The sequence below is a fragment of the Haliotis rubra genome, unplaced genomic scaffold (genome assembly GCF_003918875.1).
Source record: "Haliotis rubra isolate DU_JTF1 unplaced genomic scaffold, ASM391887v1 Scf10, whole genome shotgun sequence".
NCBI lineage: Eukaryota > Metazoa > Mollusca > Gastropoda > Lepetellida > Haliotidae > Haliotis > Haliotis rubra.
This window is the reverse complement of record NW_025764892.1, coordinates 4076325-4148413: the sequence shown is the minus strand read 5'-3', so window position 1 is coordinate 4148413 and position 72089 is coordinate 4076325. Positions and strand designations below refer to the sequence as shown.

Below are 72089 nucleotides of genomic sequence, written 5' to 3'. Positions count from 1 at the left end.
TGTACCTTACTGAGAAAGGATAATCCCAAATAAAACATTTGTTACATATGACAACTTTCAGAAAGGCAGTGTGTATAGATAATCAAAGATTTAAACTCATCCGATTCTTTCATATTGTTATAATTATAAGTATGAGATTAACAATAGTAGCAAGAAAGAAGGGTGGCCCTGAATCTATTTTCAGTGGAACTGATGACGTAGCCAAAACCATCCACGAAACCATGACAACAAATCTGAGACATTAGTAAGTAATAATTGGGTGGCCCTGAATCCCTTTTCAGTGGTACTGATGACATAACCAAACCCATCACGAAACGATGACTACAAATTTGGAACATCGATAATAATCGATGGAAACTTAGTGTGTTCCAGGGTCATTTCTAACTGGCGTAAAACCACTGTGTATATCTGTCCCGCATCGTGTCCCCAAACCCAGGTGAGAACTATATCATGTGTAACTGCGCTAGTTTCTTACCCATTTGGCATTTACACAGCCAAAGGCGCCATCCAAACGGAACATTTGTCTACAGGCTGCGGTAAGGATGAAAGTGAGGCATTTCCAAATATGTATTCCTTCCTCCACGAGAACACGCTGTCCGGCATTGGCCTGATTAGCGAAGCTCCTCTAGCTATATGTACCAGCAGGGTGGCTATACAAAGACTATATAGACTCCCTGGTGCCAGTAATGATGTTCCCCCTACGTCAGGGGGTGTAATTATAATAGGTCGGGGGTAAACACTCGTGGAGGTATTAATATAATAATAGGAATATATATGTAGCACCATATATGTTAATACAAGTCGTGTTAATTAACGGGGTTTTGTTTGTCCAAGCAATACCATATCACATGTTAGTGTTACATTTGTAAATATTTGAACAGTAAAAAGAAAACTATTTCAGATCGCATATATGGACTTCTCCATATGGAAAGGGCGATAGTTCGTCAAGTAGAAGTGAGTGAGTGAGTATGGTTTTACGCCGATTTTAGCAATATTCCTGCAATTTCCAGCGGGGGACACCAGAAATGGGCTTTCACACATTGTACCCTTGTGGGGAATCGAACCTGGGTCTTCGGCGTGACGAGCAAACGCTTACCCAACAAGCTACCCAAGCGCCCCGTCAAGTCGAAGACTCGGACCCGTTGCCGTAGATGGGTACAACATGGGAAGACCATTCCCATACGTAACTTGAATATTGCTAATTGCTAAAGGCGGCGTAACATTATAATCACACATACGGGGTATCCTCGACCACCTATTAATGCAGTTTTATATATTGTTTATATTAGTTTCGAAAAGATGAAAGCATGCATGTGTAGTTGGTTGTACACTTTTGTAATCAGCTTGATGGAAAGGTCCATCTCTCGATCCATCCATATTAAGACATATGTGATGGCCACATTTACCTTGTAGATAAATAACGAGTAATATTGGTGATGGTTGGCATATTATGTATTCAAGTTTGGAGATACACAAGACCATGTGTGTCCATGTGTGATCAAAGCATTCCTTTCTGAGTAGACCTCGCTAAACAGGGTTCCTGTTTCACGCTATGGATATTTTTTTTAATTAATTTCCCCGCTCCAGGGTCGAACATCATTCTGGCAGGCTGACTAAAGGGAGATAATAAACCGACTCAACGCGTTGGAATTGAGAAACGTAAAATATGTGATGGCATAAATACTTACCTGCGACAATGAACTCGCACATCGGCAACTCCGAAAACTGTTAAACAAGAAAACAATATTGAAGCCTACGACTCGCTATCATCTTCTTGTTTATAGCATAGAGCGACGTTTTGCGGTTTCGGTGAAGATTCTTACACCTGCATCAAGAGAAGTGTAAGAATCTACACTTAACTGACACGTCGCTCTATGCAATAAACAAGAAGTTGTTATCCATACAGTCGTATGCTTCATTATTGATTCACCAACTTCTAGAATCAAACAATGAAGAAAAACAATATGCGCCAAGACTGAAATATTGCTCTCAAATGAGACAACAATGAGAAAATAATAGCCATGACTCTACCTAGAATATACTGAGATTATGTAGATGGCGTTGGTGATTGTATGTTCCGAAAGAATTTATTCAAAGACAAGCAAGTAAGTTATTTTATGAAAATGTAGAACAAAATGTGGGTGTTCTGATAATAAGTGAAGACAACTCAGTCAAACTGTAGTTGGCAGAATGTCGTCACATAAACTCGTCTGTGATGTCATCAACAATGAATGAAGTAATCTTGCGATTTGGCATGTGACGTAATGTCACTTCCTGTGGACGGTTTCACTGAATACAGTGGAACAACAGGGGGTGGGGGGACTAGCACCTCAGCATGACTTAAAGCTACAATGATGAGCGGGAATTTCTATAGCGACCCCCACCGGCATTGTCCAGTATTCATCACCATTAGCGAAGTGCAGTTCCCCAAATCACCTGTCCCCATGTTTCCTATTTCTCCTTTTGTGTGAAAACCATTTTGTCTCCTTTCCCATTTTGGTGTTGTAGAAATCGACCATGCGATATCGGGCTCATTCTAGTTCATTCATTGTATTAACATCCATTGTATTGATTGTATGACCTTGACCTATTCACATCTATAGATTCGTTTGGGAAATGACGTAACAATCAGTAACTTAGCACTGATTGTATTTCGCACATGAACAGAATTTGATTGGACAGCTATTTTTAGGGTCTTACATTTCAATTTTGGCATCTCACTCATATTGGTGTTTATATGTTGCTTTCAATCAGAAATCATATAATAGATCTATTATATGGTCTCTGTTTCGATCACCAATTATTATATGGTATTTTGTTAAACATAATGGCTTCCGTCATTCAGAGCCTGATCGCTCCGACAACGTAATGATAAACATGCTGTATACTGGTTCAACAAATTCCTCGTCCTTGACAACCTTGCCGACACGTGAGTCTCGTAAACACGTGCGCTGTTCAAAATGTCTTCAATCTTATTTCAACAGAGTGTGGGGGCAGTGGGGTAGCCTAATGGTTAAAGCGTTGGCTCGTCACGCCGAAGACCCGGGTTCGAATCGCCACATGGGCACAATGTGTGAAGCCCATTTCTGGTGTCCCCCCGCCGTGATGTTTCTGGAATAATGCTAAAAGCGGCGTAAAACCAAACTCAGTCAGTCAGTCAACAAAGTGTGGATATTTAACGACCGCATCTTTCACTTCACGTCACAACGGTATTCAGTGATGCGGCCATTAAATCAACCAACATAATACGATCGCGCAAATATTCAATAGTATACTGGTATGTCGACGTCGTCTCAGAAATATATAGTTATCAACAAAACAGAAGATATTTCAAATGGAGAAATGCAGAAAAGAGCTGAGGCAGTCTAGGCAATTCAGCAATAGAATTGGACTCCTATTTAATTTATTTTCTAGGCTCTGAGGGACAAACTAATTAAAAGCTTCTTATCTCCGAGAGACAGAGATGATAGTAACATACAATTTGGATTAATACCGAAGACACGGCTCATATATGTACGCCAGGTAGAGAGATATTTTATAAAATAAAAACATCAATTAAAAAATCAAATGAATGAAGCCATTGTCAGATGAATAGCTTTTTACAATAATTATTATTGTTGAGAGAAACTTTTTTAATTGTTTTCAAAGTCAGGATCGTGACCGCCCGCTTAGAATGATGCATTGACACGCCCCTGTGGCAACATATACAGATGGATTGTGTCAAACCAAAATTGTTTCACACATTCATTAAACGGTTCAAATATAATATCTATTTACTGTTGCCAAGTAAAACCATGGGCTTGAAGTTTATCTTTAAATCGTGTCTTTCATATTTAGAATTTTTCAATATGATTGTATATTCGTTCACATGCCTACAATATCTGATGGGTGATATTGGGATTTAAAGCATGACGTATGATAAACGCATATCGTCATCAAGGATTCAAAATAATTACTGTCCCAAGGAAAACATGCATTCATGACGTTTCGATGCTGTAACTGGGAGATATATATATGTATACGATAACTAAATGTATACGGTAAATATTTTTATAAACCATCCATGCATTAATATTTTTCGATAATCGACCACACGTCACTTCAACCGTAACAATGTACTAAACCGTGCATTTCTCGCCCGGTCCTTCAGCGGAATGTAAACCGTGCATTTCTCGCCCGGTCCTTCAGCGGACATTCACCGCTGACCGACGCTGTCGTGGGTCATTACCGTTGTTAGTGGTACTGCATACAAAACAAACATTAACCCATTGGGGGGCGGTCAATCAGACCATTCAACAAGGTCCACCGTGAGCCAGTAACGATAGTCAAGTCTAATCTGCACGCGCATGCGCAGTATCAAGCCGGTCGTGAGGGGGAGAATATCTGCCCAGCCCATTGAGATAACCTGAGGTGCAAATTCCTGTCGCTGAGACTTTTTGTAAATTTTGATCAGGATTTGGTAAGTGTTCCAACCCTAGTATTATTTCCCTACATGCTGGAGTTGTCACCATGATAAATGAACAGTAAACAATAATGAATTTTCGTTGAAGGCTTCCCCACGAAGAAGCACGTTGACTTGAATGCCATGACGATAGCCCCGTCTCCCGGTGTATATATTGCCTGAGCAGTGATAGTTCAGACACCGTGCACAGCAAAGGTCGATTTCCTGATTAAGACATGTTCTGACGCATCTTGGTATTGAAGGTCGAACACAAAATTCCATTTTCTTGTAACCCAAGAGATCTCCAAAATATACAAACACACCGTCTACTCGTACAGACATTGGCCTACATCGAAAGGCCAAAGCGGGAAGATCAATTTTTCAATATCAGTTACTTTCTATAATAACGACAGTTTAGAAGATATATAATTTAACCTATTTGTCGTTGACATGGTAACCAGATATGTGATAACTGCTTTGTGTTCCAACATCAGTGCTATGCACATACCCATGTGGACCGTTCATAATTTATGGCTAGGGGTGATGATGATTTTAAGGGGGGTCACCCATCATGTTCTGGGGAGCTAGGGGGGGTCAGCAATTTTGTACACACGTACTGGGTGGGTGGGGTGTTCAGCAATTTTGTACATAAAATTATGCTTTAAATTATACTTAGAAATTATGGGAAGGGAGGGATTGGGGGTCACTGATTTTGTACATGACATGCAGGGGGGTCACTTATTTTGTACATAAATATTAGGGGGGGTCATTCACATTGTACATGCTTCTCCAAAAAAATCATCAACCCCCCTAGCCATAAATTATGAATGGTCCCTTACTAAACTATAAAAAAAGACAGTAAAGATTTCGGCCCGTAATCTCCCAATTTTTTTGTAATCATTTTATGCCTAAGACCTAATCCTAAACCTAAACCCTCGAAGCAATCCTAATAAATAGAATACATTTCAAGTAGGGGTTAGGGGCGGAACTCTTACCAAAAGACATTCATCCTTCGTCTCTGGAATCATAAGTGTTAAAAACAGTATGTGATTTCATGTGAAATACCCCACCTCTCTTGACTGTCAGATATTATCCAATGGATAACTCAAGTATGCAGGAGTGTCCTTTAACAGCATCCAAAGTCATTAACATCTTCGTGTAAACAATGCATTAAATAGTGCTAAGAAATGGCATTTGTCCATATGCTCTACTTTCGTTACTAAATATTGAAGTATGCAAGTTAGGGACCAGTTATTTCTTTTTCTGATGTTTTGATTTATGAGTTTACTTGATGCACCAAATGTAATGAATATGATGACGGTAAGAAAGATTGGAAGTTGCAAAGTTTAAGTGCGGAAATAGAACCTCTCAATATACCTCAGTTATTTTATCTAACCTCAGTCACCTCTGTAGCACATGGGTCTGCTTGCTCAAAAACTGAAGAAGGTTTGGTGACAAACTAATTCACCAGTACACAAGATAAGATTTGACATTTTTGTACGCATACATGTAAGATCAAATTTATTGAGCATTTACAAAAATATAAGTGTACTGGTACGCAGTAGACTTAATAGAAATTGAGTTTTCACATAAATATTGGTGTAATTTACGCAGATGCGCAGTTTATCTGTACCTTGGTGTGAAATGCTTCTTCAGTTAACTTGAACAGTTTATCATGACTTGGTGCCCCCATTTGTTCAAAACAAATGCATGGGATATGAGAAATGGAATCTGAATATAAGACTAAGAGGGAGGACATGAAAGGAAAATATATTGTTACAGCCACTGATGGCGTTATGATTGAGCCGAGAAATTACAGCCTAAGTCAGCAAGACGGCAAACTCACCTGCAGATTGTGTAAAACAACAAACCGAAACAGATAATAATAATAATAATAAATAAATGCATATTTATAATGCTCCCCTTCCACACTCTAAGGCATGCTCAAAGCGCTACAAAATATTTACACTGGAGTATTTACAGATGAAGTTATACATAATATACTGAGAAAAGGTGGGTTTTAAGTCTGGACTTGAAAATGTCAATTGTGTCAGAGATAGTATGAATTACAAATATTTCTAATGTTTTACTTTATCGTTTATAACATGTATATAATGAGTCATTCTCAAAATTTGTGCATATTTATGTTATATGTTTGTACCCGACAAACTTAAGTCAAAATCAGTAATATTTTTAAGGTAACCAATTTATCTCAGTTTATTCTACACTTTAGAGTAACAAACTTGGGGAAAAAATACTTTTATATTTATTTTAAAACCCCAAAACCATCCAATTTTACTCAATTTTCATGTGTCACAACTCCAGTGGCCGATGTGTAATTTGATTTTTTTTTGGTCTTTTTCGTGTTTTCAAAAGAAATTATTTAACATATCATAATTAATGATGTTACAGCAACATGCTTGGCATGGTTTGGCTTTTTTTGTATAGAAAATTATTTTATTAAAAAAATGTCAAACTTTGTCACAAGGTTTGATGTCACTTCCGTAACATCATCCCAAAAATTGCAATAATGATTACTCCCTGTACTGTCTTCTGATTCTACTTCAAATTTGCAAGCAGTGGCAGTGAGGAAACATGGCTGTCAAACACTGACACAAACAATTCATTTTTTAAAATTTTATCGCCAAAAATGTGTGTACAAAATGATATCTGAGATTTTTGCATGTCCTAACCGTTACGGTGGTTACCGCTGAAACAAGTTAATTTTGTGAAGCCAAACAAATTTTCAATTCAAAGATATCAAATGTTTTGGAATCTTATTTAACATGGAACTTTTGCATCAAATGAATAAAATCAATAAGCTTATAAGTATAAATTTGTTGTTACGGTAAGGACAGGGTAGTGTAACGGCTGTGATAAAGAAGAAAACGGCTGTGATAGGGCCGTTACGGTAGTGACATTATATACCGTCACAATGTCACTGCCGTAACATGCAGTCTGTACCTGTTTTTCACATGACAGGGACGTCTAAGTAAATCTTTTGCCTATGACATATTCTTCAAACATTCTGAAATATCTGACTGACAAATTTATTCAAATGATCTTTTAAAGTAAACATACAAAACTGGCTATTAATAAAAATGTCACTACCGTTATTGTGTCACTACCGTAACAATTAATGCCAATGTCCATGCCATAACATTATCATTTTCCTTATTTAATTAAAATTGATTTATCTGTTTATGTCTGGAATTTGTAGTGCAAGTATGTTTGATAGTAGAGCTTCAAGTAAGCATAATATAATTCATATTATCATTTTGAATTTTTTGCTACATATTACTTTATATTTGCAAATCAGAAAAGAAAGGAATTGTTTGGCTTGTTGACCCTTGTTTAAGCAATGTTTTGTATATTCAGAACACTATGAATGTAATGAACAACATTTCAAGTTAAAACAGGGAAACAAAATTTACAATTTTTGCCTACATGAAATATGCACGAATTTTTAGAATGACTTGTATACATATTGTGACTAGTGACAAAAATGAGATCCTATCCTCAGATTGATAGTCAGAATACTTCCGTAGTAGCTCGTGCTTGTCATGAGAGACAGCTGTGTTGCAACAGTGTGTGCCCTTGCTGATTGTGTTTAGCCCAAAGAGGGGATCTGGTGGGCACACCTTGTGGCTGGGCTCATTGTGTTTCATCACGCCCTCATCGCGTTGAGAAAGTGAATGAGATTTTACGCTGCTTTTAGCAATATGCCAACAATATCACAGCAGGGGACACTTGAAATGGGCTTTACACATTGTATGGGTGTGTTGAATCGAACCTGTGTCTTCAGCATGACGAGCGAAGGCTTTTACCACAAGGCTAAACTGTTGATATCTGATGTGTCTGAAATAGATTCAAATATGATAAATCTAAGATATTTGGTGCATCTAAGATAAATATAATATCTGATGCATCTAAGGGAATCGATGATATCTGATGCATCTAAGGGAATCGATGATATCTGATGCATCTAAGGTGAATTGATGATATCTCATGCATCTAAGGTGAATCGCTGATATCTCATGCATCTAAGGGGAATCGCTGATATTTGATGCATCTGAGGTGAATCGCTGATATCTGATACGTCTAAGACCCGTGAAGATCCGGGGTAGAATAGGTCTTCAGCAACTGTGCTTGTCGTAAGAGGCGACTAACGGGATCGGGTGGTCAGGCTCGCTGACTTGGTTGACAAATGTCTTCGGTTTCGAAATGCGCAGATCGATGATCACTGGATTGTCAGGTCCAGACTCAATTATTTACAGACTGCCACCATATAGCTGGAATATTGCTGAGTGCGGCGTAAAACTAAACTCACTCACTTGCTGATACGTCTAAGGTGAAACACTAATATCTGATGCATTTGAGGTGAATCGCTGATATCTGATGCATCTGATATAAACTGTTCATATATAAATTATAATAAAATTCCTGATCATCCCATGTGTCAAAGAAGTATCCTGACAGATGATGCATGTGAAATTTCTTCATATATTTGTATAAATACCTCGTAATAATGATGTAGTATTACATGGATATCTAGTTTATTACCAAAATCTGTAAGGTTAGTAGTAAAGTAATTGATGTAATGTCAGGACTCTAGATACTGATAAGGGCCGTATCAGCGTATGTACGGATAAAAAATATGCACAATACAGTAGGAAATAATTTAGAAAACGTAGCAGATACACACCACATCAATGGTGTACGGTCTTAGAATCATTTACAGTCATATTTATCTGAAAAAGTATTGGTTTTTTACCTGTTTACACGAGTAGCAATGTTGTGGTGCATATATGAAACGAAACACAAGATCACTGATACTCCATTAAATTCCTTCGGTACTCTAAATGTACTCTTAAGTTTTTCCAGTACTCCTATATTTAAAAATAAGGAGTACATACTCCTGATGTTGAAAAATTATCTGGAGCCCTGTAATGTAATATGTTTAGAGTGCCAAACATAGATGCGTATGTCTGTAAAGTATACAGCAGTAAACCCTTTAACCCAATCAATTTGTAGCTAGTGGCATACAAATTACAAATGCAAGTGAGTTTTCTTTTTTAATATTCAATATATAACCGCTTAAATACTAGGGCTATTAGGATTTCAGATAGCATTCAGACGCTGTACCCAACGTCCGAATGCTATCTGGGTAGGGCTGTTAGGATTCACTCACAAACTGTGGTGCATGAAACTGTATCACTTCATGAATTCAATTTGTTATTCAGGATCTCTAGAATCAAATATTCATGAATAATTTTAAAAGGAGTGTTTTTACTGTATTTGCGTGGTCTTCATCAACACAGTAAGTACAAAATACAATATGTCCCAGCCAGGCAGTATAAATGCCTACACTCTGGTATATGCAGTTTGACTGTACTGTGCTCATTGTTGTGATCAATTACCACTGTCAACATGGTCAAAACATTTCAAATAATATATTTTGTTATTATTTCACGGAATATAATGAATGAGGCAGCAATTGCTGACATGTTATTGTTTTTGTTATACAGTACTGCCATATAGCTGGAATATTGCTGAGTGTGGCGTTGAACAACAACCCAACTGAAACAGTCCATATCGTATATTCACCTCATAGTGCAGCCTTCGAAATACCTGGCTGCCCGACCGCCTGGACGGGTTATTTTCAACACGGACTGCCAGATTCTCAAATTCACTTGTCCGATGGTCGGGTTAACGTTTAGACATGTATATGAAGATATTTTGTGGGGAGGAAAGTTTTGGTCAGGGCTGGCAAGTTTTACATCTAATCAGCACTGTGGTCTGGCTGAAATGTTTGGGAGTTTCATACCCTGTCATAGTGTATTTGTTTCTAGCTGTAATAATTACTCCAAATATCATTGAGTACCCAGTATCTTTTCACATCAGTTTTTGCTATTGATGGCAGGTATTTCCTGTTTGTGAACTCCACTGCAGTGAATTATGCACAAAAGGCCTTCTTTCCTATTTAACTGAGACCTGTGTCAGTGTTGTGAGCCTATGCAACAGGTGCTTTGAGCAGCATATGATCAGAAGCAAATTAGCAGTTACATGAAACATCATTGTAAGCAGACTTATTTCTAAAATGGCTTCACATTGGTTTCGTAATACCCAATAGACCACAACCAAATATGTATAACTATACTGAATACCCAAAGGAAATGATAACATACAAACTAAAACACAATGGCTTAAAACAATATCTGGGCCTGTTTCGCAAAGCTCTCGTAAGCCTAAGAACTCGTAACTTTTCTTGTAACATTCGTGTCCCCCGCCGTGATGTTGCTGGAATATTGCTAAAAGTGGCGTAAACCCCTACTCAGTCAGTCAGTGGTAACATTCGTACCTCCTATACTGTGACATAGGGAGTATGAATGCTACTGAAAAAGTTGGGAGATATTAGGCTTATGAGAGCTTTGTGAAACAGGCCATGTAGCCAAGGTATTTTTATCCCTAATGTTTTGTTTTACTCACAACAAAATCACTTAAAAGTCACTAAAACACTCTCGTTGTAAGGTCCTGGGAAACCCCTATATTGTATTCTGATAAGACAATGTAAAGGTGTGCTGTGACTTAAGCAGTCAATATTGATCGAGTAGCCTTTGATCGTTGATAGGGTATGTTGACGAGGACGTGCAGGAGAGTTGACTTAACCATAGGTTATACCTAGACACAAGTATGTTACATAACTGTCTCTCATTCTAGGGCATAAGGTGTGCTGTGACTTAAGCAGTCAATATTGATCGGTAGCCTTTGATGCGTTGTTGATAGGGTATGTTGGCCGAGGGCGTGGGAGGGCAGCTTAACCATAGGTTATACCCTAGACACAGGTATGTTACATAACTGTGGCATATTCTAGTACAACAGGGGCAGAGGTTCTGATTTCCCACATGGGTACAATGTGTGAAGACCTTTCTTAGTGTCCCCACGCCCGTGATATTGCTGGAATATTGCTATAAAAGCGGCGTAAACCCCTACTCAGTCAGTCAGTGACATTAGGTACCTCCTATGCCACTGTGACATAGGGAGTATGAATGCTACTGAAAAAGTTGAGATATTAGGCTTATGAGAGCTTTGTGAAACAGGCCATGTAGCCAAAGATATTTTTATCCCTAATGTTTTGTTTTACTCACTGTAAAATCGCAAAAGTCACTAAAACACTCTGCGTTGTAAGGTCCTGGAAACCTTCCCCTATGTTGTATTCTGATAAGACAATGTAGCGGGTGTGCTGTGACTTGGCAGTCAATTTGACTTAACCATAGGTTATACCTAGACACAGGTATGTTACATAACTGTCTCAGCATATTCTAGTACAACAGGGGCAGAGGTTCGATTTCCCACATGGGTACAATGTGTGAAGGCCATTTCTAGTGTCCCCCCAACGTGATATTGCTGGAATATTGCTAAAAGCGGCGTAAAACCATACTCAGTCAGTCGTAACATTCGTACCTCCTATACTGTGACATAGGGAGTATGAATGCTACTGGAAAAGTTGCGAGATATTAGGTTTATGAGAGCTTTGTGAAACGGGCCCTTTAGCCCAGGTATTTTTATCCCTAATAATTTGTTTTACTCACAACAAAATCACTTAAAAGTCACTAAAACACTCTCATTGTAAGGTCCTGGGAAACCCCTATGTTGTATTCTGATAAGACAATGTAAAGGTGTGCTGTGACTTAAGCAGTCAATATTGATCGAGTAGCCTTTGATCGTTGATAGGGTATGTTGACGAGGACGTGCAGGAGAGTTGACTTAACCATAGGTTATACCTAGACACAGGTATGTTACATAACTGTCTCAGCATATTCTAGTACAACAGGGGCAGAGGTTCGATTTCCCACATGGGTACAATGTGTGAAGGCCATTTCTAGTGTCCCCCCAACGTGATATTGCTGGAATATTGCTAAAAGTGACGTAAAGCCATACTTACTCATCCACTCTATCACAACATATTAGCATTGTCCATGTTTTGTGACACGTAAGCCTTGAAGCTGAAAACATTATACAGTCTGACAGTGAAATATTCAACATGCCAGACATCTCTTATGTGCAGGCCTATTCATACTTAATTGGGTTTAATGGCAACATCTGAAATACCAGCAGCTGGTATAGTCATGCCCTAGCAATGGCATGAACTGAAGCGAAACATACAATCAATAACTGTGGGGATAGAAATGTTTCACTTAATTTGTTACTGAAATGCCAGACTCCTTACCTAGGTGAATGCATGATATGATTCTGACAGTGAGATAACTTCAATGTCCACCAGTCTGTCTGAATGTGTGGTTGAAGTACTGGTACGAGTTTGTTTGGCTCCGGGGGTATATAGACTTGTACACATGGTATTGTATCTCATTCTCACGTTCATTGTACAGTTAGTGAGTTAGTTGAGTTTAACGCCACACTCAGCAATATTCCAGCTGTATGGCGGCGGTCTGTAAATAATCGAGTCTGTCTGAGTATCACCCCCTCTTCACATCTATATTTTAGTTGAAAATATGTATTATATGTATCTATGACTGCATATTTGATGTTGAATAATAGAGAACCAGTTTATATAACAACTGCAGGTTTTTTCTGATTTTGACAAAAGTCTTCTGTCAATAAGTTACAGAGACTTACTGTTAACAGCTGATAAAGCACAGTGATGCTTGATAATGCTGATAGTTTCAGTGTGAAATGATGTACTGGTATAGGTGACTCGGTCAACATGACACTGACAGTGAGTGTAGTACTATGCCAGTCAGCAGGAGTATCTACAGGTCATATGATGCTCTCATGTGTTGTCTGTACCCATCATGATGTCCATGTGTTCTTGTAGGCTTGACCATTGCTGAGGGTTGCTGGTGCCAATTTCAACATGGCCAGTTTGATAGCTGAAGCTGTCAAGTCCTATGACAACATGATGTTGAAAGCAGGTGAGTCTAATTTTGAACTTCAAATTTTGCTGCAGTCAACAACTTCAGACACTTTGTCTGATGAGAAGGGATGAAGACATTATTGTCTAGTGATTAGTGTTGGGAATTGGTTGAAATCTCACAATTGATGATTTCTTCATTACCAATCATCGAAAAAAATTGGTTAGCGTCATTTTTTCAGATTTTCCTATCCAGGTTGTTATTGCAGATATTTATAACATGATGCAACTTGCTACTTTAAGGTGATGACAAATATATCATGAAAATAAACTTCCTTGAGTCTTAGAGAAACATTCAGTCATGGCTTTTCAGTTAGTGAAGTGAGTTTTCTAAGAATTAAACACGTTTTCAGGCCCTGACAACTTCTAAGATATGTTCCATTGTCAAGTTTTTCAAAGACTAAAACAGTAGTTCCAAAACCGTTTATGTTCGATTATGAGAAATCGTGATCACATTACATACATGTAGTTTGATTGCTCTGGTGCAATATACTTCATGATTTGATTATGTAACTATGGTAACATGACCTTTTCATGTGGAGACCTTCCTCCAGGTAAAACTAATTAATTAATTAAAATGTCACAGGATACCTAGGAAAACTAGTAGTTTAAAATGAATTTTTATATGATTGCATTTGTCACCCTACATATACCTATAGCATGTTTTATTAACCAACTGAATATATTCTAAAATTGTCCTGCTTCATATAGAAGCACCAGAGAACCAATGCATGTTTTGCTGGCTAATGCCAGATTTGTCCGGGTCCGTGAGACTGTAGCAGCTATTACAACTTTTCCAATATTGTTCGTCAGATTACAGTCACAAGTGACACACTACCTTCATCAGGTGTTAGGAAAAGGTCCTTGGAAAAAAGTACCGGTAAAAAGTACTAACTTTGCCTAGGAAAATAAGTCCTCCAGAAGAAAAAGTCCTACTTTTAATTTTTTTATAACAAATGTTCTAATAGATCTGCGGGTTTTAATACTTTATTCACATACAACAATGCCTTCATCACACTTTGTTAGAGATTAGATCCTGTTTTGCATACTTTCACTGAGGCGGTCGGGTAGCCTAGTGGTTAAAAGCGTTGGCTCGTCCGCGCGAAGACCGAGGTTTGAATCCCCACATGGGTACAATGTGTGAAGCCCATTCTGGTGTCCCCGCATGTGATGTTGCTGGAATATTGCTAAAAGCGGGCGTAAAACCAAACTCAGTCGATTCGGTCGGTCAGTCAGTACTTTCACTGATCTCTTGATGCGACTTGGAATCAATGTGAGTTAAGGTTGTGATAAATATGTCATTAAATCATTAAATGGGTCCTTTTTGTTACACAAGTCCTCACTCAGTCATATTGCCCTCGACACATGCTGTGTTGACTCTTAGAATTGATTCGGTCAAATACAACCTGTCTGGTGTCGATATGATAGACACCTATATGTAAGCCCAGTATGAAAACATCCATGTGATGACATAATAATGATAAATATTGTGGATATACAAGAACATAATGCCATATTCTTATTTGATAGTTGCACAACTGCTATACTGCAGTACCAATTTTGTGATGAGTTGTTTCTGGCATTAATTGCCAGTGTTGATGTTTTCTCTTTTGAAGACCCATGAAGGTCGGGTTAGAATATTGATCTTCAGTAAGCCATGCTTGTTGTAAGAGGCGACTAACGGGATTGGGTGGTCAGGCTCGCTGTCTTGGTTGCCACATGTCATCGGTTCCCAAATGCTTGGATCGATGCTCATGCTGTTTAATCACTGGGTTGTCTGGTCGAGGATTATTTACAGACCGCGCGCCATAGAGCTGGAATATTGCTGAGTGTGGCGTGAAACCTCAAAACTCACTCCTCCTCACTCACTCACTCACTCACTCACCACTCACTCACTCTCCTCACTTTTGAAGGCAAATGTAGAAAGTCACTGTCTGAGTATCACCCCTCTGCACATCTATATTTTAGTTGAAAAGGGCTTGGGCTGTGGGGCAGTGCTCTTTATACACAAGAAACTATGGTTCTTGTGTTCTTTATATGTATCTATGACTGCATATTTGATGTTGAATAATAGAGAACCAGTTTATATAACAACTGCAGGGTTTTTCTGATTTTGACAAAAGTCTTCTGTCAATAACTTACAGAGACTTACTGTTAACAGCTGATAAAGCACAGTGATGTTTGATAATGCTGATAGTTTCAGTGTGAAATGATGTACTGGTATGGGTGACTCGGTCAACATGACACTGCCAGTGAGTGTGGTACTATGCCGGTCATCAGGATTATCTACAGGTCATATGATGCTCTCATGTGTTGTCTGTACCCATCATGATGTCCATGTGTTCTTGTAGGCTTGACCATTGCTGAGGGTTGCGGTGCCAATTTCAACATGGCCAGTTTGATAGCTGAAGCTGTCAAGTCCTTATGACAACATGATGTTGAAAGCAGGTGAGTCTAATTTTGAACTTCAAATTTTGCTGCAGGTTGTCAACCATTCAGCCACTTTGTCTGATGAGAAGGAATAAACATCGTTTTCAGACAACTTCTAAGAAATTATTGTCTAGTGATAGTATGTATATGAGAAAAATTATGATTGGGACGATTATATATGAACACCACTACGTTTGATAGTATTATTTGTTATAACGACATTATTTGTTTTAGTACACGCTGATTGTAGATAGATTTCAGCTTTTATTCATTTACTTGTCATTGAACCATTGAATATACCGTTGGTTAGGCATATATCTGGGCCTGAGAAGTGTGTTCCTCTGGTCCCTGCTAGTAAAAATTCATGAGCACCAGTAAATGATAAGTCTGCATTGGTCCTGGTGGCCAGTGAATTTTGCATTGACAGTTAAGTAAATCTACAAATGTTGTTTTTGACCACTAAGTACAGACAGGACTACTAATTATTGTCCACTCACTGGTCCTGTTGCAAAGTGGGAAGTGTTGAAAGGTTTCTTTCCCTGCTGGGACAAATCAATCTGCTGTGAAGAGTTATGTGCCTTTGACATGCCAGAAATGGGCTTGAATGCCAGTTTGCCTCAGATTATGTAAATGTTTGAGACATTCATGGCTGTATAATGAGACCCTCCCACATGGGGCTGATATGCTGTAATACAAACCCTATTCACTCTCACTCCTGAAACTCAAATTCATACGACTACATGCTGTGACAGTGCCCACAACATAGACATGTCATCCATACTGAATACGTTTGCTTTCCAGATCCGCGTGTTGCAGACTGGTTCATGATGTCCACTCCATGGCCCAGTTTCTTCATCTGCATCATGTATTTCGTCGTCATCAAGATGGGGCCAAACCTGATGGGCGACAGGAAACCATTTGAGTTGAAGAGAGTCATGCTGGTCTACAACTTCTGCATGATAATTCTCTCAGCATATTGTTTCATCGAGGTTAGTTTATAACAGAAAATTATCTTACCCTGTTACCATGACATACAGACATGTCTCTGTATTTCGCCAAAAGGTTAGATTTATTCGTTGCGCTGATAAGGCTCCTGTTGAGTTAGAAACTAGATCTGTGGCATGATACAACTGAAGACCGATGAGATTTTGAGAAAAGAAGATTTTGAAAGTGACAACTTCCTTTAAACTCCAAAGGAGCCCCAGTGAGAAGGAAGATTCAGATGTGAAACATATAGACATGCGTCACTAGAGCTGCAGCACTATTATAAAGGCTGAACTCAACCTTTGACTCTGGACTGAGTACACGCTACTGGTACAGCCTGTGCATAGGTGACAAGGAGAATGTTTGATCATTCTCAACAGTATGCTGGTGTCCACCTCCAATATTGCTGGTATATTGCTAAAAGCTGTGTAAAACTGAACTCACTCACTCACTGAACAGTATGATCAGATGCTCATGTTATCAACCACTGTCTCGTATTTGATTATTTACATGCCGCTATGAATAAGTTAAAATATACTGTGTGCAGTGTAAAACCACAAACAGTATTGCACCCATTCCCCCTCTAATTTATGATGTCCGTTTGTTCCAGTTTGCGGCATCAGGTTGGCTGGCGGGCTACAGCCTAGGTTGTCAGCCTGTCGACTACTCTAACTCCCCTCAAGCCGTCAGGGTAAGTTGTTGTCATGGTTACATCATGTAGGATAGGATGATGTATTAGGGGTGATGGGGTAGCCTAGTGGTTAAAGCATCCGCTAGTCACGCTGAAGACCCGGTTTTGATTCCCTACATGGGTACGAAGTGTGAAGCCCATTTCTTGTGTCCGCCGATGTGATATTGCTGGAATATTGGTAAAAGCGGTGTAAAACCTTACTCCCTCACTCACTCACTTTCACGAATTGACCAACATCCTTTATGCATCATTTCATCACACAGATGTTTATAGATGGTATGGCTGGCTAAAATGATCGATAATCGGAAATATCTTTGAAAAGTTATTAGTGATTATATCAATATGAAAATTGTGTTAACATTTACATGTATATCGTTCTTAAACTATTGTCATGAAATAAAGTTTCAATTTACTCAGACAATATGCAAAGATAGGTCTTTATTCAGGGTCTGCTTCAAAATTATGTTCAGGATGGTGTTATGTTAATAATACAAACCTAAATATGTCCCCTCTCACCAGTGAGGTGAAAAATGTTGATTTCTTTCAGATTTTGAGGAATTTTTGCTCATAGTTACTTTTCAGATATTTATCTATAATAAATCAATATTCAGACATCCTCTGACAGTTGCATTTGTTTCAGATGGCAAAAGTATGCTGGATGTTTTACATCTCCAAGTTTATTGAACTTCTTGACACTGTAAGTACACTTCTAGATATCAGCTGTTGTTGTCCACAGAGTAAGTACAGTGGGACCCTGGTATTCTGACCCCTCTGTAACTGTGATGTAACCTAGAGGTATCTGGGCACTTGAGATTGCTGGGCATGGACAGCCGAACACATCAAGCAAGGACGGAATGTAACCTCCCCATCCGCTCCAAATGTTATAAACTCCACAACCCCTTGGGATATCTTTAATGTTAACAAAACTGGTCCGGGCTAGCATGCTGGTGCAAATTTCATCCCAGTCAAGTTACAGAATTACAGATTCATGGCGTATGATTGTACAGATGTGAAACCTTACAAACACAACATGTACAGTCAAATCCTGATGAGTCGAATGCCGGTGTCTCGAATATTAGGCATAACTCGAAGTACCTGTCAGTCCCGACCATTCCCTGTTATAGTTGTCATCTTTTGATTTCCGGTTACACGAATTCGTCTCATAAATACACACGATGACTCGAGAAGGAAATTTGGTCCCATGAGATTCAAACAACAGCAATCTTGTATACATAAGCCGAAGTCAGTCAATGAGAAGTTGATTGGTGTAGCAAACTGATCCAATTAACAAACCAGCGCAGCTCACACCTTTCCGCAATTGACAGGTGAGTTCAAAAGGCAGATGTGTGATTTTACGGAAATCACTGTCTGTGCTAATCAGAATGGAACTGATAAGGTGCCCCTATTGGTGATATGGAAATCATTAGATAAACAAATGCTTAGGCGGAGGAATTAGAACTGGATCATCTTTTTTCTACCCTCATAGACATACCTTTGTCTCGAATACATCGATAAGTCGAATTTATTATTTGGTCCCCAGCGATTCGACTTATCGGGATTTGACTGTATATGCAAAGTCAGATTCAAGCCTATATCTGAGTTGTACAGCCACCAAGAAGAGCTTCGTCAATATGAAACTTTAGGTTGTTTGGTATTTCCGATAGGGAAACAAGTCCGGTACAGGAGCTCTGCAATTCTTGCACAATCAATGCCAATAGATAATGGTGTTTCCTTTTAAATAATAAAACCACCTGTGATATAAAAACACATCATAAACTCCTAATTGTATTTTCTGTATTCAAAATAGTGTGTCTTAAGATTTCCTGGTGTCATATTTTATGTAGGCACGATCTATCTTCAGGGTTATCAGAAAGTTTCCTTGATAATATGAGGATGTATTATTCTGTAGCTCCATGGCTAAGATAATATTTTTTCAAGTTATTTCTGTATTTCCTAGATATTCTTCATCCTGAGGAAGAAGTACAAGCAGGCATCCTTCCTCCATGTGTTCCATCATGGCATCATGCCAATCTCGTGGTGGTTCGGGAGTCAAGTTTGTACCAGGTCAGTGTCACTTTGTATAAAAGCCATCATTGTCCTTTTGTAGCAGTGTTCTTGGGTATTTCTAAATGAAATGGATTCAAAGCTGCGACTCAATTTTTTGATAGAATGGACTTCAGATACAGTCAACATTTGGTGTAAATCGTTCAGCTTGATGACAGCTCTGAAGATGAGGTGTTTTTCTCTGGGCAGTGAAACTGAAGGTTTAGTTAGTTATTGGGGGACAAGTGATTTTGCAAAATGCTGAAGTTGGTATGTACTCGCCATCAATGATTGGTGGCTTGAGGAATGATCAAAACTTGTTTGGTTATGTGCAAACTATTTAAAATTTGGTTTTGACAACTTGCATTACTGAGGTTCAGCTGGGCAAAGACAGATGTGATGAATGTTTGAGCTATATATGCAGTATATATTCATCATGTGAAATGGGATGGTTGGGTAGCCCGGGTTCCAATGTGTGAAGCGCCTTTCTGGTGTCTCCTGCTCTGATATTGCTAAAAGAGGCGTAAAACTAAACTCAGTCACTCATGTGAAAACGGGAAGGGAACAGAACTTGATACCGAAGGTCAACACACTAGTGTCAAGCTCTATATCTGATAGTGAATAAGACATGATAATTAACATGTTCTCATTCTAACAAAACCTGCAGTTTAAATAATCCATGGATGTTTTTCTTATATTACAGGAGGATTTGGGACGTTCCACTCACTACTGAATTCCTTCATTCATTTTATGATGTACACATACTACTTCCTGGCGGCCCTAGGGCCTGCATTCCAGAAGTACCTGTGGTGGAAGAAGTATATGACTACCATGCAACTAGTAAGTCAACCCTGCAGTGAAGATCAGGGCTAGAAGTGGTCCTCACCAGCATGTTTGTCTCCCCGATAGACTAAGGCTTAGACTCTGAATATATATAATTTTGATAGTAACAAACAAGCCCATTAAATTGAAAAGGAGCCCCAGGGAGACCAGAGATTCAGAACCTGAACCTGAGGAAATCTAGACTTGCTTTATTTAGGGCTTTAGCTCTGTAGAGAGGGCTTGGCAGTAGGGGAAATATTGTGGTTCAGGGACTGTGAGACAGACTATCTCCCCTAGTGAAGGTCCTTGCAAGAGTTGGTTCTCTTGAAACCATGCTTCTCTCCCCTCTGCATTTAGAAACACCAAGCTTCATCGAATGAAGGCCCAGTCAATTTTGGTGATCTTTACATAATTTTCAAGGTCACTGCGACACTTTGAAGATTTCAGCATGTTAACCTGAATTCACTGGATTTTCTTCATAGATTTTCAAGACTTCCCTTGAATGTTTTGCAATAAGCAATTTCTGTAGTACCACTTTTGCATATTTTATACACTATGACATTCATGTCAAGGTCAAAGTCAGTCTTTAAAATATTTGTGTGTTTGAACAACTAAAGAGCAAGATATCAAGAGAGGTTGACTGGTCATGTTTGTATTTAAAACTGTCCCAATGTTATATTGCTCTAATTGACCACTTTCATTTATCTGTTAAACTTGATAAGTAAACTAAAAAAGCTCCAATCAGGGAATGTTTTGTTTATTAATTCAGGAACTGTTGATTAGGATGTTAATTGAAAATGAAAGGGAAATAGTCTGTCGATATACTACCGGTTCTCAACCTCTCAATGCTTTCTTATTATTGTATTTTCTTTCATATTACTATCTTTAATCTGCCATGACATCATCCCTAACTTGTTTTGAGTGTATTATTAAATGAGACAAGCTACTAGGTGTTTCTGTGTCATAATTAACTTATTTTGATGACAATTCTTTCAGACACAGTTTTTCGCCGTCACCATCCACTCAACCCAGCTGTTATTCAGAGAATGTGACTACCCCATCCTATTTATATACTGGATCGGAGCTTACGCTGTCATCTTCTTCATCCTCTTCGCTGATTTCTACAGGAAGGCTTACATTAAACCCAAGCCTAAATCAGAAAAGGTGGAAAATGGCTCCGCTGTGAGAAATGGACTGAAGAAAGAAAGATGATCAAGGCACATTTACAACGAATAGTCTAAAGATGTTAAGTCAAGATGCGCCATCCAGTTATGTCTGTTTCATCATGTCTGTCATGTGTTTACCGGTACATTTGTTATTGTATTTCTCCACTGGTGTGAGTATAGATCAAATCTGAATTTGTGTCATTACCTTATAATATGGTATCTTTCGTTAATTTATAGATGGGCTCATTGACACAGAAAGTGCAGGGACTACAAAAGTGTTTATAGTTGGTACAGCACTCCGTAGATCGGTTGTAGTAAATCAGTTCCACAGGGCTGTTGCTGAGTGCTTAGATTACACGAAACCGTTACTCAGTTTCAGTTCAAGGGCTAATTACTCAGTGTTGACCAACCTTCTCAAATGCCAACAGTTCATGAGTAAAGTCTAGATTCACCATCATGCCAAAATGTTACTTATCACCTGAAATTGTCAGCTTGGGCATGGTATGATGTTTGCATTTATTTGCATGTTATTGACGATGAAGTTTCACACAGTTTTTCCCAGTGCATGTCATAGTCCATATGAAAGTGAAACAAAATGGCAGAGCCGACCACGCGCTCACACCCCCAACTCGCACCTTTGGTGCTCAGGCCTGGCTTTCAGCCAGTCATGACTCCTTTTTCCTGAGATTCAGGGTTGGCATCTCTGCCTGTATTCTACATACCTGAGTAAACAGGGGTTTGTAACGGGGTAAATGGCATCAAGATATATATTGCCACTGACAGGTCTTAGAATTATGAATAAAGTCCTTTAATAAGCGCTAAGATGCTGTCATCAAGGTATGTATTGCCACTGACAGGTCTTAGAATTATGAATATAGTCCTTTAATAAGCGCTAAGATGCTGGCATCAAGGTATATATTGCCACTGACAGGTCTTAAAATTAAAAACAAACATCCTTTAATATAGCGCGCTAAGACCCTGTCAGTGACAATACATACCTTGATGCCAAGTTACTTCATTACAAGGCCCTGTTCCTTACTATACTAGTATATACTCTCTTGGTGTACAACGTATGCAGGTTTAAACCTGTCTTTTCATGCTAATTAGTACAAATCATTGATAAAAATTAATTCAAACAGTAGTATACACAATGGTGCTATGGGACCAGGTCCCCAAGGACTCAATTTAAAAATTGAGCCCTTGGGGGGACCTGGTCCCGTACCACCATTGTGTATCCTACTCAAACTCCACAGAATCTTATTAGAAGACAGGTACAGTTGACAGCTGATATTTTAATATGAACATAAAACATGGTGATTTCAATTATGTTTTGTCCATGTGTTTTTCACTAATTTAGAGATCCGTTTACATGAATGGTATACCTTCAGAGTCTTGCTGAGATCTTTTCACTTCATACAATTGACCTTTGTAAAATGGTTTGTACATGTTTTAGCCTCTTGTAGAAATTAATACTAATGCAATAAGTACCTGTTTGGGCCTCTTCATAATGAATATTTTGAATTATCTTTATATCTCAAATGTACCCAAAGCCCAGAATGGTGGCTACAGGTTTGACATAATCTTACAGTATGAAGCATATACAGCTGATATAGACACCAAACATTGTGAATATTGTGTGTGGTATTTTGTATTTCTTTCCGTTATACCGGTGAACATGCTTGATATATTTATTTATACATCATGAAATGTTTATTGTTATATTGTCATCAGTGTCGAGTCATTTGCCATTATTCTGTGTCTGATGATATTTACATTTGAACAATTACCTTTTGTCACCTGATTAAAGCTGTGTTGATTTGTCACATTGGGTACTGACAGTTCAGCCTTAGAAGGGTGGTAGGGTAGCCTGGTGGCTAAAGTGTTCACTCATCACGCCAAAGACCCAGGTTTGATTTCCAACATGGGCACAATGTGTAAAGCACATTCCTGGTGCTTGAATATTGCAAAGTCAATGACACATGTTTGATTGTGGGTATAACCAAAGTTGTAAACAGCAAAAGTCAGCACCTCTTCAGGTCAAAAACTGTTCAAACCTCAACTCACTCAAAATACTGTGAGGGGCGGTGGTGTAGCCTAGTGGTTAAAGCGTTCGCCCGTCACGCTGAAGGCCCGGGTTCGATTCCCCACATGGGTACATTGTGTGAAGCCCATTTCTGGTGTTCTCCCGCCGTGATATTGCTGGAATATTGCTAAAAGCAGCAGAAAACCAAACTCACTCACTACGAATACTGTAAGGACATGGATTCCCAGGTACTGCAATACACTGAACAGTGTTGCACCCCTTGGGCAGAGACGTTGATTGTGGGTTTGAATCCCTGTTCAGCCTGATTGTAGGAAGGCTTGTCAGCATCCTAATCAAGCTCAAGGGATTCATGAAAGTGTTACATGTCTAATATCTGCATCACTTGTGGCTTCCCTCACATGAAGCTGACATGCCACAGAACTGGAATACTGTCCAAACAGACATTACACCCAACACATTAACAGTACTTTAAGCTTAACATAATTGATCATAAACAACATACATTTGTTTGTCTGGACTTACCTACAGAGCTTGTCAGCTTGAATACTGCTGGATGCAGTGTTAAATCTACCTTAGTGTCCATCTACCTTTAACATCCGGTTTAGAATTGATTTTCAGCAACCGATGCTTGTCGCAAGAGGCGACTAACGGGATAAGGTGATCAGGCTCGCTGACTTGGTTGACAGATGTCATTGTATCCCAATTGCGTAGATGACATGCTTGTGCTGTCGATCACTGGATTGTCTGTCATCGAATTCCAATAGCATATATCACATTAAACAAGAAACAAACCAACAGCATAGATCAATGCTCATGATGTTAATCACTGGATTGTCTGGTCCAGACTTGGTTAAGTCAGAGACTGCCACCATACAGCTGGAATGTTACTGAGTGTGGCGTTAAACAACAAACAAATCTACCTTTAAGGGCCTGGATGACATGTCTATGGTTTGTCATCTGATGTAAGGGCATTAGATTGAGGATATGCAATGTTAATCAAAAGGTATTGTTTAGAGTTAGTTTGGCACTATATCGATCATATCATAACTCGTAGAATTAATGTTGTGGTACATAGTATGATTGCAATACATATTTACACCAATTGAATTGAACTCCTATAAATTGAATAATCTGAAAATAAAAAATTGGTCGTCAGTTAATATGATCAAATATTAAATTTATTCTATGGATATAAATGGATTTTGGAGGCATGTTCTTTTTTTTTAAACATCTGTTGCCACTAAAACTGACAATATGTAAGCCCTAGTACGAAATAGAAAACATTTTTGGAAGATAGTTTAAAGAGAAAATAGCTTGAAATAGTTTTTGTTCCCTTCTGCTCACCCAGTGTTTAATGGGCCTTAGTTTTAGGTGCAGTCTTTCTCAGTTTTACCATATTCTGTAATTATTGACCTCTTCATATATTATACACTACCATATGTCAGTACAACACTGACATGTTATCAAGTTATTGTGTGTGCACTCCCTTATGATATATGATATTGTGTTCAAATATTGCTAGTTCTCCAGCTATGAAGGGAAATAAACACAAAGTTACTTCTACAAATTGGTACAAGTAATTACGTTCAGGGTCTTTAACTCACATACGAGCTTACTAAGAGGTGACTAACGGGATCGGGTTGTCAGGTTGCTGTCTTGGTTGATGCATGTCATCATATCCCGACTGTGTAGATCGATGTTCATGCCCTTGATCACTGGATTGTCTGCTCCAGACTTGAATATTTATGACAGGAATATTGTTAAACAACAAACAAGATAAACCTAAGTTTATTCAAAGTATGTATCTTATTTACTGAATTTGATTAAAACATAGGTCTCCATTGAAATTTAGCATTCTTGGCTCTTATACCGCATTAACCATCTTCTAAGACAATGGTTAACGTATTTTGCTCGAAACAATGTCCTGAGGTTATCCAAACAAGTTGCATTAGGACCAGAAAAACAGGGTTAGCCAAAAGAATGTTTTTGGTAATGGTGCAAACTACCATAAAGCATTAAGGAAAGATGTATATTCTGAGTTTTGCTGTAGTCGAGCTGCCCATGACATTTGGCAGGTAAATTCACAGGGGCATTCACTGTTACTCAACTTCTGTTGAGAGGTTAATCACACTTCAATATCAATATCAGAGACTTGCAATTTGTAACAGTAAACAAGGGAAAACAAGAAATTATTTATAAACCTTACCTCAACATATTCAAGTGAACAGAATATTGCATAAAAACCTTTTTCATTACTATCCCTACCATGAAAGGAGTTCTTGTGCAAATGCAACACTTGGATATACAGCTTAGATACGAGTATGTTCATTATATCATTGCATCACCAACTGTATCCAGTATTTATTATTTCCCTTGATTATGATGACTTCCTTTACTTTCAGTGTGTGCTTGAGCCAAATGTTGAAAGATGTTTAGGCCAGACCAATTTTATTTCTTGTTTTACGGATCCGCCTGTCATATTTTTTCAAGAATAAGAAAAAAAATAAAAATTAATTTTACCCGCTCAAAAAATAAAATCCTAATGTTTTTATTGGCCAAAAATGTAAACTTGCAGAAAAAAAGAAGAGTTTTTTAGATTGTTTGTTTTTTGCCCCATATATGATTCATAAATTACCAAAAGTAAAATACTTTGAGTATTTAGAAGGAATATACTTTGGTGATTTTATTTTTGTTTTATTTTCCTCCTGCCTTTAGGTTTTTTGGGGACCAAAATCCGTAAAACAAGAAATAAAATTGGTCTGGCCTTATGGCTGGAACCACTTGTTATGAGTCTTGTGTACTTCTTTTTTACTTCGCTCATATATTGATTTTGTTAATTTGTAGATCTTTGCCTTGAATTACTGTTAATGGCGATTGTAATTAAACTTATTTTTCTACTGAACTGGATCGGTGTTTTGTCTGTTATCTATACTTTAGACATGTTTCCTTATATGGTCTGGTGCTAAGGTTCTAAAAGGGTTAATGACGCAGCAGTTTGCTGATGCAGTTGAGTACCAGGATCGAGTGATTTTGGGTTTGAATCCAAGGTCAGAATAGCAGGCATTACAATCAGTCATAATCGCCAACTACTCGTATTCTTCTGACTGAAACCATCTTGCTATGCTTTCTTTCCTTATGGTTCCTGGATATATCGTGTATATAGTTTGGACATCCAAATCAGTGTTGTTCTCGCCCGTGAAGATCGCCTAGATTATAGCAACAGCCTGTTGATAGGGGTCATCTTTACAAACTTCAGAAGATCCAGAACACTGCTACCAGAATAGTACAAGATGTTGCATATAACACCAGTTCTTACGGCACTGCAGTTACTCCCAAGTGTTCCATAGCTGTGGAATTGTAAAACTGAAAGTTATTAGCATATAACATAAGTGGTGAGTTTGTAACTTTGAACTTTAATATACCGGTGAGGATCGGGTCTGAATTGATCTTCAGTAACCCATGCTTGTAGATGGATACCAGCACTACATAATTCCTCCTTATCATTGTTATCATCTCAACCTTTTGATAACACCCTGTAGAAAAAAGTAGACCAAAGAACAAGAAAATGATGTAGTTGGAACAACACCAGCCAGTGATCCAGGTTATTAGTGTTTTAAAACCTGGTCACAGTAATCTCCAGGTAAGCAGTGGCGGTGGGGTAGCTGAGTGGTTGAAGCATCCACTCATCCCCCCGAAGACCCTGGTTCGATTCCCCACATTGCTACAACGTAAGAAGCCTGTTTCTGGTGTCCCCTGCTGTGATAGTACTGGAATATTGCTGAAAGCAGCGTAAAACCATACTCACTCACTCACTCCAGGTAAACAGGTTTTCAAGTTGAATGGTACTCATACTCCACACAATACTGATCATTCAATCACCACTGTGATTGCCTATTCTGCCCTAGAACTCCAAAAGAGTGAGGGATAAGTTGCACATCCACAGTAGGAAAAGGAAAATCACATTTAGTCCTTTAATCACATGCAAATGACTCAGTCAGACTTCGCAGACAAAACAGATGTCAAATAAGCTGGGAATATTTACTGTTGGTAACGGACAAGCATGCACTCATGTTATTGTCGAGGCAAACAATTCTAAGGATGATGTTTGTACTCTTACAGACATTTAACATGCTTAATGGACACTTTTTCATTGTTTTCCCATTTATCTAACAATGAAGAGACCTCATGATGAACATGACACTAAAATCATCACAAATGCAGTCATAAGTTCAAAATAATATATTTAACAGCACTGAATGAAATCCAAAAACTACCCAGTTTCTCTGTGTCATGTCCACATATAACAACACCGAGTGCCTGGATCTGACAATCTACACACAGCCTCATGTATACACTTGGATATATCCTGTATGTACAGATTATAAAACAGGTGCCCCCTCCAAGCATCAATCTCCTAGTTCCTCTGCTGCATCTTTCTGTTGTATCCTCTTCTGTCTTTCCAACAATCGCTTTTCTCTCTCGTATTCCTTCATCCTCAAGACAAAACTGAAAAAACAATTTATCAATCATTATCAATCATAAAATACCAAATCAGATATCCAAATCCCTTGAGGCATTTTGTCATCACAAACCCTAAGTACAAATGAAAGTTTCATGTAGAATTCAGAACCATGTCCAAGATACGTTTTAGATTCAGATTTGTTTTTCAACTCAACTTGTTTCTATGAAACAGGCAATGTGAGTGAATCTTGTTATCCCCACGGCATGTAATGCGGGGGGATATAGTCATTGCCTCGTCCGTCTGTCCGTCCGTCTGTAATCATTTTGTTTCCGGAGCACAACTCAAAGACCATTAGATATTTTTCAACAAAAATTGGTAGATATGTCAAACATAACCTAAGGTGGTGCCTTTTGCTATTTACAGATTATGGTCATCTATATTTTTGTCGGTTTCCATGGAAACGTTTTGGACTTAGTCTTAAAGAGGGGTGGGCTTCGTTTCCGGAGCATAACTCAAAAAACCGTTCAAATATTTTTCAACAAGACTTGGTAGATATATCAAACAGAGCCTTAAGTGGTGCCTTTTGCTATTTGCAGATTTTTGGCATTTTTATTTTTCCTGGTTTCCATGGAAACGATTCGGAATTAGTCTCAAAAGGGAGGGGTGGGCTTTGTTTCCGGAGCACAACTCAAGAACCGTTAAATATTTTTCAACAAAACTTGGTAGATATATCAACCAGAACCTTAAATGGTGCCTTTTGCTATTTCCAGATTTTTGGCATTTTTATTTTCCCTAGTTTCCTGGAAACAAATCGAACTTAATCCCAAAAGGGAGGGGTGGGCTTCGTTTCCGGAGCACAACTCGAAAACTTCTTAATATCTTTCAGCAAAACTTGGCAGATATGTGAGGCAGATCCCAAAGTGGTGCCTTTTGCTATTTACAGATTTTTGTCTTTTTGTTTTTTCTAGGTTTACATGGAAACGATTTAGACTTAGTCTCAAAAGGGAGGGGTGGGTTTCGTTTCAAAAACTTCTTAATATCTTTCAGTAAAACTTGGCAGCTATGCGAGGCAGATCTTGAAGTGGTGCCTTTTGCTATTTGCAGATTTTTGTCATTTATGTTTTTCATCATTTCCATGGAAACGATTTGCACTTAGTGTAAACTCAAGCTGGACTTTAAGTTACTGTGAGATGATTTGTTCTTTCAAAGATGTGGGGGCCGGGGGGATATGTCATCTTGTGATGACTCTTGTTTTACATTGTGTAATATTCCAAGTTGACAGCATGAGCAAATATCTACACTACTGGGCAGTATTGCATGTAACCAGTCTTGATATGTGGAACCACTTAAATCTTTCTGATTTCGGTACTGGCGGCCCATTCCAAGGTTATCTGCCCATACTCATCTCTACAAATGCCAAACATGGTTCTTGAACACAATTTCAGTAGAATTTAGTGATATTACATGAACTAATATTAGCTGAGCTTACTAGACAACAGGATTTACTAGATTCTGGGTTTGGATTGGTGGCTTAAGTTGCAAACTGATGCATAACAATAAATATTATTATACACTGTGATACATTTTGCCAAGATCATGAAGTTTACATATGTAAAATATGTTATATTTGGGATAACTCTTTCTTAGTAAAGTACAGATTCAAGTACTTTTACACTAAGAAAGTGTAATCTCAAATAAAACATATGCTACGTTTGACCACTTTCTAAATGGCATTGTGTATTCACAAGGTTACATATGTCAACATACTTATTTGCATGGTTAATTGCAAACACTACCATCTCTTCTTTACATCTCATCTAATCAAAGGAGTTACACTTATGTGGGATACTTACTCCTGGTATTCACACTCCTCATACACATGCCTCTCATGGGAACACTTTGATAGAACAAATGGGAAGTTGCTGTCTCTGCATTTCATAAATGCCATGAAGTCGTCTACACAGTAATCCCGTTTTTCTAGGGGTATCCTGGCCTGATCTAACTCCTCCCTTGTTGCCTTGACAGCTGAAAAAAATATTATTTTCATGTAAATATTCAAACTTATCAATAAGTAAGATAAAATAAGATAGGATTGTACAAAACAACTGTTTGTGTAAGAGCGTGATGAGATATTTCCACCAACAATAGCAATAAATCGCTCAAAGTATGTGATGTATTAACAGCTATGTAGTAATATTGACCAAACTCTTACAGTCATCATGATTGTTTGGGGGCACAGAATCACCTAAATGTCAGCAGTCTGTGCCCAAAACCTTTTGGTTCTACTTGTCAAAACCTTGACAGCAATTTGGTGTTGATTTTGATGGGTTTTTTCTTTCTTTAGTATTGAGTTTACTACTGGTCAAAATTTAACTGAATTATAGTAGAGGCAGGATTTGGACTTCTGGCTAAAGCCATATTTACTTAATAACAACTGATTAACTGGGAAAAGGAACATATAATAGTATCAGAATCTATAAACAGTGAATTCTAGCAGGATGTGAATGACATTTTTCAAATTTATTAATAAACTATGGTTATCGGACAGTTAATGCCTTCAGCGCTAAAGATGATTGTGTGAGAACTATTGCGTACATTCATATCATCATTCAGTATGAGTACTGAGTGTTGATCTTTGTATTCAGTACATTTGTACTGCATTGGTCTAGTCCATCGGACATTTTTTAAAACAATAAGTTCATAATTTTCAAAAATAATTCTGCATAAGATACTGTTTCATGTGACTTGTTTTCATCTATCCATATCATGCTTGTCACATAAGACATATGGTCAGCCATATATCATCATGATCATATGTCAAAGTTACAATAATCAAGGTGTTGCACGTTTGCATTATACGATGACATGCATTAGCAAAGTCTGACTGGGGGGCACCAGATCCCCGACTCTTACGACAAGTATGGATTGATGAAGAGCAAATCTAACCAGGGTTATTTGCCACCCGATAACTCCAATAAACATTATCACTAAGTTATTAGATGCAATGAACAAACACTCACTTCTTTCTTTCCGTCCGTTTTCAAAGCCCAAAAGGGGATCAAATGATGGAGGTTTGTTGATGTTAGGAGCCGTGTCTGGGTGCGAAACATATGCATACATCATGTTCCCCATTTTTCATGGAAATAATGTTCTCAATATCTAACCCCTAGCTGTGTCCTCAAAACTCTCTGGCGAAGGGCGAGACTTCAGTCGAACTCTCGCAATCAGCGAGACTTCAAAGTGATGTCCTATAAGTAACTGTAACCGTGGCAAACTGTCCCTTCACAAAAATAGAAACCTAACTATATATTTAGTTGTAATGGATAAAATAACGACAAGTAAAACACACAAATAGATACATATTGACAGAGGCGCGACAATTGAGTATTTAGTTAGGACATTATCTGAGAGTTGTATTTCCGCTTCCTGTGTTTTTCTCTTGCACGTGTTTTATGTTTTCCTAGACGGTGTTCTCCTATAGAGGGTTTGTACGAATACGACCGCCGTCATGTCAGATTCAGACTCTTCAGATTATGAGAGCATGGACACTGATGAAGAGGTAAATCAAGTATTTTATATTTGCATCTCTCTTGGATATTGGCCAGTTGGGTACCGAATGGATTTTCTTGGGTTTTCATTTTCTAAGCCGTACATAAGACCCCATCTTCAAAGGCTCAGTGCATGAACTCCACTGTTTCGATCAACGGCTAGCTGGTAGGCCAGTAGCATTCGTCTACGAGGCAATGTACGAACGACGGACTATCTAAACATTATTGGTGAGGTGGGCTTTGCATTTATGGTACTGTTAAATGGCTTTCATTTACTGACATGTAAACACACACCATAAAATTACAAATAAAGAAAACCAAGTTTGCAGAATGCCCAATATTATCAACATTATTGGCATTACCCAGTGGCTACCTTTTATAATGAATTTAAAGGGGCAGAATATGTCAACTGTTTTAACGCATTGTTTACAAACAATAGCTAATAGCTCCCAAGCTTATTCTGGCCTGGTCGGCTTTTCTCTCATGAGAAACGTTTCTGCTCCAGTGATCACACTCTTATATAGGTTTAGTAAATTTTTTTGTTTAAAAAATGAATGCACAGTGATCCCTTGCAATAATGCTCTTCGCGATACCGCAGTTAAACCGTGGGGTAATCCAAGTCCGCAGTCTAGACTACCAGTTGTCCAACTTCCATTTTTGTGGAAGCCGCGGTGGCTGAGCGGTCAAGGCATCTGACTTTGTGTGCTGGCGATTAGGTGCCTGACTCTGAGGGTGTGGGTTCGAATCCCGGATGGGACACAAAAACACCCCCAAAAAGTACTAGAATCTGTACTTTACTGAGAAAGTGTAATCCCAAATATAACATATGTTACATTTGACCACTTTCTAAAATGGCATTGTATATTTCATAAAAACATTGCCCAGCAATCACACATTTTCATATCATCGAAAATACAAATCAGCTGTTGAGCTCAGGTTAATCATGTTGTAAACTAGAGAAATTCAGTGCGGATTGAAATGAACAGTGTTCATCGTACATATCAGGGGTTCGTCAGATGCTTAAAACATACCTGGTTTACTTGAATAATCAGACAAACAGCAGAACATAGTTATCACTTATAAATGACAGCTTTATCATAAAGACATGCCATCAGCTGAGTACTTACGAATATGGTGCAGGTAAACACTGCCATCCGAAAACATAAGATGTCAGAAAACACATAATAAATTGATTTCATATTATTTGATGATATTTACTCCCATTTTCATTCATTAAAACTGTTTACAGTAACATCAGAGAAAATGTGGGTGACATGGCATCACCTCATCCTAAATGCGTACAACATCTGCTTACCATGTTCATGAGGGTCTGTTTTTCATGCCAACCGCGGAAGCTCCAATTTCACATTATTCCCAGCAATCACAAACTGATTACCACCTCGTCATCCATGGACCCTTAGACCCACGTTATTTACTCACAGAAGTCATATCTGACAATTAATTGCCAACATTTTGCTTTTACTATCAAAGTGGCGCATACCGCAGGAAGTCAACGGTGACTTGTCAAACTGTTCCATACATAAAATGTATTCAGTCACGTATCCCAAACTGCTGAGCCTATGTTAAGTATTATGTTAAATATATTCATAGAAAACATAGATTATACTAATACGATAGCAATATGTATTATCTCTGTTAAAATATCTGCGTATGATATATATTAGTCAGATAATGGAATAGAAATTCTTTGATATAATATTTTCGGATTGTTTTAACTGAATCACTGGTACATTGGACCAAAACATGTGTACACAGCTGATTGCTATTTCCAGCTTAGTTGAATAACAGGTGGCATAACAGGAATGACAATTGAATTATCATGTCTAGTGATGCAGGTTGATTGCAAGTTTGCTGTACAGATATCTATTTTCATTTACAAAGTTTGTTTTTTTTCACCTCGGACGATACAATATAGTTAAGATTGGGCACAATACATGAAATAGCAGTTCTGTTATGTCCATGGAATATACGATTTTACTTGGCCTTTATTCCTTGTTATGTATAAGTTAATATAACGTGGTGTCTCAAAATGTAGGGGGTCATCCATGGACGTCAAGACCCGTATTATAGTGAGGGATGACTGTACTTTTTCGGAAGTAAGAACAGAGTGAGTAAGTGAGTTTAGTTTTACGCCACACTCAGCAATATTCCAGCTATATGGCAGCGGTAAGTAAGAACAGATAATGTATGCCTTTCAGTGTGCTTTGTGTATAGCATATTTATATAGGTATGCTTCTACAACTGTGACCACACAGCTTTATGACAATATAGCTGTGCTTTTCAGCATGATCAATTGACTCTTGCTAGGTTTCCATTGGGTTTTGATGGCAGCAAATGGAGATAGATAAGCAAATGAGAATAGTTTTCCACAATTAATGGATATTTTATCAACATGCTAAAGGGGCGGTGGGGTAGCCTAGTGGTTAAAGCTTTCGCTCGTCACGCCGAAGACCAGGGTTCGATTCCCCACATGGGTACATAGTGTGAAGCCCATTTCTGGTGTCCCCTGTCATGATATTGCTGGAATATTGCTAAAAGAGGCGTAAAACCATATTCACTCACTCAACATGCTCAATGAAAAGTAAGCACCCATTTATCTAAATGTTCGGATTTATTGAAAAACATTTGCAATTTCATGTTTGAACTCCAGTAAGAGAGACTAGCTTCATATGACTGAGGCAGTTACAGTAGAGGAAAACATTATTGTGACACACAAACAACTATCAGAATCAGTGTTGAACTTTCACTGCTGCAAAGGAAATGTTTTTACATGAAGAGACAAATATTTCAAGGTATGGAAACAATTTATAACAACATGCTAGGACGTCAGCATATGCAGATAAGCCAAAACACAAGAAGGTGTTCACATTAAGTTCACACAGACTGTAGCGAGAGTGTCCACCGTGTGCTTTGATGCAGGCCGGTCATGTCCTCGCCTCACTGAGGCCACTAAGTGTCAATGAATGTTTTGATCAAGATACTGCTTTGCAACTTGAGCAGCCACCGTCTATATAACTTGATCGTTTTGCCAAAAACATCACCATAGGTGATTCTCTAGGTGTTAAATCAACGGGCAATGTCTGTGTGGTACCAGACTGTACCATGCCTATGGCCCTGTCATATTCCCTGAGGATTAGATAAACACTTGCCTCTAGTACAATCACTCTGGCAAGTGCCTTTTTGTAGTGAGTGAGTGGGTTTAGTTTTACCCCGCACTCAGCAATATTCCAGCTATATGGCGGTGGTCTGTTGACATGTGTCATCCAAGTTAGCGAGCCTTACCACCCGATCCTGTTAGTCGCCTCTTACGACAAGCATGGGTTACTGAAGATCAATAGTCTAACCCCGACCTTCACGGGTATCTTTTTGTAACTAATACTCAAGAGATACACACAAGCTTTCTCTTTATATGCCTTCATGAAAAGGATACGGAAGCCAGTTATTCTGTACAGCACTTTTATTATCTGCCTCGCTGTGTGGAGCTCCATTGTTTTGGTTTAGGAAATGAACTTTGTATGAACTGAAGTTGTGACAACAAAAAAGGCTGCAGTTGCTGATGTAGAGATTATTACACGAGCAAGTATGTCATACGACTTATACAAAACAAGTGTGAAATTTTGCTCGCTCTCGCTCGGGCAATGTATAAGACATATGACACACTTGCTCGAGTGCAATAATTTCTTTATTATCCATTTCATTCATGTATGTGTATGCAGTAAAACATGGTAAGCAAGTGTGACAGCCCTCTTCATTGATGTCACATTCAATTGTTGAATGATGTAACAGATGACGAAATACAGAAACAATGGTTGCTAGGCAAAAATTATTTGTGTAAATGTGCACATATTATATATATATGACACTGGTTTTGTTTCACCATATGGGTAATAAACTGAATTATTACAAACGAGGGCGAAAATATCAGGGTTCATATTTTTTAACAAGATGCCCTAGGGCAAAATATCACTTTGTCATGGTGATGTGACGTCATGAACAATGCTATGACGTCACGTTTCTTCTGTGATGTTGCATTCTGCATGCAGCAACAGCAGGTAGCCAGCCTAGGTTTGAAAGCAGATTTGGATTTAATTTCCTCAATTATGACGACTTCGGTAATGTACAGAACATTATATTCGTGCCCATTTCATACTATGTTTATGACACTCATGCCTGAATATCGGTATATGCCTCGCTTTAACTCGGGAAATACCAACATTTATGCAATCATGTTGTAAACATAGTATGACATGGTCACTCATATAATATCCTCTATATATTAAGGTGATCTTTTAATATGTTACATTGGAGAGTTATCTCCCTTAGATCATTTAACCCTTTGTCCAGTCTGTTACATATATCTCCTCACCTTTTCAGCTCCAGGCAGCTTTTGCCAGCGGTAAACTAAAACCAGGCTTAAATGTGGTTGCAGAACAGCCAAAAACATTCATCAAGGACACAGTGAGTAATATATTCTTTCTAAGATTCTTGATTTCAAGCTTATACCAGTAAGTTGTCTCAAAAAAGAGAAGTTTGTTTGAATTTCTGATTTAAGATTTTGCATTTGTATTGTGTTACTTTGAGTTTTCCCCCAAATCTGACTGTGTGATGTGCGAATACTGACATTAAAATCAGTGTTACAACCATTTATCTGATGTGCTTAGTGAGTTTCTTCCTTCTATTATGGGCAATCTGGCCTTTTCTGTTGTAGTGTCCAATTAATTGGATATTGCAGGCAGTGTTTTTACTAAACTCCATTCTTTTATAGGAAGACTGCCTCCGTGGTGTAGTGGTTAGAGCGTCGGCCCTGAGAGCCGAAGGTCGCGGGTTCGATCCCCGACCGCGTCATACCAGAAGACGTTAAAATATGGTACTTGTTGGTCCCTGCCTGGCGCTCGGCATTAATGGGTACAACAAGGACTGGTCGGCTCGGAGTCAGTATAATGTGTCTGAGTGGGATATTCATGATTCACTGCGGCATGGTATCTCAGTGGGCTAGCACTATAAAACCAGCTTCAGTCTGGGCTAGTACAAGCAGCCGCACATACACATACACACGCATGCACGTCGTCATATGAGCGATATATTCTCAAGCACGATGTAAAACCCAATTTCACCTCACCTCACCTTTTATAGGAAATATCAATGAACAAATTGCTATTTTGGTTTCATTTCAGAAGTGACATGAAAACCTCCATTTCTCTTAACCACATTGTTTCTCTTGCAGATTGAGCTTCAAATCTTACATGAAAACAATAAACATCTTTCTGTTGAATTATAGGAGGGCATGGAGACAAAGCTACATGCTTTCCAACAAAATCTGGACTGGATAGAAAGACTAGACTTGACAAATGAACCAGCTCCCCCTCCACCAGGAACAGACTTTGTCGGCGAAGATGATGTAAATGACGACTTTAGGAGGGAAATGAAATTGTAATTTTCAATTATTGTCATTTAATTTCTGATTTGTTTGGTTTCCGTCTTAGTTTAACAGAATCATGTTTCTTTACTGCATCTGTCTTGTGACAAACAATGCTTCAAAACAACTCTTCTATTAGTTCTAATGACTTTAAATTAGACTGTAAACAACCATGAGTATATTTGGTGGTAACATGTGCATTTAGCATCCCACACTCTGGTGTGGATTTCAAACATTGTCAAAAATATTTGATGATAAAACATATATTTCAGAACAAAATATCTTGAAAAAACTGACCTGCTGAAAGGTCATTAGCATGAGGCTGGCTGGATTGTATGTATGCATGCATGAGACTTATACAGTCTAGAGTCAGTAGTTACTTATTTGAATGTTAACAGTAAACCTTCCACAGATGTTTCTGGAGAGAGTGAAAAAGGTTTGACTGAATCATTACAAGATATCAAAATAGTAGACTGCATAATATATATAACAGATGTATCTAGTGAGGTAAAAAATAAACACAAAATACAGAGTGTTAGCTGCTGACTGAAATTGTCACCTGCATCATTGAAATTGTCACCTGCATTATGCTGAAAGCTTTGAAGCATGCCTGGGGGTGGTGGGGTAGCCTAGTGGTTAAAGCGTTCGCTGAAGACCCGGGTTCGATTCCCCACATGGGTACAATGGGTGAAACCCATTTCTGGTGTCCCCCGCTGTGATATTGCTGGAATATTGCTAAAAGCGGCGGAAAATCAAACTCAAACTCGAAGCATGCCTAATGATATGACATCAGTAAGGTTCTTGGAAATCCAGTGAAGTGTGCCACATGTCGCCAGTTTGAGACTCTTCTTGTTGTGTGTCCTCTGGACTTGAAACTAGAAAGACCTGAAACAAGCAAGGGCAAGGTAGATCTCTGCATCTTCATTTATCCATTGCAGTTACTGCCAGGCTCAGGCATCGGTTGTGAAAGGTATGGCCAAGCTTCATGATTTGGGAGTGCCCACCAAGAGACCGGAGGACTATTTCGCTCAGATGGCCAAGTCAGATGACCACATGAAGAAGGTATGTATTGTATCTCAAGGGTGCGCCTATAACCTCTGCATCTCCAGTTTGTAAACCTACAATGACCCCTTGATACATTTGCCTGGTTCTTGCAACCTCAGATTACCTGCCCTTGATTTTCATTCGCCAGATAGTTTAGCTAATAATAGCTATGCTACTCAGTCTAATGGACAAGTAAACAATCCAGCTACAAAACCGCCTCAACAACATGGTGAACAATCTATTTTCTTGGCAAATGGACGGGCCTACAATAAATCATGTATTTGGAAACCCATGATGTAGTGTTTTTGTGTTTCACCAGGTCCGAGAAAAACTGCTTGAGAAGCAGATTGGTATGGAACGATCTGAGAAAGCAAAGAAAATGAGGGATCTCAGGAAGTATGGTAAAAAGGTAAGCAGAAGAAGCACGGAGGATATGATTACTTCCGTTTTTAGCTCAGCAGACTAAAAGTCGATTTAGCTGACATCCATGTTTGTTCTCAAAATCCATCTTTGTTTCAGTTGACCTCTGCTATTGTCAAAATTCTATTTTCTAATTATTATGAAATTATTCATTTAATTTTAGAGTATTTAGCAGGACATATTTCATCTTCATCAATGCTCACATTTTGTACATAAGTGTCAGTGTTTTTTATATATTTTAAACTGTTAACTGAACTGTAAATGTAACCAGAAGAGCTGCAGTGTCACTATTTCACTATTTTTCTAAATATTGAGACTTAATACTTTACAACCTATTTTTTTAATATGTCAATGTAAACAATTGATCCCTCGAAAAACCTTACTTGTTGATTAAGTTTATAAAATGAACAGGATATGCCTTATATACTCATTGTCTCTGCTGCTCTCCCTGGCTCTAAGGTTAATTATACCAAACAGACACCTAATGTACTTAGATTTTGTATCACATAATGCCCAATTCACTGACTCACATCCTCTCTCTAGGTGCAAACAGAGGTTCTGCTACAGCGACAGAAAGAGAAGCGAGAGATGCTACAATCTGTTAAAAAATACAGGAAAGGTAAGTTCGCTGAAACTCACTCACTCACAGTGTCTTAGCATCCAGTATTACTGCGTATATCATGGTTTGATGAAACCTGCTTGAAAATAACCCAAATTTGTTACTATGAGTTTCATTACAGTACTGTAATTACTGTCTGGAGACTAGCACTGTATGACCATTTGTACTATGCAGGTCAGTTGAACAAACTAGACTTCCTGGATGATGTGGAGAAGGCTGAAGGGAAGAGGAAGCAGCCAACATTACAGAACTTGGACAAGAAGAGGAATCAGTATGCATCTTTTATAACAACTCCAACTATATATAAGAGAGTAAAGTTTGGTGGTTAAAAAGGCATGCAATATCATGGTATATGTATTATGAATATTTCAGATTTCTGAGGCACTGATATAGTGTGGTATATGTGCAGTGCACTAAGAATGGTCAATCTCCATTCAGTTATGATCAGTATCCTTGGAAATCAACGACCTGACACGCCAGGGGAGGTAACTTTGAAAGAAATTTTGCCTAATGTTTTTCTTGGGCCCAAATAGGACTCTTATTTGCCCACATCGCCCTAAAACTGTATAACAAACTTGCATAATGTTTTCTCAAATAGGGTCTAACTTCCTTTTCTTTCTCAGACCAAACAAAAAACGCCAGTTCAAGAACAATAAGTTTGGATTTGGAGGTCAGAAGAAGAGGTCGAAGTACAACACTAAGGACAGTGCAGCTGATGTATCTGAGTTTGCTGGAGCAAAACAAAGTGGAAAGTACGGAAAGGTAGGTCACAAACAGGATAATGCTTTTCTGATTACGTTTCGTCTTCTCAGTATGGCTGTGAGACTGGGTTTCGTTCTACAGGCCATGTTAGCACTGCCCAGAATATGGGAGTAGAGATAGTCAGTCAGAGCACAAAAATCTCCTTGTGGAAGGAGGCCGTTGTCTGGCTGGATTGTATTTCAAAACTGAGGTATAACAGCTTGGAAATGTGTTACATATACTTCGGTTTGTGGTAGAACTTCTAAAAGAAGGCACCTAGTTTAATGACAGTTAACCAGTCTGATGAAGGACATGGTTGTAATTGTAGCGTATACATTTATAATGGCTGAGTATGAAGAACATAATGAACTATACAGATCGTTTTTACCTCTTTTTCAGAAGCCAAAGAAAAGTGGGAGACCAGGGAAGTCCAAGAGGATGAAAATGAAGAACCGAAAGAGATAGCTTCTGTATACCTGTCATATTTTGTAAATAAATGTGTATTCATAGTCATTAAGTTTGTTATTCTCAAGTCTGGTTTGATGTTTGACACTCAGCAGTATTCAAGCTAAATGATGGCAGCCAGTAAATATTTGAGAACTTGTCTGGAAACACTACCAACCCAATCACCAAAGTTGTATGGGACCAATTCTAACATGGAATCAAAACGGGGTCATTTGAAATAGTTCTTTGATTGTAATTTAAACTGGCTATGTGTACATGATCAGATTAATTGAAAAATTGAAGAAAAAAATTATTTGCTAAACATCACAAAACGAACAAGATTGGGTGGTCAGACTTGCTGACTTGGTTGACACTATCATATACTAGGCACATAAAGAAACTGCATACAAAAATTTAAAATCTAAATTTATCAAACCTGTGTAGACACATAAGGATTTAAACTGAGAGATTAGTGACATGTATCCAACATGCATGCATGTGCCACGTTCCGTGATGGCAGTGAGTTCGTCCTTGAGACGTGCAATACATTGTTGCACATGCATTCCGGGAAAGAGAAACAGAGCAAATGAATGCCACACAATACTGTCACTTTGGAAAGCTCAACCCCTGCCCTTGTGATCGTTCAAAAAATTGAACGGCTATTGAAACGCATAGCATGCCAAGGCTCACGTCTGCACAACATCATGAGGCCATTGGGATGGTCCGTTGGGGAATGTCTCAACGACAAGTGGCTGCACATTTCCACTGCCACCGGGAACACCATTTCTGCACTGGTGAGACGCTACCAGAACACAAATGACTTCATCGATCAGCCACGTTCTGGACGTCCACGTGTAACAACGCCAAGACAGGACAGATCGATAAGGGTGACCCATCTTCGCCACAGGTTTCAGACTGCAGTGAGGACTGCCCGAACCATCCCAGGACTTCGCCGTATCCACCCCAACACAGTTCGACAACTTCGCCGAATGTGGTGCCGAAATCATGTCCACAGACCCTTGTTTTGGTGGAGAAATGTTGTTTTTACAGATGAGTCGAGGTTTAACATTTCCCATAGTGATGGACGTCAACGTGCCTATAGATGTGTTGGAGAACGTTATGCACAGGCCTGTGTCTTGGAGAGGAATCGCTTTGGTGGTGGTTCCGTGATGATTTGGGGTGGAATAAGAGCACGCCAAAGAACTCCTTTGGTGATTGTTCAGGGCAACTTAACTGGTTTGTGGGCTGCAGGGATCAGATTCTTCGACCTGTGGCAATTCCTTTTCTGCAAAAGGTTAACATTCCACCAGGACAATGCCCGCCCTCATACGGCAAGGGTTGCTATGGATTTCTTGCAACACCACAACGTTGATTTACTGCCTTGGCCTGCAAATTCACCGGACCTCTCCCCGATAGCGCATGTTTGGGATGAGATGGATCGACGTCTTTGCCGTCTTCCTCATCCGCCAGATAACGTCCTTGACCTCGCAACAGAACTTGAGAGAATCTGGCGTGACATCCCACAAGCCTTCCTTGCACATTTGATAGGCTCTATGCGTCGTCGATGCACTGCTGTTCTCAATGCCGATGGTGGACATACCGTTATTGAGCTTGTGACATGGTCGTTTGACCCCTGTCCCGCTTGTGGGCTCGTGACGTCATTGTGATTGACTTTTCAATTGAAATTCTCCCGACTTGTTATGGTCTCATGATTCCTCCATTAAAGTTTATATGTACCTTTGACATTGTTATCGTACTTATCAACTGGGATAATATTTTGACAATGCACAGTTTCTTTATGTGGCTAGTATAGTATCCCAATTGCATAGATCGATGCTCATGCTGTTGATCACTGGATTGTCTGGTCTAGACTTGATTATTTACAGACCACCGCCATATACCTGAAATATTACTGATATCTATAAATGCTCGACCCGATGGGGTGTGCTACATGTCAATCTATGCTAGTATCACTGGATTATCTGGTCCAGACTCGATTACTAGTATTTACAGACCACCCACCATATACCGGATATATTACTGATATATATAAATGCTCGACCCAATGCGGTGTGCTACATGTCAGTCTATGCTAGCATCAGTGAAAAGTAACAGGGAGTTAAACTGTTGGTCTTATCACTATATTTATACAAGGAAAGTTCAATTTCAAAGAATTATTGTGGGTCAGAAAGAGTCTCCACATGGGGTGAGGTGAAATTGGGTTTCATGTTGCGTTCATGATAATTGCATTTATTCAGCAATGTGAATGCAAATACATGTAAATGTGTTTCTGCTCAAATAGCCTGAACTAAAGTACTGTTGGAAATAGAAAAAAACTTTTTTCACATATATATCTACAATTATGCAGCTAATATGTGAAAGTGTGCAATATCTGTTAAACTTAGTTCGGCCTAACTACAGTCTCAGTGGTAGAGAGATAGGAAACGTAAAAGAAAGACTTTACTGAGGAGAGATTAGTGCAGAAATGAGCATTGTGGATTTTTTCCAAGTCCAAAGCGACTTATTTGGAACAGACCATGGCTTTATGCAAATTATAGTGCGATGATGTTGTATTACAAATTAAAGGACACTTTAATGGACACTGGACACTTAAATACCCATTTTGAAATTAGACTTACCTTCATTATAAACGATGGCTGACATAAAAAAATAATTAAAAAATAAATAATCGGTAGGAGGGGTCATCTCAAAAGCAAAACGGGGGTCATAAACGGCGTTTGAGGTCGGGCTGGGGGATAGATATATCAGCTAAGATAAGAATGATAATCCTTTAGGGGAATGAAACTGGGTAAGTAAATGGTATGTCATAATTTACAAATAATATCCAGTCCTGTCAATCTTCGGGTGGTGATGCAACATATATATTTTGAGACATTTAATATGATGGCTGATTTAAGATTTTCTGTGGGTATCATACTCTTTTACATATCTCAACTTGGAAATTTTACTATAAAATACCTTTGAGATGACCCCTTGTGCCGACAGGCAGCACATGCATTCCATGCCAGGGAGTCGACGGTCCGTTGTCACACCTGGATGAGCTACCTAATTGCCATCTATAGTCTGATCTATTGTTTTCAACAGCTATTCGGGGGATTTTTTAAGTTTTGTGCGATTTTACGAGTAAACATGCTTTTCTGGATATCCTATTACGCATCCCACTGAGTACTCAGTTAGGCCGATGTGGGTTATTTTCAAGATATGCTATTTGCAGTTGTGTATATTTTAGGGGTACAGAGTAACAGTCTAAAAACATTTTTTTTTTACATATATATTTCCGACAGTACTTTAACACCTTTTCTCCATTGTTTGTTTATTTGTACAGTGTTCACCCACTCCACAGTTTGCCATGTACATAGTTTGCCATGTACATCAGACACAGTATACCAACTCTTAGCCATCCAGCCATTGTTTTATCCCAATATTGCCGAGTGCCTGGCACAGAACCAACAAGTACCATCTTTAGGCCAGACCAATTTTATTTCTTGTTTTACGGATCCGCCTGTCGTATTTTTCAAGAATAAGAAAAAAAAATAATAAATTTTCCCCGCTCAAAAAATAAAATCCTGATGTTTTTCTTGGCCAAAATGTAAACTTACACAAAAAGGATTTTTTTACATTGTTTTTTGCCCCATACACATTTCATAAATTGCCAAAAGTAAAATACTTTGAGTATTTAGAAGGAATATTACTTTTACTGGTAATTTTATTTTTATTTTTTTCCCTCCTGCCTTTCGGTTTTCTGAGGACAAAAATCTATAAAACAAGAAATATAATTGGTCTGGCCTTATGGACAAATATTTTAGATAACAATTTCTTTTGTCTTGTGAGTGCAACATGTTAATACAGATAGTTGTACCATGTCAAGCAGGAAACCAAATGTACTGTTGTCAAGCAGGAAATATTTGCTGCTTGACAACGGCACTACAATCTGTATTAAAATGTTGCACTAACAAAAGAAAAGAAGTTGTTATCTATAAAGTTTGTCTATATTGAACTTCCCAACTTGATACTCTGATGATACTCAAAGTAGTACCATCTTGTTTACAGGTCACTGTGAAACTGATGTTATGTTGCTAACTGTGGCATTAAACCATGTTCACTTCCTTGTGATACTCGATACTTGTGAAATTGATGCTGGGAAACACCACCACACTATATCTAAAGTACAGTACAAGGAACCCTTAAGCCATACCAACATTTCAGAGGTGTGGTGAGGTGAAATGGGGTCTAACGTCAACATGGGTATGTATGTGTGGCTGCTTGTACATGCCCAGACTTAAGTTGGTTTTATAGTGCTAGCTCACTGGGATACCATGCTGCAGTTAAGCATGAATACCCCACTCAGACACATTATACTGACGCCCAGCCGACCAGTCCTTGTTTTACAAATTAATGCCGAGCACCAGGCAGGGAACAAAAAGTACCATATTTTAACGTCTTATGGTATGACAAACCCGCAACCTCCCACTCTCTGGGGCGGACGCTCCAACCACCACCACAGAGGCAGTCAACATTTCAGAAGAATGCTGTCTGTGTAGCTTATGCTGCAAGTTGAAATTATCAATGGAAAGACAACAACAGTACAAAACATGATAAAATGGATTTCTTTAGTTTGACAAAAGTCCTTTACATGTGAACTAAAATATACATTCATGCAAGACATACAATCAAGACTTTTCACACAGTATCAGTATACACACAAACAAGTTCCAGCTGACGAGTGCTGCCTGAAACGTATATACAGTTGGCATTGTTCAGAGGAAATAGTCATCTCGTATAATACTATCTGTATAATCGAAAACAAAAAAACTAGGTAATTAAAGGTAAAGTAGCTCTTGAGAGCCTTGAAAATGTAATATCATTGCAGGTCTAACTGAAAATGTGTAACATTTAGTATTTTATACTTCCAAAATGATTGTCTGAATACAAAATACATTGTGTACGATTCAAATAGAGTTAGATCAAATAGTACACTAAACATGAAGTTCTCTCACAGAGAACATACAGAGCTAACATTACAGCTACAACTATAACCCTATTGACACCATGTGTGGAGACCCAACATACTGGCTATATACCTGAAGTAACATACTGGTTTGGAAAATATCAGGAATATTCACTGACACCATTCTGGCATTTGGACCAATTCATGATCTAAAACACTGGAAATAAACTACAATGAGGTACCTAAGAAATTGCTATATATTAAGTTTTAATCTGTTGTCATTATTTGCAATTTGTACTTAAAGAACATATCTGCAGCCTAATTCACAAGTAACTTGCATACTAAGATTTCACTAGACTATAATTACCAGTTCCTTTAAAGAAATCTGATTTTATCAATTTGCAACATGGTAATGATATAATAAATGTTGAGAACACAATGTGTGTATATTTACAAAAGAAAGTAACTACATTGTGAACTATAAATTATAATTGCATGTTGTATGGCTAGTTCATGTTCTCCCGCTGTTCCTTCTCGCCCCATGCCTTGTCATTGTACTTGGTGATGGCAGTGTTGCACTTGTGGAAAGACAGCCTCTTGTCTGTAGGGTCTCTGGGAATCTGAAATGGAAATTATGGTATGGTATATACGAGTGAGTAAGGTGAGTTTAATGTAGCTTTTACCAGTGAGTGAGTAAAAAAAGTGAGTGAGTTTAGTTTTACGCCACACTAAGCAAAATTCCAGCTATATGGCGGCGATCTGTATATAATAATCGAGTCTGGACCAGACAATCCAGGGATCAACATCATGAACATCGATCTTTACAATTGGTGGTCAACGCAGTCAGCGAGCCTGACCACCCAATCCCATTAGTCACTCTCACGACAAGCATGGGCATCCCAGTTATATCACAGCATGACAGCTTTATGTCAGAGAACAGCTCAAAGTAGTGCATGTGTCTGACATTTACAGCTGTGGTGACACCCATCAGCAGCTGCCCCATGCCCCCACCAATAAATGGGAACATACAAGTATGGGGCTGGTTACTTCATGAATAACAACAAAACCTTTGTCTCCTACATGGATCATTGCTTCGCCTGATTACATTTTTTAAAAGGGAGAAGAAAACTGATATATTTGTTTCTATCGACTAAATAAAAACTGCTTTCCATAAATTTCATTTTTAAAAGTTGTACAAGATGGTTATGTTTGAGTAAAAGAATGGTCTTTGTATATGCAGTTTCTTTCCTGTACCTGTAACCAAAGTGTAACATAATAATACTACTTTAACTGCTGCAAATATCTAAAACAACCTTACAAATGGCTTTGTCGTCCATCCATATTCCTGCGACTCTGTTTGAGGAAAGTCATATTTCTTCACCGGTTCCAGGGATGCTCTGTTGATGACTGACAAGAAATGACCTGAAAACAGAATTCATTCAGCTTATCAAGTTGTCAAAATCACACTGTTAAGGGTGCTTATGTATGTTACAAATAATGACCGGAACAGGTAACAAAATGTCACAGTGTGAACCAAATAAATTTGAACAAACCTGTAGAGGTGTAGGGGTGGTTGAACAAAACGAAAACGAGTTTTGTAAATATTTTATTCAAATATAGTTACAACTGTCGTAGGGATTTAAAATGACATTTAAATGCTTATAAGTACCCCAAGGTGGACTCTCTTCCAAGAATCAAGTTTGAGTGTTAGCATGCAATTCAGAGGAAAATACTCATTTTCACATGAACATCCATTGGGTAGGTAGAGAGCTTCCCAGTCATGAACACACTGGTCCTCTCAGTTGGTTCATTGACAAACCTTGCAATAGTTATCCTTATTCCCTTTAACACCGGATCCTCAGTAAACTGATATGTCAAATAAATATTCGATAACAATCAATTTTTCTCTAAGTACTTTGAAACAAATTTCTCAACCACACAAATGCACTTACAATACATGTCCTGAAACAAGTTCTGATAATATGTTCAGATCATCTCCCTGAAAACCAATTGTTGGCTCCCTTTAGTAACTGGTACCCTTTCTTCCCTAGATTGTTAAAGGAGCATGGATTCACAGTTAAAGTGCATAAGCCCCTCATCATCTGTAAATAATATCTCTGAATTTAAGAACACTGGTTTTGTTGCACAGAAAAGTAGATACTGTGGATCACAGATTCATGGTTTGTCATTCACTGGATGTTCTCCTACAATATCTCAGAAACTAAACTTACTGTCTTCTTCTCCTTCTTCTGTGTCATGTTTGGAGTTAGGTTTCCCTGTTATTACATGAACTGAAAAGAAAGACAAATAATTTAAGATGCATTCAAAATTTATTATCAGTAATGTATAATGAATTTTCGTGCATTGTCAGTGCAAAGTTGAACTTGTTAATGGATTACGTGTAATAGTCCAGTAAAATTAGTGGAAAAAACACTGAACCTCCAAACAATTGGTACAGATATGGTTTTGTGTTTATATCGTTTACAATAGTTATAGAAACAATATATAAAAAGTCCTCCCTTGGATGTTGATGCTAAGTGTCTTTTTGAGGGCAAAAACTATGAAAAATAGTATTTTTCAATTATTTTTTGAAAATCTGAAACTAAGTCCAGAAAATGGTATAAAATCCTGCAAAACATACACCTGAAGCATACAGAATAGTAAATAATGAAAATTAAAACTGAAAACAATTTATGACATGAGGTTTGAACTTGGATTTTGGACACTCCAGCACACTGGAAACAAGTAAATGAGAGTTATCTCCCCTTGGTTTACAATAGCTTGAAGTAGCAGAATGGAAAGGAAAGGTTATATCTTTTATAAAACTCAAACTAGATTAGGCAATAGTTCACCAAATAGATAAAGGATTAAAAAGACAGCTAAAAGCTACAATTAAAAGTGATGAGGAGGAGGACTGGGGTGATTCTGCTCCCATAATAAGAACTATATATATGCACTGCGGTCATGTAAGACTACACACCTTGGTGATAAATGGGACATTCTGTATCAGGATTTAGCAGAACTTGAAGAAACATATGCCAGAATGATAGATTAGGAAAATATGATACCATTTATATTTACTATGCTATTAATTTTTTTTAAAATTCAAAAGGTGATTGAAGGATAAGTTTGTTCTCTTTTAACTTTAACTGGCAACTACATATTATTATGTGAGCAGAGTGAGTGAATATATTTTTACGCCGCTTTTAGCAATATGCAAGCAATATCACACGGGGGACAATAGAAAAGGGCTTCACACATTGTACCCATTTGGGGAATCAAACCCGGGTTTTCAGCATGACGAGCGAACGCTTTAACCACTAGGCTACCCCACCGCCCCACTTATGTGAGCAGAATTGGGTGAACCCTTGCAAATATTTATAGTATAACTGGTATTTTTTTTTATCTGATTTGAAATCATTTAAAAAACAGACTGAAATCTTCATGAAAAAACTTGAAACTGATTCACATAAATTAGATATATAACACATATTTTTACTGAAAAACATCTTTTTCTTAAAATTGGAAAAATCATTAACTTACGCTCCTTGTAGTGAGTGAAAATGTTATTTCAGTTGTCACTGACAGTGAAAATATATCAGACTAGAAGTTTTGAAGTTCCCTGTGTTCCGCGATACCCTTTTGCTGTTCTCTTTATTGTGCTTACCCCTTACTGGACGCACTTTTGTTCATTGTGTACAACTATGTATGGGTGAGTGAGTGAGTTTAGTTTTACGCTGCACTCAGCAATATTACAGCTATGGCGGCGGTCTGTAAATAATCAAGTCTGGACCAGACAATCCAGTAATCAACAGTATGAGCATTGATCTATGCAAATGGGATACCATGACACATGTCAACCAAGTCAGCGAGCCTGACCACCCGATCCCATTAGTCGCCTCTTACGACAAGCATGGGTTAACCTGGATCCCAGACTCAAAGCTGTATTTGCTCAACTTACGTGTGTGTGAGCGGTCTAGACAAGCCACATATATTAGGTTAACCAGAGTCAAGTAATCTACACAGATTCATATTCACGTGGAAGTCAGCTGGTTGTATTCGACAGATAATATCTCACATAGGACACTGTAATGGATTTACTGTGAGAATTTGTCACTCATATGTTGACATGGAACTTCCATCATGCATGATCTGGTCCCCTGTACTTCAATCGGTTCCATGAGGTTACAGCAGAAATATATTGATGTGGATTTCAGTCTTTAGCAATAAATACACTCTTCTTTTAGTAAACGTAGTGTCATGAACAACTACCTGGAGAGCAAAGGCACCACTTAGTTTCTTAACTGAACTCCTATTGGGTTTGGATATATCCGCTTCAAGTATACTACCATGGACAAAGTCAAACGTATTGGCAAGGAAACAATAAATACACATTTCAACATCTTAAAATAGCACAGGGCTCAAGTTCATAACTTGATCTCTCTCTCTGTTCAAAGTTTATGAATGAATATGTGTTGGTTTTAGATATATAACAGCTTCTCCATATTGATAGAGGATAGTTCCCTTTCAGATTAATCATAACTTTGATGAGGCAAAAAGAGGAACTAAATTGCATGTTCCTGAAGTTGTGTTTATTTTACCCTTGAAAATAGAAAATATATGCTCTGAAAAGTCTTTTATCTATGGTTTTATTCAAAATTTGACTTTTCCAGTCCATGTATTTGTAGTTCCATGTGTCCTCTGAAAATATGCATATAAAAGTACACCTGGGTCTCAGTATGAGATTTTCAATTTTTCTACCCCATAATAGGATCTAGCATACATCTATTTGACTTTTATAACCCATGTATTAGTAATGCCTTGTGTTCTCTCCATAAAAAGTACATTTTTGTCTCAATATGAAGTTGTTGAAATATTCTCTGAAAATTTCAATTTTTTAACTTTTACCCCAAAATAGGACTTCGGATAACATCATTTGACTTTTCTAATTCATCTATTGGTAGTACCTTGAGTACTCTTTAAAAATATATATATAAAAAGGTAAATTTGTGTCTCAATATGAGATTTTAAAAATTGTTTACTGAAGATTTCAATTTTTAAACCTTTTACCCCCCAAAATAGGACTTAGCTTCATATTTCAAGGGAGGACTTTTTTATACTCATTAGTTATAACTTAAACATGTTGAAAACACTCAAATCATTTCTGTACCAATTATTTGGAGGTTTTGTCACATTTTGACTGGACTATTAAGAGAAAACTGCTGCTTGTCATTGTAGATAGATCTATGTCATTGAGGGACAATATAACTTATGGTACACAGGTTTTTACCTCAACTCACAAACATGGGGGTCCTAGAACCCTAATTATTAGTTTAAGGGCCCTTGCAGGAAATACAAGGGTCCTCTGAAGTAACAGTGTAGAGAACTGTATGTTTGATCATTTCTTTAAATGCAATAGCCTAGAAGCAATAGCCTAGAAGCAAACCCTGCACAAGAGAACAGTACAAAATATACTGGCATTCTCATCATGTGGTCAGTTATATTATATATCCTAGAAGATAAGTATTAAACTGAATTAAAAGGTTAACATTTCGGTAAAAGAGTTTTCCAAAGCTGGGAAATTGCACACTTAAAACACCAGCTTTGCCAGTCAATAAACAATGATACTTGAATCACTGTAAATTAATTATAAGCCGAGAGCTGCGATGGGGTTTCAAGACATGACTCTATCCTTCTACTACAACGCATTGGGTTCTTGTTGTTAAGAATGACTTGATCCATGTTAATAAATTGTTATTGATGCCTCACTCTCCAGTTTGTATAACAGCTTCTTATGGGGGACTACAGTGTCAAATGCTTTGCAAAAATCTAGTATGGTGAGGTCGACTTGTTGTTTCATGTCATACACTGACATAATATCACGGGATGTAAGTAGTAACTGAGATTCACAAGAGTGCCCCGAACTGAAGCTGTGCTGTAGGTTAGTTAAGATATTATACTTCTCCAGATGTGACATTAAGTGTCGGCAAATAATATGTTCTTCGCACAGACACAAGTAAGCGAAACTGGACGACAGTTGCTGGCAAGGTGCCTGTTACCTTTCTTGAAGATGGGGGGGTCACTCAGGTGATAATGCTTGAGACATGATAAAGTTTAACTTGACAGTGAATATATATGGTTGTATTCTCTCAATGTAATAGCGAATCAGTAGTTTGAATATAGAGTCTAGATAGCAAGCATTATGAAGAGCTATGATCTAGGAAGGTGTTTCCTATTCACGCGGTACTTACGGATATTGGCTGAAAAATTTACACAAACAATTCTTATCGTATTCCTGCTTGTTGTTTTTAAATGAAGGGACTTCTCTAACATCTGCCAGATACATCAGGTGAATTACCACTCGTGAGCCCGGTGATAAACAATGCCATCCGCCATTGACGAAACGAGGCTTCTCCCATTCTCGCGGTATTACCAGGAATTAACGTTATTGAGTGTATGTAAGAGCAATCCTGCCGGAAAGGGCGGGGAAAAGTAATGATTATATCGAAGTTGGTATAAACTCCCCAATATTCGTGACACTGCAACTTGCAAGATTTTGATCATTCACCGACTTGGTCCACTTCATATAGTTACCAGTCGGTGATGTAAACAACCGCTAAGTGTAACGTATCGGCGATTTCGGCAGAAAAACGTATTTACCGCGAGAATAGGAAACCCGAGAGAATAGGAGACCCACCTATACTTATTCAGGGCATATTGTGATGGTCCTTCTTGAAGTTCTTCACACAGTCATCAATAATTTCAATCAAATATACTGTGGTGTTTTTAGTAGTTGCGAATCTTTTACTTACTCTTTTTGTATGGATTTACACTGTAGTTCGTGTAAATCTTCTGATGCCTTTGCTCCTTTCTAATAGTTTCACATAATATTGCATTTTGGTGAACAACGTTCTGGGGTTCTTTCACTGCGCCCTTCCCCTGCTGCTGCCATCTTGGATAATGATAACGTTGCCACCCTTGGTTGCTAAGGAAGTGCTTTTGCTCGAAAATACAAATAGCATTTATTTTTATCAAAATATAAGCTGTACATTTCTTATAAAGTAAAACATATTCAAACTCAAGCATTTCAGTTGTAAAGTAGATTTAGACATATTTCACGATGAACAACTAACTCCCATCATGCATTGCAACCGACGCCATCTTGCTGGAGTAGAACAACAAACTTTGTCAACGTAGGAATAATTTTTGATTTTAGCACATCTGGATTAACAAATAATCCTTTTGGTAAGTTAATAAGGTGTGCATTTTGAATTTATTTCGATCAATGAGAAGAGCACTTTTAAAAAATTATTTAGTAATGTGTTATATCTATTTTTCGCTCGTTTTCGCAGTGAGTTAACTTGAAAAACAGAAACACTCTGAAGTTACATTCGATAGCGAAGCAACGCCTCTCAGTGTTTGGTTAGTTCAAGTACTCGGAAAAGATGAGACTACTATTTTGCTTTTGCAGTTAACGCTTTGTCATAGTCTGCATTGCGTGTGAAATGGGCAGACATCTCAATATGTTGTACTAAACTTGCATCGGTTTCAAAATTACTACAACCATCTCTAAGTCTAAGCAGATCCAGGAATAACGTTCTCAGTTAAAGGATATTTGCTTTTTGATAGAGTTAGTTAGAAGCCAGTATTTGAATGTCCATTCTTAACCATTTTAACCAGAACTTGATGCAAAGAGTCTCCTTGGTTCAACGTGTCATCTGTTAGCACTGTTCTCTTTCACTGTTAAATAATGGACCCTAGTGTGGCAATATATGTACAGCATTATCTATTTTCATAATGCATGAAACAATGCAACAAGTATTTGATTACCGTAATCTCCCGGCAATCCTGACTTCAGTGATGTTAATAATACTATTGCCACAGTTTATATAGTATTCTTAAAATGTACATATTTTGGAGCACCTTTAGAATACAGCACAACTTCTCTTGAGGACAATCTCTGCCGTGGGTCACGTGTCATTAAGACAAGCAACCAGTTTGTGAGAACCCGTCGTACGAGAACCCGCGACTTTCGGATTGTTAGCTCGACAGCTAACCGACTGAGCTACGTCCACACTGTTACACAGTGTGCAAATTTATCGAGTCATTCCTGTGACGTCACGGAAATGAACGGAAAGAGTCGAATAGGTCACGGACAATTACGAAGGTTACGGGTAGACTTGGTGTCTCGTGATTTTAATCTACGGACAATTGCCGAATGGACCCGATGCCATTTGGCACACTCGTCTTTTTTCCGTAATCTACAAGAAACCGCGTGGCTTGGAATGAACCGAAATGCCTCAAACTGAAATTTTCAGTTAGTAGTTAGTTTGCCAAGACTGCACATGGTGCTGTCGACCATAACTATTACTTACATACCAAATTGGAGTGTCATGAGATCTCTGGTTATTGCTGTGACAAATCATAATTGTCAACATGGGTGTCGATATTGTACATCAATCACTTAACTACAATATTGTATTTGTGAATAAATATTCGTATTTTACCCAATATTCATGAAACGTATCATATTCGCCACATGGTGTATTCAAATACCTCAGCAAGTGCTTTTTCTTGTTTGATGAGTACTTGTATAATGTTTTATATGCATAGAATAAAACCCCTCGTCTCTCGTCCGACTGAATTTCAAATTTAAGAATGAGAAAGAAACTTGATTTTGCACGTCATCTAATTGTGGATTATTTCAACGATAAACTAAGACAAAATCACTGACACTAATGTGACCGAAAAGAAATATATGTGGAGCTCTTCGATGTCACATGCACAATATTAAATACATTGGGCATGGCAGACTCTACGGCAACGGCATGATATACCAAGGGAAACCACTCTGATCTTGCGTATAAACTAAGATTAGCTGCCCTTGAGTTTTTGAAAAGGTCACAGCCATTGCTAATCCCGCGCAGACACCATTTGCTATTATCCTTTCCTTGATTATCAAAAAGGTATGTTGTTTCACACTTATTCCAAGATTGAAACGGGCGGGACTAGTACTATGTGATATCGACTCAATAGTTGTTTGGTTCACTACAGCAAAAAATAATGAAGCCGACGTTAAATCAGTTGTGCATTCTCCGTGTTGTTGAAGTTGAAGTGCGAACCACACAGTTTTATGCAATATAAAAGCAATCTCCAAACGTAAAGCTGATTATTTGCGTGAAACAGACACCATTTTGTCACAGACTACAATGATCTTAGCTCCTTACAATTGGTCCGGACCAACTGTAAGTTTCGATTGTAACTTACAATGATCTTAGCTTACAATCGCTTTATGCAAGTGGATGGCGATTGTAGCCGAAGCCCAAGATCGCGATCTTTATGATTTACAATAATTGTAGCGTTAAGATCGTCAGTGCAATTGGACCGTGGTCACAAGTCCAATACAATCATAGAACCATGTGCTTGAAGCCTGCTGGTGCTTTAACTACCAGCTGGGGAAAAGGTACAGACATTTTTTGGGTACATGTGCTGACAATGAACCCAACAGATATCTAGGCATATCAAATATAAATATATAATTAAACATTGACAGTGATCAGTTTTTGTTGAATGAAAGTTAGTGGTGTTCCGATTAATTGAAATAATCGAAGGCTGGTAACAGTGACCAAACAACCGAGCAATCAATCAGCTTTGCTCATAATCAAATACAAACAATTTTGGAACTAAGGCTGTAACGATTCACTCGCATATTCGGTGAATCGAACCGTAGCCCTTCATGAATTCAATTCGTTATTCGTGGTCACCAGAACCGAATACTAATGAATATTTACGATTTTTTTAAGGGAGCATGTTTTACTTGAACCCTTGTGTACTTTTGGAAAGTGAGATATGCAAGGATTGAATATGTACTAGCCTTGCAGTGCGCAAGTCATGTTAGTTTGCCAAGGCCGCACATGGTACTGTCGACTATAACTATTACATATCAAATTTGAGTGTCATGAGATCACTGGTTATTGCTGTGACAAATCAAAACTGTCAACATGGGCGTACCATATTGTACATCAATCACTTAACAACAATACTGTATTCGTGAATAACTATTCCTAATCGTTACCCAATATTCATGATATGTATCATATTTGCCACATAGTGTATTCGTTGCAGCCCTATTTGGACTACTGTTTTAGTGTTTGAAACACGTGACTGAATGTATCTTGAACACTCTGGGAAGTTCATGTTAATGATATATTAGTCATCAAAGTAGCAAGATGCACAATTTTACATTGGATGTTAAATTTGCAAATGCAACTTGTGCAGTTTCTAAATATAACAAAAAACAAAACAAGATAACAACATGTTTTTTTTCTTTACACTTATCTGCAGTAATAATCTGATACGGAAAGTGAAAATTACCGTGACCAATCTTTTTCTATGATTGCTTGTTAGTTAAGAACCAATCATCAGAGAGAGATTTCAACCAATTCCCAACACTAATGAAAATGGGATTAAAGTGCTGAATACATGTATTTGTTATATATTATTTTATTGTTTATTACATAACAGTGTACATGCTATGTCTCATTATGATCTACAGGTCGAAGATCAAATGGTGACAAGAACATAAAGTGACAACCCTGCCATTTGCTTGGCAATTAAACACTCTCTAGACTCGAGAATCTGCAGTGAACATGGATCCTGATTATGAGAAGAGACTTCTGAGACAACAAAATGGACAGTTATCGCCATTCTCATCAGTGAGTTTATGTTATCTTTTCATGTTTATTATGTTTATGGTAAATATGATCTGTTATCTGTTGTAGTGGTAACCATATCAACAGAAATATTGAAACTGTTAGTGAATTACTATTTGCTGATTTTCTTTTTCATAATTGCTCATCGACATGCCGTTTATTACAATCAATCAGTTTGTCCAGACCTAAATTGAAAAATCAGTAATATACACGGTAAATGAATATGAACAAATTATCCTGAAACACAGTTTTGGGGTTACAATTACAGATGGGATGGAATGTGTCAATTAAGTGGACACAGCAGTAAGTAACCATCATGACCATGGTCACAGGCCCAATAACATACATCAGTGTACTCAAGGATGTCTGGAATCTGTGACTGTCAAATATTTTTAAAATAGTCCACGTTTTGCAGGTGAACCAGGGATACTGCTGGAAGCTTGCAGGAATGTTGTGTACTCGTATTGATTTTTATCAGTCTTTTGCAATTAGATATGATATAAATCAAGGCAATCAACACCCCAAAGAATCCAGCATTCTGTGTTTGGTAATAGCAACCAAAGGATGTAACTTTAATAAAATTTCCTGTTATAATATGGACACTACAGCTCTAAACATTTTAAAAGCACTTAAGCTATTTGTGAAAATTAGCATGATTACTACCAATCAGGTGACAAAGATCTCTCATGCAGCCCAACACCATGCTCACATTCTATTTTAATTATTATTTTTTCAGCCTGTTAGCACAAGCCCAGTAGCATCCCCTTCCAAAGAGAAATATGGAGACCGTTTCATCCCAAGTCGAGCTGGTGCAAGTTGGCACATCAACTTCAATGTTCTGCCGGTAAGTATTTAATATTTCATTCACAAGGGTTTTTCATATGAAGAGTCTTTTGACTACCAGTACACAGTGTGATACTTTTGGTATCTCATGCTTGCTCCCCTGTAGTTTAATACAATGATCATGACAATTACCTTCATAACTATTTCAGGAAAACACAGTTCAGTCCCCTAGCCAAACAAGGAAAGGAAAAGAAACCAGTACAGAAACGAGCAAAGATGGTTTAGCATATTCGTGTTTGCTGAAGAATGAACTACTCTCTGCTGGCATTGATGACTTAAAGGTTTGTTTTCATTATCACAATTACATTGTTCATTCACCCGTCATGTTTATCAGGTAAGTATAGAAGGTTGTCATGTTAAAAAAAATAGAAGAAACATTCTCTTGTTGATAAAAACAGTTTTCCTGTGTAGAAAGATTTCTTTCTACTTGTTGTAGCAACTTAAATTTACCATTTATAGATAAACATTTTAGTATGTATGTAATTGTCATTAAGCATGATCTATAATGCAGCTAGTTTTCATTCTTTTTTGTAATTTTGTTTAGGATCAACAAACAGATGAGAGAAGAATACTAGCTCCAAAAGAAAGCAAAAATCTCTTTCGGGTAAGATTTGATTTTGCATATGTTTATTATACAGCTATAATTGAGTTTTTTGTCATTTACAGTGATAGCACTTAAGAAAATTATGTGCTATCTTCCAAACTGCAAAGAACATTAATGATGGTGAGAGTGTATTTACTAGCTACAATTAAGATGAATCTTTCAAACCAAGGTAAATGCTAAAGATGTTTCCTTGACTGTCAATGCTTGTGTATAGTTCTCAGTATATTTCTTCAAATTGTTACTGTGTCTGTATGATGATTACAATGTACCTGTTGATTGATTACAGTACCATGTTCCGCGGCGAGGTGGAGACTCATGCGACTCTTCACCTTACTCTCTATCACCTGTTGGAAGTAAAAGTCAAAAGCTCCTTCGTTCTCCACGCAAGGTCTGTTTGTTTGATAAGACAAGTTATGTTCCATGTTTTCAAATATTGACATCAGTCTCTAGAATCATATAAGTTAAAAAACATGTGAAGCCTATACTTGTATCAGTAGAACCAAGTCCCAGAATATAATCTAGTTTCATCTGATCATACCAAACAGAAAACATCAGGCCCTGGCTAATTTGGAATATTTGCTGTTGCTGACTGAAACAAGGACAAAGACTAGAGGCTAGATAATCAATATTATATTGACACAAGAACAATCATCACAGTATTAAACAAAGTGTTGAAAATTTGAGTTTGTTTGAGGCTTGTTCAGAAGACTTGAAATATGTTACAATACCAGCAGATTAGGAGACCTGTATGTTCATACATATGATTTCACAATTACGGACCATAACCATGTGATGTGTTGGGGAGAGGTGTGATGTCCAGAGGGACAATGAACGTGTAACTATCTCCAACACTGTAAGTTTCAACAGTGTATGAGAAAGAGCTCTTCTCTCATTTATTGTTATACTTTAATGTACGGATTGTAATCAGTATTTTTATGTTTCTGCATAACAGTGGACAAGAAAACTTCCCTCTGTAAGTCAGGCTTAATCACCAGGTCCACCATCTGCCATCTGTGATATGTTTGCAGAGAGTACAGTACTGAAATATTCCAATTTTTCAGGCTGTAAGGAAGATATCCAAAATTCCCTTCAAAGTGCTAGATGCCCCGGAGCTTCAGGATGACTTCTACTTGAACCTGGTTGATTGGTCATCTCAGAACGTCCTGAGTGTTGGGTTGGGGACGTCAGTGTATCTCTGGAGTGCATGTACCAGTCAGGTTTGTCTAACAGATGTAGTTTTGAACAGCAATGAAGTCTGCCTAACTACCAACCCTACATGTGACTCTGAACTATTAGTGGGAATGACGCACATTGTATTAAGTTGTAAAACATGTGCCAGTTATTAAGATTATGACAACAAAAAGTTCTTTGTGAAGTATTAGACAAGGTTTACATTGAACGGGTTAATGGCAAGGTTTACATTGAACGGGTTAATGGCAAGGTTTACATTGAACAGGTTAATGGCAAGGTAAATATACACACAGTAATACATGTATAGCTGATGAAAACCATGAATACACCAGCCTGAAAATACACATGCCTTTCCTTTAGCGTTTACATGTCACTATTCAATTACCAACCAGCCATCCATGTATTCATTGAAGATTGTGATTCTAATATAGCATTCACAGCTGTTCCTCTACAAGTATTAAGACCTTTGTGAAAAATGTCATTAAAAGTGGTAATCTATAAACTTAAATGAGAGAGTGGAGTAACTTTTGCAATGCATCACCAGTTATATATTTTCGTTGGTTGAGTGGGAATTCCTAACAAGTGTCTAATTCTGACATGTATTAGGTGTACATTGCTGGTCCAGCAACAGCTCTGAATAAATCTTTCAATAAAAGATTTCACTAACATACTGTTAGGTGTAGTTGGCAGACTTCAATGTTTTCCACAAGGGATTATGTCGGTCGGTATCTTGATAGATTCAGTCAAATAATGAGTATGAAGAACTAAGGTACATACCAAGTTTTGTGTTATTGCCTGTGGATGAACTGTTTCAAATATCCCCACTCCTAATTTTGCATTGTGTAGTTATGAATCTTGAAATATTTAGAATCATTTTTGTTTCATTATGTTCCTGCTGTGTTTATTTATTTTGACCCTGTTGTAATATCGTTCTATTCACCCTGTTTAATGATAGAATAGCACTTAACCATCTAAACTTAACACTAACAAGACTACAAACACAAATATTGCCCATTAAATATATCTCCCAGTGTTTTTGTTAAAATCCAGAGTTCATCGGATCATCCAGTAATGTACAAACAGGTATGTACCTTCAGTTTCAAGCTTTGGATTGGTTTGGGATTGCAGAATTCACTGAAAAGGTTGAAAGAGTCCTCATATTTTGTGTATCTAGTCACTTGCATATGTATAATGTATATGCTTTTAGTTCAAGGGAGTCCATATTGTTTAAGCAATTACATGTACTGTGACAAGTTGCAATCTTATGTTTGGTATATTGTATTACAGGTGACCCGATTGTGTGATTTGTCTCAAGATAATGACACTGTCACCTCCGTGTCCTGGTCAGAGAGAGTCAGCGTAAGTCATAGCACATGGGAAGATACTTGTAGAACTAATACCTGAATTCTGAAACATATTCTCATGAATGGATGCTATTAGAAACCTTTTTAGATACTTTCTTGATGCTTTTGTATTCATACCTTCAATACCTATCTGCACTGACTCTTAGCCTTGTGTTACTCTACAGCATACTGGCAAAACATGAAAGTGTCTGGTCATATAATCTGACCAGCATTGTGGGAATTCCCTATGTTCATGATGGAGGTGAAACTGTTGATGTTAACAGTAACAGCAAACACAGAGATATCGGCAAAATGTGAACAGATATGGAGAATTTACAAATAATCTGTGTTGCACATTACATTGTTACTGAAAAGGACAGGTTGAAATGGATGGATTATATTTTGTTCCTTTATAACATTGATGATGTCAGTTTTTATTGTAAATTGAATTTCAATATGACAATGTAAACATTGTTTTTAACATGTTCTGCAGGGCAATCTAGTTGCAGTGGGGACACACAAGGGCTATGTACAGATCTGGGATGTGTCCGTGAACAAGAAAATCAACTCTCTAGAAGGACACAGCGCTAGAGTGGGTAGGTAGAAGAACCCTCCTGTTGTCATGCAATGATTTGTGTGAATACTGCAGCTGCACATCTCTTGTCAGACCAAAACTTGTGTTGAATTTCTTTACTTAGTATTATCAGACTCTTTGTGAATGTGAATATATTTTGGTTTAGGCTCGCTGGCATGGAATGGTGACATTCTCTCCTCTGGCAGTCGAGATCGTCTCATCTTACAGCGGGATATACGAACACCCAGTGTTGCCCCTGAACGTCGGCTTGGTGGACACAGACAGGAGGTAAGGGCATCTAGCCCATTACAGATAAATAAAAGGTTCCAGGGGGTTCGTAAAGATAAACCTTCACATCCAACTACCAGCCATACTGCAAAAAATAATAGTGACCCTCTTCCATTGAAATTTCCACCCAAATCAGTATACATTGTAAAATATGTGGTCACATCTGTGTACGTCTTTTTGGTGTGAATATATCTCATTTGTACTTATATTTCCTTCAAAAATTGTTGAGCATTGTGTATACAAGTTTTCTTGTTTTTTAATGGTGAATTGTAAACTGTATAATCTTTATTCCAGGTTTGTGGTTTGAAGTGGTCCCCAGATCACCAACACTTAGCATCAGGTGGAAATGATAATAAACTGTTTGTTTGGAACATGACAAGTGTGAATCCAGTGCAAACATACACTGAACATTTAGCAGCAGTTAAGGCCATAGCATGGTCCCCGCATCAACACGGTCTGCTGGCCAGCGGTGGTGGAACAGCTGACCGATGTATTAGGTTCTGGAACACTCTAACTGGTCAGCCTCTACAGTGTGTAGACACAGGGTCACAAGTCTGTAATCTGGCATGGTCAAAACACTCAAATGAATTGGTAAGTTGGACATTAACTGGAGTAGAAGGGAAGTAACTCTGAGCAGACTAATTTTCTGCCGATTGTTACTGATGTAATTGGGAACATGTACTGAGGTTGTTTTTACATTGGTAATGGTAATATCAGTTTATTCTCAGTCTATATTTATCACCAGGCCATGATCATGAAGGATACTGTAAGGGTAAATACATACACTGAATCATTTAGTGAAGGTTCTAAAGTGCAAGTTTTGGCCGAAACTATGCATTTTTTTTTAATTTTTTTATTATTTTTTTTATTTTCCTGAATTTCATTGGGAAATTTCAAATTCCTGTTTAGGATTTTTCAGACATTTTCTGCACTCATGGGGCCCAAAAATTGGACTCTGCATGTGTTGACGAATCCTTGATTAAATAAAAAATCATCTGCTCCAGTTTCTTCAGGTTTGTGATTATTCACTTTCAGGTCAGCACTCATGGGTACTCACAAAACCAAATCCTAGTCTGGAAATATCCGTCACTAGTGCAGATTGCCAAACTGACAGGACATTCTTACAGAGTGCTATATCTGGTAAGTAGTCTGCTTATTCGTCTTTAACTTACAAAACAAAATCAATGTTCGAATGAAATTGAACACATTTGATTGCATTGTTTTTACCGTCATGCAGAACAGACACAGCGTTTTCCACATATGCAAATGGAAATTCTTGCTATCTAACATGTAAATGACTTCTAAAGTCAAAGCAGAGATGCAAACAATCCTTAGAAATACAAACATTATATGACTGATGCATTTCATATTAGAACTTTGTGGCTCTGTACAGGGAGTGTCCATGAATATGTCTTACAATATCAACTATACTCAGCAGCTGTCATCATGACTGCTGCATAATTAGTTGATGTTTGATGCAGAAGATATTTACATTGGAGTCTTCGTGACCTGTATTTTAAGGTCATACAATTTCAATATGTTATGCCTTAGGCAAGACATTTGTTCTTGATATTGGGTTTTGAATTCTGCTGAATTCCAAGAATAAAAAGTGGAAATCAAAGCAAATGTGAATTTTTTTAATTTTGTTTATTTCAATTTTTTTCTCTATATTGATAGACAATAACCATGGTAAAAATTAATTGAAGAACTGTTATCCCTCAACTTTGATACTGTAATTAAGACATGAAAACTCTAGGCTCATGTCATTGTGGTGGTGTGAATGTATGTTGCTGTTGGATCCTTTGCAAGATGCATTGACTTACATGTGTATTTCAATTTGTTACAGGCTATGTCTCCAGATGGGGAAGCTATCGTCACCGGGGCAGGGGATGAAACACTTCGCTTCTGGAATGTCTTTAGCAAAACTAGATCAACAAAGGTAAAATGATCTCCTGTTGAACACACTATTTGGCTTCCATCAGGAATCTCTTCAATAAAAGTGAAATGTCTCAGAAAATTGTCATGATTAGGTTTTTTTTGTCCTGTTTATGCTGATTCATTTTTAAAGATATTTGAAAAGTTTCAAATATTTTGAGGAATTTTTTATCATAATTGATTGCTGGAATGTTGCCATTTTATTTTTCAAAGCTAGTCACTTATACAGCAATAACAAAAATTGTCTGATATGTCTTTTTTTCAAGAAATGTAGCATTTTGCATAAATGATCATATAGTATGAAACAGCTGAAAATTGTGATAACAAGATTCTCAGCAACCTATAACCATATGTATCTTTCTTTCCTCTTTTCACCAATATACGATCTCAATGTTCAATTAGGAATAATAAATATATATTTTCTTCTTCAGGAATCCAAGTCTGTCTTGAACCTTTTCACAAGGATCCGATAAAGGGAGATAAACAATCCATTCCTCTTCATGTCCGTAGCAGTAACTGCCATTACCTACTTCAATGTGGGTCTCTGTGTTCAGAACAATTCTCACCAACATCATCATTTCACTCGGAGATACCAGAAGTCAAAATTTTCTGTTGTCACATTACCCTAGGTTTGACCAAACTGTAGATTTAGACATGCATTCTATTACAATTATATAAGGATCTTCTGGCATTAGGATTTAGGTTTGGGATCAAGGACTTGCATTTTATGGCATTAACTTACTCGTGAACTTTTCCTATGATGTTGAAAGATTTTGAATCGAAGTGTATTTACAATTCCTCTGTGTGTATTATACCTATTTTGACACTGGTTTGTCAACAGGTTTTTTGTAACTGTGATGAAACAATATTATTACAGCAGTATGTGCGCTGAGAAAAAGTTATGTTCAGTTGAAATTCTTATGTGGTCATTTCCTTGTTTTCTTGTGTAGAATGGAACTCTAAATCAGAAACGTTGCAAATGATTTCTTTGAAATTTTAACAGCACTAAATCAGAAGTAATTATTTTATTTTGTTTTAATTTAGTTGAAAGGCTTATGCATGACAGCCATTTACAGTTTCCGAGAATGTTACAAAGAGGCATTCTTATGTGCCCTTTTTAGATGCCATTTTATCTTGACTATTTATTTAAAGAAAACACTTTGTTATGATTGTTGTTTTATTTCTTACTATTTACCACCTTTCATTTAGCTCAAGCAACTATGTTGGACTGTTTGGTATGAAATGTGCTGATTTGTATTTATAACATGGTATGATTTTCAGTAACAAGTACACACTTTCCCTCCATGAAATCTTTTTCAGTAGGAATGGTTTAACTGGGTGAAAAGCCCTACAAAAATGTGCAATATAAAACCAAGAGTTGGAAGAACTCTTTTGTAGATAGAAATGTATTCAGTTAGCATCCCACACATTCACGTTCTAAGCATGACCAAAGGTTTGACTATCATTCAGTATTTCATTGTCCATTCATTGTTCATCAGTCAGGTATCTCCACATTATCAGCTTTACGTTGATGTTGTGTGATCAGATTCTGCTGACCGTAGTGTTCTCATCACCAGGGATGTTTGTATTGTATGTGGCTCTGTGCTGAGCCTAGTATCTCCACAATTTCACAGTCTTATGGCATGAGCATGGATGTTGGATTATGTTAGGGAAGCTTGTCTGACAGCAGGACAGAAGCATGGAAAACTGAGGTGATAATCGATCAAGGAATGGTTTTATAACTGCCCACCGTGGATCGTGAGGGCGTGCATTCAGTTGTTGATTTTGAAAGTGTGAGGTAAATACTTGTAAGAAACGAAATAAACATAAATATATAGATTTTGATTTGTCTGTTTTTACTGTTTTGATTTGTCTTAAGTGAGGACATAGCTTGGTATATGCTTGAGACACTGTATCACTGCTGAATAGAACCCCGTGTTCCATAACCTCCGTGTCTTCCCTTACGTCTCTTTTGATACTAACAGTGAATTTAGTGGTATGCCATGCCACTGGATATTACTCAGGAATGTTATCCTGATTGGAATACACAAATAAAATATACCACCCAAAACCCACGTTCGCCTACGATACGGATGGGTTACATCAAATTTATCTCTCCTTGGAATTATCGCTTCGTTGAAATTTCATCACAGCGTTTTCCAGACCATAGTGACATCATCGGTTACCACGACCTCATTCAAATGGCATCGATAATTTCTCAGCAACTGAAGCTGGTTAGTTGTACCTTTTACATTTCAAATACTGCACCTCGACAAAATTGTAAAATCGTTCAGTGATTTGTGCTGATGTTTGATACAAAAAGACACTTTCACACGAGTACTCAGTGTTAAGCATTAGATTGCGGACACCGGCTGTCCTTTAGTCTGTGCCATAAGTCACTGGTAGAGCAGTGTCCCACTGATTCCAGATAGGTATGATCCTGGGTTCGAATCAGATTTGCCCCAATTTTGTTGGTAGTATTGTCAACACCAACACGTGCTCGAGGGTCTCGCCACAAAGGTCTTAGACCTTCATTACTTAGGGCAGTGTTCCCACATCAAGCTGACAACTGGTGTCACAATGTAATCTTAAATAAGGTATATGAGTATCAGTATTGTCTTGCTGAAAAAGGCATAGATTGTTGGGCTTTTAAGGTGAAATTTCTTTTGTACAGTTATGGTTTTGGCAATGTGTGGGCCAGTCAAAGTGTTGGAAATATCTCTACTTTCATATCATTATTTAAGCAAAGATGTATTGATATAGATAACCAGTTGTGGTCATCTGGTATTATACTTGTTTCGAAATTGGATTTTTATTGTAGGCTCAAAGAAGGTGTAGCTTTTGAGTTCTATATCGATAGTGTTAGTGTAAAACAGTTTCGAATCTTCTTAAGTAGATTTCGCTGCTCAAACCACAATTTGATAGAGTACTGTAAACATTTATGTCTTAAAAGGGAGGATCGCCTGTGCCCGCTTTGTATCATACCTAATATAGAAAATGAATATCACTTTTGCCTGGAATGCCCTTTTTATGGGAAATTAAGAAATGATATCCTCCCTAAATATTATCACATATATCCATCTGAAGTGAAATTAGCTCAGTTGTTTACATCAAAGAATACTTATAATATAAATTGTCTAGCAAAATATATATTTTTTGCCATGAAAAAAACGAAATAAATTTCTTTCAGTCCTTGTACCCACAAATGTATAATTGTACAGCTCTCATGATGTTGTAGGGTGCTCTAATGATTGTATATTCTGTACACCTGATGTATAATGGGCCTGTGGCCCCTTTACTGAATAGAACTCTCTCTCTCTCTCTGGTGTCACTGGTAAAAACTCATCAAAGTGCCGTTAAACCAAATCCACTCATTCAATAAACGTAATGTTGAGAAGTTTGAAGTATAAAACGTTCACTTTGTAGGAATGCCCTGACATAAGTTGAGTGACAAGAATCGCTCTCTCGCTAAAAATATGTCCCATTTCAAAAACGCTATAGATGTGCGAATTCCACCACCCAGGCCATTAACAAAGTTATTTCACATCCCTGTTTTAGTTTTTGTAGCCAAGGAGAACCGTGGAATAATTATTACTGAAATGCAGGTGTTGTACATTTTGTCTTTTACAACAGGGACAGCCTAATGGTTAAAGCCTCCACTCTCACACTGAAGACCCGGGTTCTCTTCCCCACATGGGTAAAATGTTTGAAGCTCAATTCTGGTGTCCCCGCTTTGATATTGCTGGAATATTGCTGAGCGGCGTAAAACCATACTCACACACACACATACTTATATAACATATTTCGCGGGTTATTTGTAGTTCCGGGATCGGGTGGTCAGGCTCGCTGACTTGGTTGACACTTGTCATCGCCTCCCAATTGCGCAGATCGATGCTCATGCTGTTGATCACTGGATTTTCTGGCCCGGACTCGATTATTTACAGACCGCCGCCATATAGCTGGAATATTGCTGAGTGCGGCGTTAAACAACCAACCGACCAACCAATCAAGAATATACGACTGACATAAAATATTATCTGTACCTACTGTTGTTGAGTGCGGCGTAAAACTAAACTAACTCACTATTCGAGGTTCATGTTCATATTGGTTGATGCAGGCACCCACTCTGCTGATGAAGGCTCTTGGTTAGCATATGCGTAAAGCGTTCACGGGACACGGCGAAGGTCTGTGCTTTGGGACTTCATGATTAAGAATGCGTCCTATCTTTGAAAATAATGTGCGAATATTTCACGCCGAAGCCAGTCTGTAAATATTAGAGTCTAAGCCATGCAGTCAATAGATGACATCACCATCAACGTTCCAAACCGCTAGTGGCTCACGCTAGTACGAGAAGCGTCGTGGGATCATCATTGTGTTACCAACTGAAAGAAGTGCTAAACACTCTGATACTGTTAGATCGAGCGAATACTGCATTTCAGTATTATGTGTGTTGCAGATGTGTGTTCTTTACAATAAGCATCACCCGGTAGGAAAAACCGACATGTTGTCAGTTGTTTAATGTTCATACGACCATCCTCAGAACACGCTAAATAGTTTCTCGAAAATCAGGTGCCATCACTTCAATTTTCAACACTGTTTAGCCTTTTACGCCCAAGGTTGACGCTGTTAATCGAGACGATTGACGTTTTTTCTTTTCTACATTTACAATAGAGCAGCTGTCAAGTGATCAGGTTCTGCTCTTGAAACCTGTTCACGGAAGCAGGTGTCATATAATCAGAGTATGTTCATGAGACCTGTGTATAGAAGCAGGTGTCATATGATCAGGGTATGCTCATGAGACCTGTTCACGGAAGCAGGTGTCATATGATCAGGGTATGTTCATGAGACCTGTGTATAGAAGCAGGTGTCATATGATCAGGGTATGCTCATGAGACCTGTTCACGGAAGCAGGTGTCATATGATCAGGGTATGTTCATGAGACCTGTGTATAGAAGCAGGTGTCATATGGTCAGGGTATGCTCATGAGACCTGTTCACGGAAGCAGGTGTCATATGATCAGGGTATGTTCATGAAACCTGTTCACGGAAGCAGGTGGCATGTGATCAGTTTGTGTTCCTGAGACCTGTGTATTGAAGCGGGTGTCATATGATTAGGGCATGCTCAAGAGACCGGTGTGTAGAAGCAGGTGTCATATGATCGGGGTATGTTCCTGAGACCTGTGTATAGAAGCAAGTGTCATATGATCAGGGTACGTTCATGAGACCTGTGTATAGAAGCAGGTGTCATGATCAGGGTACGTTCATGCGACCTGTGTATAGAAGCAGGTGTCATGATCAGGGTACGTTCATGCGACCTGTGTATAGAAGCAGGTGTCATGATCAGGGTAAGTTCATGAGACCTGTGTATAGAAGCAGATGTCATATGATCAGGGTACGTTCATGAGACCTGTGTATAGAAGCAGGTGTCATATGATCAGGGTATGTTCATGACTCCTGTGTATTGAAGCAGGTGTCATATACATGTAATCAGGGTATGTTCAAGGGACCTGTGTATAGAAGCAGGTGTCATATGATCAGGGTATGTTCATGACTCCTGTGTATTGAAGCAGGTGTCATACAATCAGGGTATGCTCATGGGGCCTGTGTATAGCAGCAGGTGTCATATAATCAGGGTATGCTCATGGGACCTGTGTATTGAAGCAGGTGTCATATGATCAGGGTATGTTCAAGGGACCTGTGTGTAGAAGCAGGTGTCATATGATCAGGGTATGTTCAAGGGACCTGTGTGTAGAAGCAGGTGTCATATGATCAGGGTATGTTCAAGGGACCTGTGTGTAGAAGCAGGTGTCATATGATCAGGGTATGTTCACGACTCCTGTGTATTGAAGCAGGTGTCATATGATCATGTTATGTTCATGAGACATGTCTATAGAAGCATGTCATATGATCAGGGTCTGTTTATGAGACCTGTGCATAGAAGCAGATGCCATATGATAACGTATGTTCATGAGACCTGTGTTTTGAGCATGTGATATGATCAGGTTTTGTTCATGAGACCTGTGTTTTGAAGCATGTCATATGATCAGGTTCTGTTCATGAGACCAGTGGCTCTCCCGGCAATGGGTTAATAGCTAGTCCATGTTACCGTAAATAATGTGAAATATTCGTTATGTAAAATCTCCAAATCCAGCTGAATTGTTCGTGAAGTCCAGATCAAGCAAACTAGCTGCCTCACGTAGGTACTCACACACATTTTACGAATTATTTATGATTATACAACCAATTATTTCTTTGGAGCATTTTAAGAACTATGGGAGGATCAATTCAATGTTTTATCCTTTACAGAATTTAAGGATAGGGTTTGTTTATTTTGTAAATTTAAGAAAAAATATTTTATTGAAGGTGAACTACACATACTGTTTGTCTGTGAAACCTATGATATTCTTAGAAAGAAATATATATACCCGCTTATACCTTATGTTAAATCTCATTATGTGTCGCAAGACATGGTGAAATTACTTACATCACGCAATGTTTCTACCTTGCATAGTATATGTTTGTATTTATATAAAGTATGGTAATTGGGAGCCAACACTATTAATCCATAAGCACTTAGCATTGCAGTCATTACTGGTATACACAGTAATGTCTCTATCCTGCATAATAAGTGTCTGTATTTATATAAAGTATGGAAACTTTGACCCAGTACTATTAACCCAAAGCACTTAGCCCTTCAGCTATCACGGGTACACAGTAAGGCTCAACATTTAAAACCAATAATTTATAAATGCATTTTGTTGTCCATATAATATTTATTACAAATTTTCATACCTGTGCCTGCTCAGCAGCTATATTTTCACTCAGGTATTATATGATATCACCAAGAAAGTAATATCATGGGTCCAAGGACTCTTTATTGAATAAATCTGTCTGTCTGTCTTATCCTTTTCTGATAACTGTTCGAGATAAGAGCTATTGTTGCCTCAGTTATTATGTTTACATTCATGCTAAAAACTAAAAAAGTTTAGAAGAATGATCATTTATTGCACAAATATACTAAACAGCTATGTATGTGACGCCTAACTCTTTCCATTTTATAGCTGTTTTAAACGACATCAATGACTATAGTTTCCAAACTCAGTATTTTTGCCGACGTTGCAGTAATGACGTTTTGATTTAAAGTTAAAGCGTGACAATAAATTTGATGAAAAATTATTGTCCAAACTTCTCTGCTGATGCAATATACCAATCATCCAAACACAGAAAATACAAATAAAATGTTCTTAGGAACAAATGCTGAAATTGCCCCTTTCCTCAGAATGACCCATTAGCATGTATCATTTTATCTCAGAACATATGTTATCATATCTTAACTAAAACAACGAGAATAAAGAAGCCGCCCATCATATGTTAATATATAATAACTAAACAAACAAGAGACAAGTCACTAAAACAAGTTCAATCCGTTGTGATCAATGTGTGACGCTTATTTGAAAAAACGGTATGGTTCCCTTACTCATTGTGGCTTTGGCAGTATACTATCTTATGCGTCTGAGATATGGGGATATAATAAAGGCTTAAATATTGAGAGGTTGCATTTGGATTTATATAAAAGGTTATTAGGAGTTAATACATCAACATATAATTCCATGGTTTATGCAGAGTTAGGTTGTTATCAGCTCGTATTTAAAAGGCAATATAGCCTGATTAAATGTTGGTGTAAGCTTCTTGTGTCTGAAAATAGCATTTTACGGGGTTGTTTTGAGTATTTGTATGAGGAGGTGGAGACCCGTGGTATCAAAAATTAGTTCTGTGTGGCTGTTTCCTAAGTATTTTGTCAAACATTGGATTAAGTGAAATATGGTTAAGGCAGGATTTACCACTAGATTATCTAATAGTTATAAAACAAAGAAGAAATGGCCGGGCTATTCAGTTTATCTTTAGTGAGCTGTCCAACTCATCGAAATGTGCCATTTATAAAAATATCATTAACCAGTGTACAGATAACGGTAATAAACGAATCGAATATTATAACAATGTTTGGACAGAAATCTATCTACTCCCGACATGGATTATGCTTCTCGGCACCGTATCTTTAGCTTTGGCGGTGCTCCCCTACTCCCTTGGAAATTAGCTCTCCCGGGAAATCCGAAATATACATTTTAGCCTTCCCGGGACATCTGAAAAATAAATTTTATCCTTCCCGGCACGAAACCGTTCATGAGACCTGTGGTATTGAAGCATGTCATATGATAGAAAAAAGTGTTTCAACACTTGAGACCGTCCATTATACTGTTGCAACATTACGTCCCTGCATATGCACCTGGTTACGTCCCTGCAGATGCACAAAAGGTAGACAGAACATGCTCTCGAACGATGTCCTCCCGGTAGGTGGGACGTGAGGGCAAAATGTTTTAGAAATATCCTTAAACAAAGCATAACTGAAGACATTACCAATCAAGGTTGTTTTATCTATTATACATAGCCGAAGTGAGAGAAAAGTGAGAAAATTAGAAAATAGGTATTACAATTCTCTAAAGATTTTAGTCCAGCTATATACATATATATGCTACTAATATATTTTACTGGGATGTAAGATGATCTATGCAGGTAGGCAGGTAAATGCTTTGGATTTTGAAAAATTGTTTTCCTTTTTGCGTTCACGCCTTCACGCCTGTTTGGAATATGTATAATAATATGTATATATGTGCCTGTGGCCTTTACACGTAATGAAAATTTGATGATGATGATGATGATGATGACGACGAGAGCAACAATTGGCATATCGCTGGACGTCGGGTACGGATGTTATGTTCCCTCCCTGGTTCAGTGACTAACTGGTGCCAACTCGGGAATTGTCCAACCTGTAATTGTGGTAGAAAATCCAGGGATGCACCACACCACTGCACGCGGTGGTCATGTTGAAGTGACGTCTTGAGTGTTGCCCTGCTTTACTATGGTATTGTCTCCAAAGAGATGATTGAAGAGTCTCGTAGCTTCGTTTTGCGTCATTTCTGTTTGCGGCAGACCTTGCAGTGCATAAATTTTGATGATGGCATTGTGTACATTTTATTTAAGGTAAAACAATGAGTTTTGGGAACGCCTTACAGCCAATCAATACATGAGTACGTCATGTTCACATTCAACAAACACGCAAGATCCAGATTCTTTGTCGTGCATGAACATGAATGTGCAAATTGTAAATCATGAACTTAAATACTTACACGTACCTACAATAAGTTTATGTCCAACCTCCGGAGCAAACAATGTATGTGCTGAAAGATGTGCACTAATCATGAAAAATAAAACTGCTTCTTTTTTCGTCTTAAACCATTATGACAGCTTTAGAAAGCCATTGTCCCCGCAGGTGTTTCATGAATATCCAGGAATTTATGGTTAGTA

The 72089-nt window shown here is 38.0% G+C and overlaps 5 protein-coding genes across 5 annotated transcripts; 3 read left to right on the top strand and 2 right to left on the bottom strand.

Annotated features, from left to right (window-relative positions):
• The first annotated feature begins 4336 nt into the window (after positions 1–4336).
• Positions 4337–23579, top strand: LOC124264485 (elongation of very long chain fatty acids protein 7-like). Its single transcript, XM_046699254.1, is given in 9 exon segments — positions 4337–4459; positions 13278–13374; positions 16605–16792; positions 17398–17478; positions 18119–18175; positions 19436–19522; positions 19524–19542; positions 20225–20361; positions 21340–23579. Coding segments are annotated over 8 exon segments (843 nt in total). The 5' UTR covers positions 4337–4459; positions 13278–13316; the 3' UTR covers positions 21556–23579.
• Positions 23580–27577: 3998 nt separating this feature from the next.
• LOC124264382 (NADH dehydrogenase [ubiquinone] 1 beta subcomplex subunit 7-like) lies at positions 27578–31235 on the bottom strand. Its single transcript, XM_046699158.1, has 3 exons — positions 31036–31235; positions 29869–30040; positions 27578–28059 (listed from the first exon to the last, which is right to left on the bottom strand). The coding sequence occupies exons 1-3, from the start codon at positions 31145–31147 to the stop codon at positions 27960–27962; spliced, it is 384 nt and encodes a 127-aa protein (XP_046555114.1). The 5' UTR covers positions 31148–31235; the 3' UTR covers positions 27578–27959.
• A 178-nt stretch (positions 31236–31413) lies between these two features.
• Positions 31414–40333, top strand: LOC124264291 (probable rRNA-processing protein EBP2). The gene is made up of 9 exons (XM_046699068.1): positions 31414–31574; positions 35959–36042; positions 36863–37014; positions 37939–38062; positions 38364–38453; positions 39008–39083; positions 39258–39354; positions 39707–39845; positions 40224–40333. Exons 1-9 carry the CDS (start codon positions 31524–31526, stop codon positions 40287–40289), a joined length of 879 nt encoding a protein of 292 aa, XP_046555024.1. The 5' UTR covers positions 31414–31523; the 3' UTR covers positions 40290–40333.
• A 4549-nt stretch (positions 40334–44882) lies between these two features.
• LOC124266106 (protein FAM183B-like) lies at positions 44883–52804 on the bottom strand. The gene is made up of 5 exons (XM_046700921.1): positions 52796–52804; positions 52050–52239; positions 47469–47528; positions 46556–46659; positions 44883–45857 (listed from the first exon to the last, which is right to left on the bottom strand). The coding sequence occupies exons 1-5, from the start codon at positions 52802–52804 to the stop codon at positions 45744–45746; spliced, it is 477 nt and encodes a 158-aa protein (XP_046556877.1). The 3' UTR covers positions 44883–45743.
• On the top strand, positions 52394–64567 carry LOC124264188 (fizzy-related protein homolog). The gene is made up of 14 exons (XM_046698962.1): positions 52394–52482; positions 55793–55952; positions 56686–56793; positions 56942–57073; positions 57337–57396; positions 57683–57784; positions 58458–58613; positions 59875–59946; positions 60424–60526; positions 60671–60792; positions 61087–61383; positions 61828–61932; positions 62639–62731; positions 63159–64567. Exons 2-14 carry the CDS (start codon positions 55887–55889, stop codon positions 63198–63200), a joined length of 1458 nt encoding a protein of 485 aa, XP_046554918.1. The 5' UTR covers positions 52394–52482; positions 55793–55886; the 3' UTR covers positions 63201–64567.
• Positions 64568–72089: the final 7522 nt, after the last annotated feature.

Excerpts from the sequence above, each read along its gene's own strand:
- LOC124264382 (XM_046699158.1), bottom strand. The coding sequence starts at position 31,147 with ATGGGGAACATGATGTATGCATATGTTTCGCACCCAGACACGGCTCCT. Across the intron at positions 30,041-31,035 it reads AAACGGACGGAAAGAAAGAA|CTGTCAAGGCAACAAGGGAG; the intron begins GTGAGTGTTTGT and ends TATTTTTTTCAG. Across the intron at positions 28,060-29,868 it reads GAGGAGTGTGAATACCAGGA|TTTTGTCTTGAGGATGAAGG; the intron begins GTAAGTATCCCA and ends TTGTTTTTTCAG.
- LOC124266106 (XM_046700921.1), bottom strand. Across the intron at positions 46,660-47,468 it reads AGAAGAAGGAGAAGAAGACA|GTCATTTCTTGTCAGTCATC; the intron begins GTAAGTTTAGTT and ends TTCTGTTTTCAG. Across the intron at positions 45,858-46,555 it reads GATGGACGACAAAGCCATTT|ATTCCCAGAGACCCTACAGA; the intron begins GTAAGGTTGTTT and ends TTTCCATTTCAG.
- LOC124264291 (XM_046699068.1), top strand. The coding sequence starts at position 31,524 with ATGTCAGATTCAGACTCTTCAGATTATGAGAGCATGGACACTGATGAA. Across the intron at positions 31,575-35,958 it reads GCATGGACACTGATGAAGAG|CTCCAGGCAGCTTTTGCCAG; the intron begins GTAAATCAAGTA and ends TCACCTTTTCAG. Across the intron at positions 38,454-39,007 it reads TCAGGAAGTATGGTAAAAAG|GTGCAAACAGAGGTTCTGCT; the intron begins GTAAGCAGAAGA and ends TCCTCTCTCTAG.
- LOC124264188 (XM_046698962.1), top strand. The coding sequence starts at position 55,887 with ATGGATCCTGATTATGAGAAGAGACTTCTGAGACAACAAAATGGACAG. Across the intron at positions 57,397-57,682 it reads AAAGCAAAAATCTCTTTCGG|TACCATGTTCCGCGGCGAGG; the intron begins GTAAGATTTGAT and ends GATTGATTACAG. Across the intron at positions 62,732-63,158 it reads GCAAAACTAGATCAACAAAG|GAATCCAAGTCTGTCTTGAA; the intron begins GTAAAATGATCT and ends TTTCTTCTTCAG.